This window comes from Mauremys mutica, chromosome 8, assembly GCF_020497125.1.
Source record: "Mauremys mutica isolate MM-2020 ecotype Southern chromosome 8, ASM2049712v1, whole genome shotgun sequence".
In the NCBI taxonomy this organism is placed as follows: Eukaryota; Metazoa; Chordata; order Testudines; family Geoemydidae; genus Mauremys; species Mauremys mutica.
Window position 1 is genome coordinate 105415848 of NC_059079.1, and position 60948 is coordinate 105476795.

General features: G+C 46.2%; 1 protein-coding gene and 1 long non-coding RNA gene across 2 annotated transcripts; one reads left to right on the forward strand and one right to left on the reverse strand.

The window, feature by feature from the left end:
• The first annotated feature begins 7159 nt into the window (after positions 1–7159).
• On the forward strand, positions 7160–13010 carry LOC123376192. The gene is made up of 3 exons (XR_006581709.1): positions 7160–7426; positions 9139–9249; positions 11557–13010. It is a non-coding gene; the product is annotated as an uncharacterized LOC123376192 (long non-coding RNA).
• A 1077-nt stretch (positions 13011–14087) lies between these two features.
• On the reverse strand, positions 14088–59489 carry GLRA1 (glycine receptor alpha 1). Its single transcript, XM_045028251.1, has 9 exons — positions 59314–59489; positions 57343–57473; positions 46310–46377; positions 33320–33543; positions 27152–27234; positions 25943–26080; positions 25093–25307; positions 24007–24153; positions 14088–14479 (listed from the first exon to the last, which is right to left on the reverse strand). Exons 1-9 carry the CDS (start codon positions 59487–59489, stop codon positions 14189–14191), a joined length of 1473 nt encoding a protein of 490 aa, XP_044884186.1. The 3' UTR covers positions 14088–14188.
• Between the last annotated feature and the right edge of the window lie 1459 nt (positions 59490–60948).

The window sequence follows — 60948 nt, forward strand, 5'->3', positions numbered from 1 at the left end:
CAGGAGCCAGTCCTGTCTTCCAATTGTCCCAACAACTTCAAGGGCCTGGGTTAGTGTTGGTGGCTTCTAAAAGCAAGACAGACGCGCTGGGCTGAGGGCCATGAATCTTTCAGTAGGAGGTGACCGTTTGTTTCAAACAGTCATTTTTCTAATGTAGGGTAATTTAGGAGCTTGTCAAGCTGGATGGTGTCCTTAAGCCTCACATTGTGTGCTGCTAACCACCTACATCATCCCTGTATCTGAACAGTGCAACCTCTTCGGATTCAGACCCAGACAATTAATTGGGAATCTCAGGAGCAAAAAAAAGGAAAATGTAGAACTGCATATCTACAAAGGAGGGCACCAAATCACTCCTTCTTTTTTGTGGTTTCTCCATCAAAAGCTGGGAATGGGCAAAGGGATGGATCACTTGATGATTCCCTGTTCCGTTCATTCCCGGTGGGGCACCTGGCATTGGCTAATGGCAGTAGACAGGATACTGGGCTAGATGGATCTTTGGTTGACCCAGTATAGCCATTCTTATGTTCTTAAAAGCCCCCCTTGAAGGCAACAGGCTAAACTCAGCTCTGGTTTAAACAGGTCCTGCCTGCTTAAACCAGGGCAGAGTTTGGCCCATTGGGAGTTAAGGATCTGGAGCAACGGAGAGTAAAGAGCTATTTCAGAGCTGGAAAGGCCTCTGTTACTCAGTTCCCTGTTGAGGCCATTTTCAGAGTCAGACTACATGAACAATGACTCCGGAATGAGAAATTGGGGGGATTTTAAAAATAAAGTTACCCTGATTCCTGGTGGACAAGAAGCAACATAAGGTGAAGCTACTGCCCCCTAGGGGTGCAGAATCCTAATGAAAACAAGGTAGAGGGAGGGATGGATCTGGCTGGCCGGCCGGCCAGGTGTGCTGTATATGCATCAATAAGTACCGGGAAAGGTTAGCTGCTTTACTGACTTTTCCTTTATCTACCTTTTAGGGAGGGCTGGGGGAGCAGAAGAACCTCATTCTCAGTAACTTTCCCTTACCAACCATACCTGTGTAACCCCTACAGGCCAGAGCTGGCTGATTGCCGGTCTTGCCCCGCTACGTACACTGGGCGATGTCTATCCCTGACCCTATCGCTCCAGCAATAGTGTACTGAAAGGCACCCTTTCTTTACTGTTCCTACTTTACGGCTATTGCCTCTTATTTCTGCACACATCACAAGATTTGGTTGCTGAGATATTGCCAATGCTGATCTGGGTCTTGAATAGGCTGACCAGATGTCCTGATTTTATAGGGACAGTCCTGATTTTTGGGTCTGTCTTATAGAGGCTCCTATTACCCCGCCCTCCATCCCCTGTCCTGATTTTTACATTTCCTGTGTGGTCACTCTAGTCTTGAACCCTTCCCTTCCCTACCATTCCTATTTCAAAGTCCCCACTCCCGAAGCCTCTCCGTTAAGGGAACAATGAAACCCCATCATCCACTTTCCCATGTGAGAACCACAACAGCGTTTCAGTCCTGGGCTTGGTCGGCTGCGGACACGGGAACTGAGAGACATGCCCAGGGCTCGTGCATTTTCCCCTTGCTGCCATAGCAGGGAATTGAAACAGATGGGCATCCTCCGTTCCAAACCCTTCAGAGCTACTTTGCAGGGTTGCCTACTGTCTCAGAGACCTGGAGCTGGCCCAGGAGCAATGATGAATAATAACACGCCCACTTGTTAGAGTCTGCTGTTAGCTGGTCACCAAACTTGGAGCAGCCCCCACCCCCCAGGGCTGATAATTTGGTCGTTTTCCCCCCATCACAGGTCTAGGGGAAGAGATGGGACCTTTTAAAAATGATTTAAGTGCGTCTCTTGGGGAGGTTTCAAATGTATCACTCTTGACAAACCCTTTTAATATTGCATAGCTTTATTGCAGTAACGATCTGCCTGTGTGATAATAGATGTAGCAAGAAGCATGAAGACCAAGAACTGATTCTGATCTTCCACTTGTATTACTCTGACATAAATCCCATTGAACTCAATGGAGTTAGAAGTGCAAAACTGGCAAAAATGAGATCAGAACCAGGCCCCAAGCTTAAGGGAGAAGGGAAATTATGACAGTAAGGGTCTGTCTTCACTGCAGAGTTAGCGCAGGCTCTTACTTTGGTGGTGCTCCTATTCTGGTTCCTGTCCACACAATAAAATCAGGGGTTATTGCAGAAAAATTCTGATGGTGGGGAGCAAAGTTGTCAGCGTATAGAACATTTTATATATGAATATATTATATCCTGCAAATTTGAGGCACGGGAGTACAAAAATTGGATCATAGGGACCTATGAAAAGTGGTGTGGGGGAGCAAGCCACGGTTTTGGGGATCAACTTTCCCTTTTTCCCCACAGTAAATTACGTCCTGGACTCAGCTCAATGACCCAGGTTTAGTGGTGCTTTCAGCCCCACCTACCTTGTTCATCTGAGGCTGGTGGCTAAAGCCTGAGATCTGCTTTCACTCGGCTGGTAACTCACCTACTTTGCAGTGAGGATGCAGGCTAAGCCACTCAAGTGCTGATAGTCATCCCATATCTTCCCACATTTCCCCCCCCGTGCGCATAGAAGGACAGGTAAGTTCCCCCACAATTCACGGAGCGAGAACCCTAGAAAGACCCATCTTACTGCAGCCCAAAGAATCATGGGCTGGGTCCTTAGCAGTCCTAGCACCGCAGGTGAGTGCAGCACCAGTGTGGGCCCCGTAACTGGAGTATGGCTTTGCAGTGCAGCTGCTTACAGCCAGGCTAAGATAACACAGGTGGGGTGCTCTGCAGTGTGAAGACTTACTCTTACGGCTTTCTAAATGCACAGAAGTGGCACTGATTTAGTCAAACCGGGCAACTTTGCGTGTAGACGCTCTCATACTGGTTTAATCCTGGTTTATATTAGTTTAGCCCCCTCCACCATGCATGCCAACAAAACCTTAGTAACAAGAAGATTTTTAAACTGGGGTAACCCATTAACCATCCTATCAAAGAAGAGAGTTCTTTGCCAGCTGCCGTGCAGTGTAATGGATGAGCCCCCATGCAAGGGCAGAATGTGACTAACGAACAGAATGGGGGGAGGGGGCAGCCTGCATATAAACAAGTGTATCAGAGTCTCATGACAGTTTCCCAGATACACTACAAGTCAATTGCAATGAGTCACTCGGGAGGTATCAAGAAACCATAATGTAACGGCACTGAAAGCACAAAAAGCCTCCCTCTCCCCCACCTCCTCCCCGATGTTCCAAAGGAAAGGCCAAAGTTTTGTCTTTAACTTACCCTATGGTGCCTGAGCAACACAGAGCACCATTATGTCCCCCCCAGCTCCAGAAACAACTCCAGCTTCAAATGTTCCTTAACGGAAAGGGGCTGGAGTTTAAATATCTAGACACAACAGGGTGAGTTGAGAGAGGGGATTCAGTGTGAAGTTAGATTGTCAGCCTTGACATCCCAGAGTCTATTCATGGTCAAAATCCTTCCTTTATGTATTTTCAGAGCCGCAGTTAGCACACCTCTCCTTTCAGCTCACGTTAACAGACGACCCTCAGTGCTATTTGATCCCTGTTCACAACCAACAGAATCCATGTAGATGACAGATGATATTGGTGATGTACCAACCCCCTAGCAATGAGTGTGGAGGTAAGAAACAGGCGTAGGAGAAATGCATGGGCTCTATTTCTAGTCACGGCCCACACCCTGTGAGTTTGGTGGTGGTTTTCTGAGCGTACAGAAAGGACCAAGTCAACACCACAGACCGATGTCCTGCCAAATTTCATTAAAATGTAAAAGAAAAAAAGTCCCTCTAGAAATCTGAAGATGCAAACGTACGTGTGTGTGTGTGTATAAAATACACATGGGAGCACACATGCTGATTGTGTAGCTAAAAATTAAATGGCAAATTTTCCGGCAGAAGTGGCTTTTCCAGGGTTGTGTTATCAGTCCCCTGAAGCAGATTTTACAGTGGAAATGCCAGCAGACCCTGACCTCTCAGGAAATGAACAGGCACCGTCCTATCCTCCCCACCACAGTTATTGGTAGGATTTAGAGCCCAGCTGGACAGGGTCCAGAGGGAATTGTGCTCTTTCTAGCTGGCATCTCCCTAGCAAGAGGAGAGCAGACAGCACCAGGAAGTTTTACAGACCATGCACAGTTCAGCCCTGGCACATTAATTATTCGTTAAGTGCTGAGAAGGGGGTTAGGTAATCCCTGCCCAAAGGAGCTAGCAATAGCCTCCTGTCTATCAAGTTGCACCAGCACTGAATTTGGCCCAAGGAACTTTATACGAGCACTCTACATGCTGCCTCTGTGTTTATCCACAACAGTGCAATGTCACACCTAGGACATCTCCCCACCTCATCTCCACCACCTTATGGATTAGACCCATCTAAATAACCACCTAAACACAATAAACCCCAGAATACAACTAGTACATTGCAGACAGGAGGGGTGTGGCCCAGGATCCCAATGCAATCAGCCTTTAGAACCCTGGAGGTAAAGTACGCGATGACCAGGTTTGATCTGCAGACTGGCAGAAGCCTGGACATATGAATGCTATAAAACAGAGTAGCATCTACAAGTGTTGCTCCCTGCCTGTTAATCAGCACATGGCATGTCCACCTTTTGATCTGTCAGTGGCCAGCTGAATGCTTTAAATGCCCATGAAAGACAAATAATAGAATGTGGCATGAAAAAGAATCTCTCCCGTTTATCAGTTATTAATGCATCCCCCACTTCTCATCACATACTAGGATGCTTACAGTTGTGTTACACCTCCTCATTCACCAGGGAAACAGACAACTCCCTACCTTATCAGCTGCAGTCCTCTCACTCTCTATGGCACGAGCCTCATTCACATCCATTCTCCTGCTGGATCCACATTACAATAGCCAACACTTGGCGTCAAACTGGAGTTACTTCCACATTGGTACAATGCTGTAATGAAGGTACAGGGGTGGGAGCAGGGAGTTCTTGAAAATGACCAAGTTTCCAGGTCTCCTCTTTTTAACTCACGCTTGTAGCATCAGCAAATAATAAATACTAATAATAGTTAATCCCAAATATCAGGCCTTCATTCCAAACCCAAAGACAATCCTTGCCCTGAAATCAAATTTTAATTGCAGGGCAAAGAGTGTATGGAAGAAAAAGCCCAGATTTATGCTGTGTCTTCACTGCAGCAAAAGCTGGGGTTTTACCTCGAGTTAGCTATACTGATGTAAAACCCTAGGGGTGATAAGGCACAGGTAATTTTTAACCTGGATGTAGCTAGTTGAGGTCAACATTATACTTCCCACCTGGGCTTTATCTTGATTAGATATAGCAGATAAAAACTCAAATGCTTTGTCTCTTCTTAGATTTTACTGCCAGATAGCCAACTCAATGTGAAAACACACCATGCTTTGCAGTGAAGACAAAATCCTAGTGGAAAATCACACCTCAGCCCCCTGTTCCAGAAGTCACAATCCAAACCGAGAGAGAGAGAGTGTAACAAATCTTTGTGCCCAATCAAATAAAGTGGTTCATTAAATTTAAAATGGAATTGCTGGGACATTCCTACCTAATGAAGATGCATGACTTGGTTAGATTCACCCCCCAGAATGGAGTGCCTATCAGATCCAGTAGCGAAGTTACAACACTTTTTATCAAAACATGGGTGTCTTTGGGATTGTATACATGGCATTAGTTCCTTAAGAATGTTTCTTGCTCAGATGAGCTGATGACTAGTTCAGGATAGAAAAGAATGTTCCCAGTAAGGAATTAGATTTTTTTTTGTCCTGGAGAGTGTTGAGCAGGGATCACCTGAAAGACTCAGAAGGCCATATTCTATTGCCTACTATTGGAGTTCATGAAGAGTGAGAAGGGGCGACATCAAGGGACCTCTGCCCTTTTGTGTCATCTTTTTCTTGATCTTGCAAAGTCCTGGGTGCTCTGAACTCTCCGTGAGTTGAGGGCACTCATACCTTTGTAGGAGGAGCACTTCCCTCCTGCAGGACTGGGACATTTGTTTGCTCTGTAAAACGTGATGAAAGTGGAGGCCCAGAGTAATATTTTGCATGTGTGTGAAGGGGTGCTTGGGCATAGAAGTGTCTCCTCCACTCTTAAATTGAAGCCAATGTAGCAAGGCAAATTCAGGAAGAAAAGTTTAGCCAACAAATTAGAGGGAAAGTGTTCCTCCGTCTTACACCAGGCTCCAGGAATCCTATTTATTTAGATGCCCCTTGGCAGGTATTATGTAGGTGAAATATGATGGTGATATCAATCAATGGCTCATTATCAGTCAGTGTGAAACAATAGAAGGGACAAGGCTACATTCAGCCACACTGTGAAGACAATGGGGTCACACCAGGGATAAGCTGGGCCCTACATGTCCCTACCTGAGCCAGAATTTGACACTGGGCTTTGATTTAACATGACACGGGGGTCACTTCTGAATCACCACCCACTGGCTCTCCGGCACTGGAGCACAACCCATGGGGAGTTCAGTCAGGCTAGTGGGGGACGGAGCTCTGATCGCTGTGCTCCCATCTCCCACAAGTCATTCAAGCCTAGATAGGCTTTTCGCTAGCAGCGCTTCCTTTATAGCTACACCTGATCCAGGCTAACTTTGCCCACGGCAGGGCTACCTGCTTGTAGGAGCTTTTTACCCAGCATGCCTTTCTGGGGCTGGCCTTTTAAATTGGGCAGAGCCCAGCAGCTGCAGCCCTAATGGGATCATTTTGGCTTTTGCTAGCTGTTGCTCTTCCAGTTGCTGGTAAGTCCCCATTAATTGCTGCTATGTTTTCCCTTTCGTATTCTTGGCCCTTTTCCCAGGGCCCTGGCTTTTTTGCTCCACAAAAAGAGCATGGGAAATATCAGCAGGAGAGAAGAAATTCATCTGCACATTCACTGATGCAAAGGAGTTTTCTAACTGGGAGAGGGGCCATCCGCAGAGAGCTCTGCAGGGGGAGGTGGGTGAACTGGGGTGTCTCTGCTGGAGGGTAGGGGGATGGAGAAGATTGCTGGGCATTTCCAGTTGCTTAGTAGATTTAAACACGGGCAAAGAGGAGTGATACCCTGGCAGTGGGATCTCCCTTGTGGGGTGGGTGTGGCCTTAATTGAGACAGCTGTGCAAAGATGTGATGCTAGTGTGTGTGCACGTCTTTCTTCCAGGTGTGACACTGCAGGGTTAGTGAGGGCACTTCCCGAGACAGTGGCAGCTGGCAGTTGGGACACAGTAACTCTCCTTAACTTCCACAGTGCTCCTTAATGAAAAAGGACTGCACCCCTGCTGCCCCGCCCGGATGCTGATCCTCCAGCTGGAAGAGCTGTTCCCTTAAATCAGTAGCTCTGGCTGGCTCATTCTGGGGGAGGAAGGCACATTATATTCTCTCATGTTCCTGTGCTGGGCAATGCCCCAGCTGCCCCTGTGACAGAGCCTCTGTTGTGGGGAGACTGGCTTCTGAAGTGAGCCAATGGGCCTATGCGGTGTTGGATTACTTGATATCTGGACAGTCAGTGGGTTGGCTGGTAGAGGAATCTGAGTTTGGATCCTGTACTTATGCCCTGGGCTCCTAGGAGCTGGGAGGGCCCTTATGAGGCATTCTGCAGGGTTTGGGTCCTCATGAAAGGGGTCATCTTGGAGGGCTCTGTCTGCAGCCATTCACCTCTGGCCAGGACAGTGTTTGGAGTGGGGGTCAGGTGAGAGAGAGAGAGAAAGATCTGCCTTGTTAGTGAGAGATTGGTCCTGACCCTTTGCGCATCTAGGGTCTGAGGCAGGGGTGGGGAAGGGAGAGGGGATGATTCCTAAAAGGTAACAGTGAGTTTGAGCGTAGCTCACAGCACAACCAGCGATTGAGCAAGGGAGGGGTGATCCTGTGCTGATGATCTCTCTTTTCTCCACTGAGTGTCCTGTTTAATTGCATTCTAAAATGTAAAGCTCGAACCCTGTGATTTACAGGCATGCACTAAAATGGTTCTGGGAGATGAGAGAAGGGTCAATAAAAGCCATGCCATGAAAAGGGCACATTTTTTTTTAAAAGGCCATTATTCTCTGAATATGCACTAAGCAAGCGCTTTTCATTCCCACATTAGTTATCCGAGGCTGGTTTGAAGCTGTTTAATGGGATTCTGCAGAATATAATTTCCATCAGAGGTTGTTTTTTTTCTTACAAGCAATGTAATTTTTTTTGGCTTTGCTTTGTCTTTATGCTGGCTTTGGGATCTAGTGTTCTGATGGAAAAATTGTAGCGGTGAAACAGAGGAACCAAAGTCACTTTGCAGACCCCCAGGAATAAGTAACAGCCTTCTGGTATAGATTAGTTTGAGAAAATGAGATGCATAAACCTAAGCAATGAAGGTGCTACTGATCATTAGTGAGAGGAAAGAGAGATGGGTAATGGCCCTGGTTGGTATCAGAGGAAACCTTAATGATCCTAAAATTATTGCATGCTAATTTCCTCTTTGGTGCTAATCTTAATGCCCTCAAGAATGATCAAGTACCTTAATTATCTCTTTAACTAATGAAGTGCCTCTCTAAAAAATATGGTAGAAATCTATTCAGAAAGAGGAGCGGCGTTAGAGCTTCTTTCCACCAACAAGCACAGTTTAAAAAGCTTTCTCGTGGGAACAAGAGACTACTGAATGCTTCCTGTAAGCCAAGGGATGAGAGCCTAATCCTGCTCCCATTGAGCTGCGTGGGTGTTTTGCAATGGACTGAAATGGGAGCAGGACTGGGCCCTCAAAGAAGAAAGGGTTTGCATTCATAAAGGCATGGTGGGAGACACAGCGTCCCAACAGAAAAAGGAGCAATGGTCTCAAGTTGCAGTGTGGGAGGTTTAGGTTTGATATTAGAAAAAACTATTTCACTAGAAGGATGGTGAAGCACTGGAATGGGTTACCTAGGGAGGTGGTGGAATCTCCTTCCTTAGAGGTTTTTAATGTCAGGCTTGACAAAGCCCTGGCTGGGATGATTTAGTTGGGGTTGGTCCTGCTTTGAGCAGGGGGTTGGACTAGATGACCTCCTGAGGTCCCTTCCAACCCTGTTGTTCTATGATTCTATGACTAACTAAGAGTGCTTTCGGCAGTGGGTCTGTGGCCTTTACAATTGTGTTTCCTGGGAATATGCACTACAGTATTCTGCTGATGGACAGGTTATGTCCCATAACTGCCTACTACAGGGTTTCTTGCACCTTCCTCTGAAGCATCTGGCACTGGCCACTGCCAGGGTCAGGATACTGCAGTAGATGGACCCCTGGTCTGATTCCAGTTGATCCCTACATTTTAATCAAGTAGGTTTGAGAATTACAAAAATATGATTTTATAATTTCTATGAAAAATAGTCATTTTTTTAACATAGTGAAACTTTTTCTCCTAAAAGTTCTTTTTAAAAAATAATAATTTTGAAATGCATGGAATCTTTGCCACGAACTTTAAGAACCTGCAGCATCCCTGGGACTATAAGACACAATGACCATTCTAAATTGAGCCACTCTGGCTCTGATTTGAAATTGACAAGGCTCAAGCAGCACTATGCAGAGGGGAAAAAAAGTTTGACACGTAAATCACTTATTTTCTGTTGGGAGAAGAACTTTCAAAGTTCTCAGTGGTCTCAGGCTTCGATCCCACAGGGAGCTGAACATGCTGGCCTCGATTCAGCAAAGCTTTCAAACACAAACTTAACTTGAAGCACATGAGTACTTCCATTGAGATCAATGGATCTGCTCACAGGCTTGGAGTTCAGCATGTGCCTTTGCTGGATCTGAGGTGAATGCTCAGCATCGTGCAGGATCAAGCACTTTTACTGAATTACTCAGCACCATAAGATACAGCTGCAACTCTTGCCAATTTCCATGAAGCAGGATTAAGACCTGAAACTGACTTTGACTGTGAATTATAACTTAAAAAAATTAGTAAGGAAAAATGAAAATCAATATTACTACCACTGTATATATTGCTATTATTTTTCCCGTTCAATGGTCATATTTACATGTGAGAACATTAATTCCTGATCATGTGGTGATACCGTTTCAGCCACGTCTGGAAGAAACAATGGGTAACAAGGGGTAAAAATTTTCAGAAGTGCCTTAGTGATTTGGCTAAGTCCCATTTTCAAAAGGGATTTAGGTGCCTAAGTCTCATTTGAAAAATTTACCCCCAGATCACTCTGTTTTTCTTGCCATTACATAATATTATGATTTGTCCTTAAAACCACCTTCTGAGCCCAATTTCCATAAAGGGTTAACTGCTACAGTAACGATCTGATTCAGTTATGGCAGGAACCTACAGTGCAAACAGGGAAACCTGTAGGTTGTTGCTAATCAATAGTATTGCTGGCAATAATAAAGCCGTATGCTTTGGAGAGCAGGCAGGTTCTTTTAGTATATACGGGGTAAATGCAGTATGTAGAAACATACTGTGAAACTGTCCCTAGTTGTCAGTGTTTGGGTCCTACAAGGGTGAGTACTGTAGAAAAAACGAAGGGCTCTTCTAGCCGTGGAATGTGACCAGCAGAGCTCTATTCAGGGGGATGATTATACCGCTGTATTGCTGCTGGTCAGTTTCCCATGTAGATAGACAAGCCCTTAGACTGAGATAGCACATAAATATTAACTAGCTGTGTAATGAGGAGGCAATGACAGAGACCTCATCATGTTTACACTGAATGGCAAAACTTTGACTTGAGCACCACAGTGACTGAGTCCAGAATTTAGTCGCCAATCTCTCCCAGTTTGGCTTCAACCCTACAAGGTGCTCCATCTGAGTGGATCTATATGGCCCCCTGGAGCCCTGTTGAAGTCAGTGGGGCTCCATGCAGGTGCAGCCATCTGCCTGCATTCAGGATGTTTCAGGATCAGGATGTTTGTCTCCAACATCCCAAACTAGACAGGACTGGAGATGGCAGATGAACTTGAGCTGCAAATTTGGCCCTGGGTTCAGATCTGGATCCGAACTTCCCCAGAGTTTCAGGGTTGTTTTTGCTCAGTGCCCTTCTCTAAGCTGGATCAGAATCCAGTTAATCAGAAACATGTTTTCTTGGCTCTTGCCAGACCTGGGTACCCCACCCCCCATCATGCTCTGTACATGGGATGAATTGGAAAAAAGCAAAAAAGGATGTAACAAAGTTGTAACAAAAGCTGAAACAAAGTAGGCTTGAGATTCTCTAGTATTGCATACTAATACGTTTGGTTGGTTAATCATCTGATGCCCACCGCGCATAACAGCTCAGCTCTCACAGTGGTTCAGCAGAAAGAATGTGCAGATGGGAACTCTCCCTACAGGACAACAGCTGACCCCTCCTGTAGTTCCCTTGAAGTCAGTGGAGTTGCAGCTGAGATGAACTTAGCCCAAACTAGGAGTATGAATCAGAATTTGGAAAGGGAAGGGAAAAATCATTATTTAATGGTCAGGATCCAAAATGTTAGTGCCAAGGATGGATCCAGAATCCATTTCACATGACCAAAGACAGACAAATGCAGGCAGGGGTTTTCCCTGTGCTCCTCAAGGGGATCACGTGGGGATATGGGGCGTGTTAGCTGCAGAGTCTGCCCTGGTGTCAGACAGGTAAGAAATTCCCTCAATCTGCTCATTCACTTCAGGTCGTGACAAGCTGTTGAGAGCAATTCCCCAGCACACAGCTGGCCTAACAGGCCATTCATGCCGCAGAAGGTTCAATAATTCAACAAGCAAACTCAAGCCAGCAGCAGTCTCGGTCCCCAGCCAAGACTCAAAGTCATCTTCAGATTAAACATCGGCTCTGCCCAATTGCTTTGTATTCCAGTGACTTCTCCCTTCCTGGGAACGCTCTGTTACCCGGCGACAGAAGAACAAAATCCTCAACGGACAAGATTTCTGCTGCCCGACTGGAGGGAGGAGACTGGAAGGGGGCTGGGATTTCACTCCTGGTCCCCACCCCAGCCCCTGAAGCTAAGCGGTACCTCTTGCCAAGGCGTTAGAAAATACTGCATTTTGCCCTATTCTGTGCAACAGACACACTTTTTTTTTTTGCCTTTTTTTCTTCTATTTTTAAATAAAGTGCATTTAGTGCTGGTGAAAGGGGCTGGCCCGGCAGACTGATGTCTGTCCACAGAACCGGTAGTGCCTGGGCAGCCATGGGCAAGCTTTCCCCACCCTCGTCCCTCCCCTTCCCAAGGTGCATCTGGCCTATGCTAGAGTGGCATTCAGCCTCCACCCATGGCCTCTCTGCTCGAAGGCTGGCAGTTGTGACATGAGCTTGCGGACTGGGAGCTGAACTGAGCCCACCAAACCCTTTCACCACTCTCCCATCAGATGGCTGGTTGCAAGTGGCCTGGGTCAGATCCGAGTTGGTGTCTGAGGTGAGAGGCGCTCTCTATTCCATCCCTGGTCCAGTACACCTGTATAAAATGGGCTGGAATTTTGCATTGCCTTGTATCACATGTAGAGATGCAACTCCTGAAATTGAACGCCTGCCTCCTACATGGATAGAAATGGATCAGTCCTGCCCCAGGCCAGTTGTTTCCAGCTGCTGAAAGGCAAATCCTGAGCAGGGCTGTTGGAAACCTCCCGAGGCACCTCTGATTTGGCTCCCTTAGTTCAGCATCCTGGTCTCTACATAGCAATCAAGACCCAGCCCGGGTGCTTCAGTGCCAACTGATTGTCTCTTCTTTCCCATTCGCTGCTTCTCTTTTCACCTGACACACTAAAGTGCGCAAAAAATTAATAATAAAATTTAAAAAAATACAGCCATGGCAGCTCGGCAGCCTGGCTACTGGATCGAAGATGGCCCCAAAGACAGGGATAGAACAGCAACTACTGTGCTCACCTGCACTGCTCCCGAGACTGTCTTTGAGATGCCAGCAACGGAGCTGTATTAAATGCCCCATCCCTACCCCTAACGCTGACATTACGCCTGCGTCACAAGCTTGCCTGAAGGGCAGCCTATCTGCCAGCGTTCCTGTCCCCTCTTCGGATGCCTGCCTCCTGCAAGCCCCCTGCCCACCCCATGTAAATGTTAATGGCCTTCCCTTCTCCTCATCTGCTTGGCTTCCTTGGGGCTCCCATGGGGACCAGATCCTCCCGCAACCCGCCAAACAATAGAGGTAAAAGAAGGTTCGTTCCTCTTGCCTTGGGCATCAAAGCTAAATGCAGCACTAAAAAGTTACAAAAATATAGTTGGGCCATCAACCCAGTTTCAATATTCTTACTGCTATGCAATGCCAGAAAATAACGACCGCCCTTTCTGTACAGTTACACCCCCCACCCCTCCCAGCCTGAACCAATACAACTCGATTCCACATATTTCTCTATCTTCTTCCTCACTATGAGGTGTGCAGGATTAGAACACATGGGTTTTTTTTAAAGCTCTATCGAAACACAATTGCTATTTATTTTGCCCATTCTCCTTCCACCCCCCGTCCCAACCAAATACGGCATAAAAAGGTTGAAACACAAATGTTGTTTTAAAACAATTTTGTTACTTGTGCTACGGGTAATTTCTGCCTCTTGAGATTGTCATTCTTTCGGTTTGCTGAAAAGGAACAGCACATTCTCGCCCTTTCTAATGCCCTCATGTTTTCAGATTTCTCACGGGGCCAGTCTCTAAAGGGGATGGGGACTATATTTGCTTTAACTAAGAGAGACAAAATATTTGATTTTCAAATCCTTGGCCAAAAGAATGACCCACAGCCCCTTCCTTAAAGTTCCCCCAATCCATCCCAACTTGAAAACACAGACACCAAACCTAGGGAAGCATAAATGACTCTCTTGTGTGTATGTTTTTTTGCGTGCTTGGCTGGAAACTGGTATGGCCTTTATATAGCAAAAGTCAGATTTAAGCATAATTGCAATATCTTCTGCACATGGAATCATGAATCATTCCAGTGGCTTTAGAATTTAAGCTGTTAATAGGCTAAAAAAAGGATTTTTTTTTTTGCATTATAATTAAGCATGAATATATATTTCATATATTACACTGCTTGGACTGCTGCTGTAGCAATCCGAACCTTCCTATGCTGTAAAACACCTAGCCCGCTGCAATCCCCCAATTCAAGTTTTGGAAAACTTCCTTCCCCCAGCCCCTGGTAATCCTCAGTTTGTATATTTAAAAGTCCCCCCCCCCCCCATTTATTTTAAAGTAGATATTGCCACATTCTTAAATTCATGCATTGCTGCATTGCTATTGCACATGGGTATAGAGGATTGCTTTCTCCCCTCTCATCCCGTTGGGCTCTCCTCTCCGGGCGACCTTGCTCACTGGTTGTGCACATCCTCCCTGCGGACGATCTTGTAGATAATCCAGTAGAAAATGTTGAAGATGAGGAAAGCCATGGGGAAGCCGATGCGGGAGATCTTGTCGATCTTCTTGGCTCGCTGGATGAAGAGCTTGCGCATCTCGTCGGGAGACCTGCAGGCGGCCGGGGCCGGGTTGGCTGTGTTGTTGTTGTTGGCTCCTTTGACCGAGATGCCGTCCTTGGCTTGCAGGCAGGCAGGGCCCATCCCATAGGCAGAGAAGTTGAATCTGCCTTCTCCGGCTTCATCCTCCTGAAACAGATTCATCATAGGGCTCTACTTAAAATAAGATGGAGACAATGCACCCTTGCTATAAGGCTCTCCACTGGTGGACACAGCTTCCTTGATGTATTGGGCAAACCCTTTGTCTTAGGAGATCAGCCTTATAGAGGGGTGCGATCTGTATTATGCACAGATGCAAATCAGGGGATCCAGCTGCAGCTGGAAAATGGGATTGACTTATCTTTCCTTAAGGCTAGTCATTGGCTTTTTTGGGTGTTTTTTTTCCCCCCCACATCCCCTGTTTTGCTTCTGCCCTCCTCCCCCCATACCTTCTTTTTCGGCTTGCCCAGAAGGAGCGGGCTCCATGTAACTCGTATAGTAAAAGCCGCAACGTGAGAATTCCTATGGAGTTACATGGACTTGGCAGTGTCGAGGGCCGTCCATGAAAAGATCTCTGCAGGTGTTCCGGAATTAGCAACGAGCCCACCTCCCGTTTCTTTATCTGTTCCTCTAAGTCTCATTGTGGCCCTGCTTCCCCTCTTTCTGGGGAAATATGTCAACATGGTTTCATCTCCTCCCCATTTAAGGAAATATCATCCCATCTGCAATTCAGTAGTGCACTGACATTTAGTGCCAGGCGACTTGCTCGCTCGAGAGTCTGCGCTGCACAATCCAATGCCTAAACGACAATCCTGTGTCCTTAGGTGTCAGTCCTTTTATCTGCACCGCAAAGTGCTTTACAAAGGAAGGTGTTGGCCCCATTTCCCAGATGGGGAAACTGAGCTGTGCAGTGATTTGCTGAAGGTAATACAGCGAATCAGTTGCTGAGTCAGGAATAGAAATCCAGGTCTCTTGACTCCTGGGTATGTGTACTATCCACTAGGCCATGCTACTAATGATGCTCAAAATCCAACAGTCAGCCGGCAAGTCCATGCAACCTCTGCCCTAAATCTCTGAAGAAATGCAGCTTCTCCCGGTCGTGCTTTAAAGGGACTGACTCCGTCAAAGTGCAGTGATGTGGCGCCAGCCAATTCCAATTCCTCCCTGATCTTTCTAAACATGTCCCCCACCCCGCCCCGATCAGTCCTTCTTTGCAGAGTGTCTTTTATGGATGGCCCCTACCTTGGGCGTGTAGCTGCACGGCATGGGTGAATTACACACTCACAGCTGGGTAACTACAAAGTCGAGCCAAGAGCATGTCAGCACATCTGAGCAAAAAATAAAATAAAGCCTTGCTTTTATTTTTTAGACAAGCTTAGCAAGCTGGGGAGGTGTCCGACTTACTGCCATGATGTACCTACTCCCCGTCCCTTGCTGGGTTCCTTCTGTAGGCCCTCACCAACATCCCCTTCTCTCCTTCTGGGGGTGTCTATTTATACGGCTCCCCTTGCTGTAGTATCTGAATGCCTAGTTATCACCTCCATTTTACAGATGGGGAACTGAGACACACAATAGCTTGTCCAAAGCTGGGAATTGAACCCATCTCCACCAAATCCCATGCTAGCACTAATCACTGGCCCATCCTTCCTCTTTTGTCTCAGGGCTGCGTTATCTGCAGCAACATTCCCTTCCTCGATACTCCACTTCCTGCCATACCAGTGAGCTCCTCTCCATCACTGCACTGTTTTCTGCAGTGGTCCTAGATGTCTCCTGTAGGACCCAAAGCTTCTGAATGTCCAGCACTGAGAGGAGATGAGAAACCTCCTCGGTACCATGCACGTTGTTCCCAGACGGAAATAATCAGAGATGAAGGAAACTTTCCCAGTGCCTGCCCCCTGATGTCGATTCAAAGGAGCCTGCACCCACATGGCTCTGGGTTGGGGTCAGGAAGATCAGCAGGGGGCAAGAATCGGAGAAATATCAGGCTGGAAGGGCTCGAGAGGTCATCTAGTCCACCCTCTGGCACTGAGGCAGGACCCAGTAAACCTGGAGCATCTCTGACAGGTCTTTCTCCAACCAATGATGGGGATTCCACAACCTCCCTTGGACGCCTGCTTTAACTCTTTGAGTTTTTCCTTGCATCTAACCCATATCTCCCTTGCTGCCAATTAAGCCCTGGTCAGTTGGTGCCGAAATCCATGGAAGTTAGGGTTGCCAACCCTCTAGGATTGTCCTGGAGTCTCCAGGAATGAAAGATTAATCTTTAATGAAAGATTGTCATGTGATGAATCCTCCAGGAGTACGTCCAACCAAAATTGGCACCTGTAGTGGGAGTGAACAGGCCTGCGTGATAGGGGCCTAGCAATGCACATTTTCAGGGTCAAATCCTTCTGTTTCCAGTGGGGTAAACTTCTTCCTGAAGTCAATGGGAGTAACAAGGGACTGAATAAGGATCGACCTTAATGCGAATCAACTCAGGCCAAATGCTCTGTTCTAAAGCAGCCTTTGGTTTCAGTTGGGAGGGTTTGCTTAAGTGCTGGGCCGAATTCTCCTCTCACTTACCCTGGTGTAAATCAGGAGCAGCCCCACCGAAGTGGGTGTGACACTGCAGTGGGATCTGAATTGGGCATTGAGTCAGAACATCAGGATCTGGCTCACAGTCATTTACATTAAAGCCTAGAGGCCCCAGCTGATATCAGGGCTGCATTACGCTAGGTGCTGTACGTACACCTTGCGAGATACTCTGCCCGAAGCTCAAGCATTCTCCGTGTTTGCTTTGGGAAGTTATGTTGATACTTTCGAAGACAGGGATTCTTGTCCCTGTCCCTCCATCAGGCGGGGGGAGAGACGGAGGGAGGGAGTGAAGAGCTGAGCCAACATAACACACAAACCAGGAACACACAGAATGAGTGAATCTGGGAGACAGTGAGCAGCAGCCTGAGGCTGAGCTTGTTGCAGGGATAACCCTTCATGAAACACATCCTGACTCTCTGCAGAGCCCATTAAAATCTCTGTGTGCCACCCCCTTGGGCATTTCTGAGCCTGGGTAACATTGGCCTTAATTAGAACCAAGAGAAAAGGAAGTGAATAGTTCATAGAATTATTATTTCTACCATTTTAGTACCCTCCCGCCGCAATCCAATTTGTTTACTAGGCAAATTTAGATTATGGAGACACTGGGAAACGTGGTTTATCAGCCAGCAAGTGGATTTTGCTATTTTAATCTACGTGGTAGTTGAGGCATCAGCAATTAGCATTGAGTAGAAACTGGAGTGACTGATTTCTGAAGTGTGGGGGCCACTTTTAACCTCCACATGACCCGGTGCCTCTCTCAAGTCATGGAGCGTCTCTGAGCCAGCACCGTCATGTTCTCCTTTGCAGCAGATAGGCGACTGCTTCCTACTGTTGCCAGCAGGTGGCAGGGAACCAAAGCAAGAAACCCATGGCTGCCAGTTAGCACAGCTAGGGATGTGCTCCAAGGGCAGGTGAGGCTGATATCAGGCAGGGCTTTAGGAACTGTGGGGCCCGATTCGGATACCCGGCGGCGGTCTGGGTCTTTGGCGGCACTTCGGCGGCAGGGGGTCCTTCACTCGCCCGGGTCTTCCGCGGCACTGAAGGACCCCCCTGCCGCCGGAATGCCACTGAAGACCCGGACCGCCACCGGGTGAGTAAAAAAAATTAAAAAATTAAAAAGGTGCCTAAGGCATGGGGCCCTCTTGGGCGCGGGGTCTGATTCCGGGGAATCGGGGGAATCGGCCTAAAGCCGGCCCTGATATCAGGTACCTAATGAGCCACAGGTGCAGGCCCACACCTACATCATCTCAATGAAGACTGAAGTAGAAATCTCAATGCAACTAGCATGCAGTACAAACACTGTATGCCTGATGTTCAGAGGTGCTGAGAACCCAGACCCCTCCCCTAATAATCAGGTGCATGGTGCAAGACACATCTCAGTCTTAACTTTGGAGTCCTGACTACCATCTCCACTTCAGGTGTGTCAGGCAGGGACACCTCCCCCCCCAAATAATTGTGAATAAGAGTCACTGCAAATTTAGCCCTTTTTGTTCTTTATGAATCATTCACGGGCCAGTCTTGATTTTCTGCGAATTTATTCTTTATTGGGGAGCGCCATGTCTCCAGGGCCAAATTGGCCAATCGGGCCTTTTTAACTGAATGAGGATGGCAGCAACAAGAATAAAACCCACAAAGGGATCAAGCTGGCATTGCCCTGTTCAGTCTCCAACTCCAGCAAATGATGAACGGGTCAATAGTGCTCTGAGAGACCAGAATGTTCCCGACCTTGAAGGGGCAGTAACCGCATGGTCACCACAGGTTTTAAAGCTGCACACACCGTAGTACGTAGTTGCCAAAGGGGGCTTGGACAGTCAGTCTATGGCAGTGGTCCCCAAATTTTCAAGGTTGTGACCCCTCTTACGCCGTCTGCCCCCCCCATCCCCCTAGGGCTGGGAGCAGGGACGGGGTAAGGGGCCCGAGGCTGGGGCCGCAGCTGGGGTGGGTCTGGGTCTGGGAATGGAGTCGCAGCCAGGGGCTGAGGGCGGGGCTGGACCATGTTCAGGGGCTGAGGCTTGGGGCAGGCCTGGAGCAGAGCTGGGAGCACAGTGGGGCTGGCTGGCGCTCCCTGCTGCTTTCCCCAAAACATTCCTCCATGTCCCCCTGGTGGGGCGTGCCCCCCAGTTCGGGGACCTCTGGTCTATGGGGTGTTCACAACTTGTTGCCTTTGGCCGTTTGCTGTTCATTATTTGTGGTGTGTGACTGGTCATATGATATTGCTTCTGCTCCCTGATTGGCCAGCTCTCTCTCTCTCTCTCACACACGCGTGCACGTTGAATTTCACAAAGTGTGTCCCTATGTACATTGTCAAATTGCAAATAGTAATGGAATGAAAATATCTCTCTTACATTGATTGAGCCAACTTCTCTATCTGCTGCTGGCCCTGATTTACACCTGTGGAAATGCGTAGCCAAGTTTTTCACCATTAGAAACGCGCCTCCATCCAATTTGCACATGCTCTTTGGGTAATGGGGTGCTCAGCAACCTGACTGGCATGCAGAGATGCTTTTTTGCAGGTACAAAACAATTGACTAGGCCTTTTTCATGACTGAATGCCATGACTGAAAACGTGGCTCGTTTACTCACTAACTGCATATTTTATGGGCTAGATATTTGACCCTTTGTGAGGTCAGTTGTCCCTTCTCGTTCCTATGGAAGGACTCCAACATGGAAGGTATTGGGGGGGTATAAGTCTGCAAGCAGCTTTACGGGCTAGTTGAGTCTCTCACACTTGTCTGTGCTGGGGGGAGAGGGAGAGGGTGTTATGAATTTAGGAGTACACCGGGGTGAAAGTAACTTAAAGGACTTACTGGTATGCAGAGCGGTCGAGCTCCTGGGCAAGGGGGGGACTCTGGGCCCCCAGAAGGGGCGGGGCCTTGGGAGGAAGGGGCAGGGCTGGGGCCAGACTTTCTTACCAGTACACTGTACTGGCCCGTACCGGCTTACTTTCATCTCTGGGGTACAAATGAAATCCAGAAAGAAATGTTGTGTGGGCAAGTGCCATTGCAGACAGGGAAGTCTAGCCAGATTGCATCCGCCACTAAGTAAAATGAAAATCAAAATGACTAGAATGTAGCCGGTGTGTCTAGATTCACCTATGATGATACATCACTGAAGCACCTTCGAGCATGTTGGTCACAAGATATGAAGGGGAGGCAAGGGGGCTAGCCAGGGCCGTCCCTACCCATACTCAAAGTCCACAGCTGCGTAGGGCACCAGGGAATTTGGGGCACCACATTTCCTGGTGCCCTGTGCGGCTGTGTGCTGCTCCAGCCCCTGCACCGCCTCTTCCCTATGGCCCCGCCCCTGCTCTGTCCAAGCCCCGCCCCACTCCAACCCTTCCCTGCCCCAGCCCTGCCCTAGCCCCACTCCCACTCCCCTGAGGACTGCAGCAGGGCCGGGCCTGCAGTCACCGGCGGGAAGTGCAGTGACTCGGCACCAGCTGTGCTGCTGGTGAGTGCTGGGGGGCGGTTCCCCTCTGCCCCCCAAGCCATCCCCCTGTCCCCCCCAAGCAGAAGCCTGGGGCCAGCCCCCCCCTGCATGGAGGCCTGCCCCCCCTCCTCCCCCACAATAGCTAGGGACGGCTCTAGGGCTAGCAAGTTTTGACCTGTACAGCCATAGTGGGCTGCAGTCCCCGTCAGCCAATCTGATCGCTCCTTCAGTGCTGCCCGTTTTAATACATTATTTCATTCAGTGTGACATGTCAGTGCTTAGAGATGAAAGAGATCAGAACCTGTCAGGGCACCGGGATAGAGCCGTCAGGTTCTCCAGCAGCTGTACAATGTGCTTTGAATATATGCAATCAACCGCAAGTTTTGATGAGCGTGCAACTCTCGCTTACTGGGGATGTTTTTATTTATGCTTTGTTCCAATTAAAGTTGCTGTAAGATTATGCAGGGATTCTAATAGCAGCCTTGTGTTTGGTTGAATACCTCTGGCAAACAGATCTTTTGAAATGACCTAACTAGAATTTTTATTATTATTTTGTCAACAGTACGGCAGAGCGAGCTGCATGCAGCAGCGTGGCTCAGTAGAAAGGGATGCTTGAATCTGGACTGGGAGATAAAAGCACAATGAGGCACCCGTGCTGGATGGCTGCAGCTCAGACTGTTTTAAGCAGGCAGTTCTCACTCCCTCAGAACCAGAATGTGCTAGTTTTGTCTAAATGACATGGCCTGATTGTGCACAACTGAAGTTAATGGGAGCTTTGCTGTTGGTTCCCATGGCCCATCGAGCACTTGTCTTTGTGCATTTATGCGCCATTCTTCATCCAGAGCTCTGAAAGTGCTTCACAAACGTGAGCAAGCATCATCACCCATTTCGCAGATGGGGAAGCCGAAGCACAGGGCGGGAAGTTGGTTGTCTAGACGTTACAGAGCTGTGAACAAAACCCAGGTCTCCTGGCATCTTATCCACTAGCTCATGCTGCCTCCTGAAATTGTGACAATTTCTCCGGCGTGTGCGGAACCATTGTGCAGCTAGAAGTCCAGTTTGTCCGTGGTTTGATCTATTTTTCTAGAGTTCTGGGGTGATTCTTCATAACAAATTAACTCTTGCTATAGGCCAGTGATTTAGGTAAGGTGCTGAAAATCCACTGCTGCTTAGTCGACGGTCCTGGTTAATTAAGTTTGCAGGTGAAGCCATGTTGGTCCCAGGATATGAGAGACAAAGTGTGAGGTCATATCTTTTACTGGACCAACTTCTGTTGGTGAGAGAGACAAGCTTTGCAGAGCCAGACCCGAGGAAGAGCTCCGTGTAGCTCAAAAGCTCGCCCCTCTCACCAACAGAAGTTGATCCACTAAAAGCGATTACCCCACCCACCTTGTCTCTCTAGTTAATTGAGGGCACTTTTACAAGGGCATCTTAGCCATCTGCCAAGCTCTGGGCTGAAGTTGTGGCATTCCATTACATTCATGCCACTGCTCTTTGGAGCCCCCTACAGGACAGTGCCTGGCTCAGTGTAACGGGATGGGTCTTAAATTCTTGTCTATATCCTGTAAATGTTTACAGTTCTTGGGAGAGTCCCATGGCACTTCGTCCAACAGGCTGCCTTCCTCTGCTGTAAGGGACGGGCCAGCTGGAGAGGGGGGTGTAAGACAACCTCCTGGAGAGAACAGACTGGGAGACGTGTGGTTCAGCCAAGTGCTAAATCTTCCGGTCTCTGCATAGCAAGTCCCCTGGGCTGAAGCCAGGGGTCCCTGAGCGAGGCTGGCACTCCCAGTCTGAAGCAGTGGTCAGCGCCACTAGCAAGTCAGGCTGATAAAGCAGCAAACAAATAAATCCCATTCTTTAGAGGGTCAGATCCCTGGGCTCTGCTCCCTTCCACTTTGCACAGTGGGAAAGCCCTAACGGGCAGCTGGGAATTCCCCTTATAGAGGGGAATCTCTGGGTGATGTCAGCCCGGCAGAGCCAGCTGCATGCTATGCTGTCCTACTCCCTGCCTCAAGCTGTACAGTGAGTGCTGAGCGGGTGGGTGCAGAGAATGCTGCACTCTGCAGATCCTGGGCTGGCTGAGTGGCCCCTAGGGAACTTGTTCCAGGCAAAACAAATTAAAGCAGCCCTGAGCCAAGTCATCCCCCAGCACTGGGGAGATGGAAGGCGGTAGAAAGGCAGCTTTGCCTTACCCTTTCCTAGCAGGTACGTAGCTGTTCAAAATCCCAGCTGGTTATAGGCTAGGGATCAGTGCACGTGCAATGTAATGGCTGTAATGCAGTTACAAACCCTTAGTAAGCCACTGTACGCCGACCCTCAGAGCAGTCCTGGGGCACTGGAACAGCTGCCCTTCCCAGAATGTTCATAGTGAAAATGGAAGGTGAACACTGTCGTGCTAACTGCTGGGGATGATGCGTGGAACTGGGATGAAAGTAAAGTTCCCTGATTTATTTCCTGAATGAGATGGTGCACCAATGGCAGAACGGCCTCTGTTCTTTTCTCGTACACTTATGAAGTACATTGCCATGAAATCATATAGTTACATGAATACGCTGATCAGGACAGGTATTGGTGCTAACACAAATTGTGGAAGCTGGCTCCGATGGGCACTGCTTGCTTATTAATGACCATAGCGAGTCAAGCAACCATTAATTAGAGTCCAGGCTGTTCCATTCTCTTTCAGTGGAGACTTCTGTACTAGACACTGACATATACTTGGTTGAGTCACATATGTGAGATCTGGTTTGATTTTGACTCTTCTGTTTGCACACCTGTAATCAAGGTGGGATCTCCTCCAGAAATAATTACTCACTTCCTATCTAGGACCTTAACACCTACCGTTGAGTTGTTCTCTCTCAAGAGAGGCCAGACACCTGCCATGGAGGAGACAACTTTCATCTGCTTATTAAGCTCAGCTTCTTTAGTATCTATTCATCTCTGCATTTAGAGTCAGCCTGAGATAACTATTTATATTCCTCTGCCTCTAATTGTATCTACTGTTACATTTCTCTCTCTAGTTCATTCTGTGGCATAGGATCTCTGCTGTGGGCACATTCTGAAAGGTTCCAAAGCTTCCAGTGCAGGCTGTAGATTTCTACCCAACACAGGCATGTTCTGATTGATTTCAGTCATGGGGAACGTGCATGGAGCTTGGCTAAGGACATTTTAAGGTTTTTTTTTTTTTTAAAAAAGAGTATTTTAGAGAGGAACATCACAGTAAATCCGAGCAGCAGATGCTTCTGAATGTAGTGCTATTCGGCAAGGTGGCAGATACAATGAATGTGTCACTTACCTTGATGCCATGGTAAGCTGCCTCACTAGGTTATGCCACTCCATGATAGACCCCCTCCCACTGCCCCCAAACATCAAAACAAGCAGCAGTTCCAGATCAGTCCCTCTTGGGAGAACTGTCTTTTTAGATATAAATCCCTGAACGGGCATCGTAAACAAAACAAAGGAGTTTGGTACAAGCTGAATATTGGAGGAGAACCTAGAAGCAGTGGAGCTGGCCATGTGCTCTGAGGCTTGCCCCTCCTCACTATCTCACTGTATGTAAAGGACTTCACTGAGCGCCACTTGCTAGATCCAGCTGGCCACGTGAGTGACCCTCTGAGGTTCTAGAGGGTGTGGGGACTCCTTGGGTCCAGCTGTGCACTGCATGACTTGTGTATTACCTTGTGGTGCCTCCTCTTCCTTCTGAATCTGAGCAGCTCTTTGTGCTGCCGGGACACAAAGTTGACAGCGGCATACTCCAGAAGAGCTGAGAACACGAACAGCAAGCACACAGCCATCCAGATGTCTATGGCCTTAACGTAGGACACCTGTGGGTTAGAGAGGGAGACTGAGAGACCTTGTTCCAGCATCTGCCTTTCTTCTCGCTATTCCCCCAAGCTCTTTGGAAAGTGATAATGAAACAATTGAGGCAGCTCATAGGCATTAAAACCTGTCTTACCGAGCAAGGGAATGTTGTCCAGGACCCGATGTTAATCCTTGTTTCCCCTTAAAAACAACCCCACATCTGAAATTATCTAGTGTATAGATGCAATGGGTTATGCAAGGGAAAAATAATAGCACATACAGAATAGGAAGAAACCCGAGTTTCAGTTATTCTTCATGTCCACTGAAGGCAGGACAAGAAGTAATGGGCTTAATCTTCAGCAAGGGAGATTTAGGTTAGATATTAGGGAAAACTTTCTAACTATACGGGTAGTTAGGCTCTGGAATGGGTTTCCAAGGGAGGTTGTGGAATCCCCGTCACTGGAGGTTTTTTAAGAACAGGTTGGACAAACACCTGTCAGGGATGGTCTAGGTTTACTTGGTCCTGCCTCAGCACTGGGGGCCGGACTTGATGACCTCTTAGGTTACTTCCAGCCTGACGTTTCTGTGATTGTATCTTAGTGGGCCAGATTCAGTATTAATATTGAATGTAGGAGATACACTGAGTATATGAACTAATATAATATGCATGTTAAGAGTTTGTAGGCACTTGCGGCATGGCCTGAGAGCGCAGTTCTCTGGCTTAGAATGCTGCCCCCTAGGGGGCAGTTACTGCTGGTGTAACTTAGCGCAGCTCAGCTTTAACTTGCATTGAGGCTGGCGTCGCCACTGGTGGCCCACAAATTTGGGAGCATACAAGGGTAGTGGAAAGCCCATGCGCAAGTTTGTTGACTGGAATTCTGGATGTATTTGAAGATCTGGCCCTAACTGTTCAATACATTGGTTTGAAGGAATTTCTTCCAAGTGTCAGGGGTGCTCCGTACCTTGGGCAATGATGCTCGGGAACCAGAGCTCTGGGTGGTCATAGTGAGCACAGTGGTGATGCCCAGGCCAACACGGGCAGGCGCAGCATCCATGTTGATCCAGAAGGAGATCCAAGACAGGATGACTATCAGAAGGCTGGGGATATACATCTGGATCAGGTAGTAGCCCATCTGTCGCTCCAGGTGGAAACGTGCTTCTATGCAGGTGAACTTGCCTGAGAATGACAGGAGTTAAATTGGAGGGTTACTGGTAGGAGGCATGATAATCTCATGGCATCCAACCTCAGCAAACAATGGGTGCCTGCAATTTTCACTCCCTGGCTAAGAAACAGTTCTTGCTGGGCAAAGGGGGCATGTGGTAGGGGATGGCTGAACATCACTAGTGCTAGCACATGCATTAATAACATCAGCACGACAACACCATGAGTCTCCCTCTAACATCTTTTTTTAACTAAACGAAAGTGAATTTGTGCTAGTGAAAGGTGCCAGATTAACAGGCCTGTGGACTGAAGTTCCCCATTGAGTTCTAGAACAGACACAGCATGAAGGTGAGCTTGGGAAGAGGGTTTAAATGAAATACCCTGGCAGATGCAGAGACCTCTGATGGGCACAAGAAGGGTACACAGGAGACATACGTTTTGGGTCTGGCAAGACATTTGTGTGAAGATTATATATTCAGCAAGTCTTTAGACAGGTTGTTCTCCAAGATATAATTGTTAGATAAATGCCACGAGCATGCAACAGATGATGTCTGGCAAATATACAGGGCCAAATTCTTACTGTAAGGAGTTTAGCGAGTAAAAGTAAATGGCCTTGGGGATGGGAGACTGGCGTTTGTCCTGTTACTGACCTGTGTTGTAATGCTTGGTGCAGTATCGCAAATCTTTTTCTTCCTTCAGGATAAACTGAGGCAAGGTTAATCCATCAGCAACCTGCACAGCTCCTTTCTCTTGCCATTCAAATATCAGATCGTTCATTGTGTAGCCAACTGATGAGAGTAGGGAACAAATAGGACACATGAGCAAGAAACCAAATGGTGTCGAAGACAGGTGCCAACAGGGATGGTATTGTGGAGAAGGAAGTCCTGCACGGGTGCAGGGAGTTAGACTGGATTGCCCATGATAGGATGGGTTTCGGGACTCTCCACTGGGTCGCACAACAGGGTTGCTGAGGCATACCTGGTGATGAAATCTTATCTAAAAATGGTATAGGTGGGAAGTGGTGGTTATAGTGGTGCACGTCATGCGTCACAGTGGATTCCTGTCCAATAAATCAGATTTTCTGCAGGCTTGGGCTATTCTTTTATCTTAGTTTAGCCTTTCAGCCCCAGCCTCTTCCTCTGCGTTAAGTTAATCATTGGCTTCCTTTCCTTTTAGTTAAGGAGGCACGTAGGGGTTCCTGTAGGTGCAAGCATGTAACGTAAGGAGTGGGGGGAGGAAGCCCCACTTGCAGCTTGGAGAACCTTCACCTTTCTCCTTCAAAGCAGGAGGCCAATGCAGATAAACAACAGCTCCCCCTTTAGGTGTTCAGCAACTGCTTGAATCTGGATCAAGCTAAGAGATGTCAGGTAGTTTCCTGGAAAACCGAGAGCTGCTCCCTGAGTGAATGCTAGTGGCAGGAATGAAACAATCCTGGCAAAACTACTAAACAAGATTGTAGAGACTACAGTGACAGACAGGCTCATGTCAGCATGTCTGGGCTCTTGGGGGAAGGATGCAAGGAGGGGAGGGATGTGGACCCCTGCTTTGGCCTCTGATCCCTGATTTAAGAGCCCTCCCCTCCCCATCTCCGAATGCCCTTTGCCTTTGACAGGGGCTTTATTCCTCCATCACAGGCACAAGAAATAGTTGTTGGTAAAAACTAGTGCTAGGCGGTGCTGTGTGGGTGCTGGCAGGGAAAGGAGTGAGAGCAGAGGATCATGCCAACATGCACATGCCAGGCACTATGTCCTGGCTTTTACCCCACTTTGTCTTTCATAATCGGAGAACCAGCTGAGAGTTGAAGAGGGACAGAGGAAACATGGTGGTTATTTTTAGAGGGGAAACCCCTCAGGACTCACAGCTCTCTAACTGCATGATGCACGTCTGCACATCCATGGGGAAGTTCTTCAGATCCATGGGACAAGCCAGCGTTAGTGTAATCCTGGGATGAGAAGACAGACAGGGGAATCCCAGACTCAGTTTGAACACTGACAGGTAGTTACATTACATCTGAACTATTTAGATGCCCACTCTTGTATAGATAGGCTAGTCTGCTACCTGTGCAGGGCCACACCTACCTGTTTGGGGGCATTGCCTGGATTATCTGCATCTTCTTTTAATGTAATGTAATAATTGGAGATATACCAATCTCCTAGAACTGGAAGGGACCTTGAAAGGTCATCAAGTCCAGCCCCCTGCCTTCACTAGCAGGACCAAGTACTGATTTTTTGCCCCAGATCCTTAAGTGGCCCCCTCAAGGATTGAACTCACAACCCTGAGTTTAGCAGGCCAATGCTCAAACCACTGAGCTATAAGTGTGACATTGCAGCGTGTCAGAAATACCGAGCAGTTGGGCCTGTGATTTAATCCCAGCTGCCTTTTGCCAGTGGCGTGTTGTGACCACACCACTTCTTGGATTGTGTGGAACAGAAGAGTCCCACACCAAACTGTCTTGCTGCTTCTATCTTTATTTCATGCCTCAGGCTCATAACAATCTGGACCAGTCTGATATCATGGATTCACCAAATAGGATATTTCTAAAGGCTAGCGCTCATTGCAAAATTTCAAACAAAACATTTTCCTGTTGGAAAATGGGGCTTTGTCCAAATTGAAATTTGCGTGGGGGTGGGGGTAAATGATAGATTTCAACGCAATTTTCTGTTGGGAAAATTGAAACAAAATATTTTGGGTTAGGTCAGTGTCAAACTCTATATCTGCCTGAGCCGCTGCAGTGCCTCGTGGGAGTTGTAGTTCCAGGTCCCTTGTGCCCCATTGTCTCCTCTAGCCGATGCCTCCTGGTCAGACTCCATGTCCCATGATGCACCACCGTGTCTCTCTGCATTATGCTCCATGCTCATAAGAACGGCCATACTGGGTCAGACCAGAGGTCCATCTAGCCCTGTATCCTCCCTTCTGACAGTGGCCAGTGCCAGGTGCCCCAGAGGAAATGAACAGAACAGGTCATCGTCAAGTGATCCATCCCCTGTTGCCCATTTCCAGCTTCTTGTAAACAGAGGCTAAGGACACTTCAGAGCATGGTTTTGCATCCCTGCCCATCCTGGCTAATAGCCATTGATGGACCTGTCCTCCATGAATTTATCTAATTCTTTTTCTGAACCCTGTTATAGACTTCACAACATCCTCTGGCAAGGAGTGCCACAGATTGACTGTGCGTTGTGTGAAGAAATACTTCCTTTTGTTTGTTTTAAACCTGCTGCCTATTAAAACATCCTTCTGTCTCAGGAGACCTGGATGGACCAGTTGCAGACCTCTCCACTGTTCCTTAATCAGCCAGCAGGCCTGCTGCTGCGCACTGTGATAGGGTGTCAGAGCAATGCCGGGTTGCCGGTCAATACAGGGCTGACTCTGGTTCAGATGGCCCTTGCTGTAGGGGAGCGAGAAGATACATTTGAGAAAGTTGGACTCCACACCCAGGAGTTGTCAGACTGAGCTGATTGGGGATTAGCTGATTTACATTCTCGTTGTGTTCACATATTTTTCCTTCTTTTGGTAAAGAGAAACCAGGGGTGACAACCTTGCTTGGATATTGCTGGTTTTTCTTCTGCCGAGACATCCCACCATTTTACAGAGTAACTCCAGCACTGCAGTGACTCAGCAGTTCACCTTTGGACTCCTCCCAGTCCCAGCCAAAGAGGGACCATAACGAGGTGTGTCTTGCCCATCAGCACAGAACACTAACTACTAGGTCACCTGGTGCTGATGGCTGGTTTATTATGTGCACATTGTTGGTGGAGAAGAATTTCAAACCGCAGTGTGATTTAAAAAAATGGGGGGAGGCATCAGGTCTCCAAACTCTGCCTACACGATTGGCAGTTTTGATTACTGCTTTGGCTTGCTGTCTGGTAGCTGCTATCTGCACTGAAACCACCCCCCATTTCTCATGGTGGCGATCTGCATTACAGCACTGCCTGTTCATTTCTATTCCGCAGCACCACGCTGCCACCGGACACATGAGATAGCATAATGGGATGCAACTGCCACCTGCCTTTGCGGGTTGTAATGGAAGGTTTGAGTGACCTGGAGTTCCCAATGTAACACAAATCCACATTACAAAGAAGGCAAAATGTCTTTGGGATGTCTTTTTGGCTCCTTCCCCCCCTAGCATTTTTAATAAAACTGCTTGTTCTTAAATTTATGGCTTTAAAAAACAGGGAGAGTGGGGAAATGGATGTTTTCCAAAGGTGAATTAGTGAAAGTAATACAGTTCCACAGAAGTGTTCTGGATCCCTCTGGCAAATGAGTGACTCTGCGGAGTAATGCTGGGAAAAGGCTGTGTGATTCTGGGTTATGAAAATACCCCCTTACTCGCCCTCCCAGCTCTCCTGAGTGAAAACCGCACAAGAGAATGGAATAAAGAATCATAGAATATCAGTGTTGGAAGGGACCTCAGGAGGTATCTAGTCCAACCCCCTGCTCGAAGCAGGACCAATTCTCAACTAAATCATCCCAGCCAGGGCTTTGTCAAGCCTGACCTTAAAAACCTCTAAGGAAGGAGATTCCACCATCTCCCTAGGGAACCCATTCCAGTGCTTCACCACCCTCCTAGTGAAAAAGTTTTTCCTAACATCCAACCTAAACCTCCCCCACTGCAACTTGAGACCATTACTCCTTGTTCTGTCATCTGGCACCACTGAGAACAGTCTAGATCCATCCTCTTTGGAACCCCCTTTTAGGTAGTTGAAAGCAGCTATCAAATCCCCCCTCATTCTTCTCTTCTGCAGACTAAACAATCCCAGTTCCCTCAGCATCTCCTCATAAGTCATGTGCTCCAGCCCCCTAACCATTTTTGTTGCCCTCCGCTGGACTCTTTCCAATTTTTCCACATCCTTCTTGTAGTGTGGGGCCCAAAACTGGACACAGTATCCAGATGAAGCCTTACCAATGTCGAATAGAGGGGAATGATCACGTCCCTTGATCTGCTGGCAGTGTCCCTACTTATACAGCCCAAAATGCTGTTAGCCTTCTTGGCAACAAGGGCACACTGTTGACTCATATCCAGTTTCTCGTCCACTGTAACCCCTAGGTCCTTTTCTGCAGAACTGCTTCCTAGCCATTCGGTCCCTAGTCTGTAGCAGTGCATGGGATTCTTCCGTCCTAAGTGCAGGACTCTGCATTTGTCCTTGTTGAACATCATCAGGTTTCTTTTGGCCCAATCCTCTAATTTGTCTAGGTCCCTCTGTATCCTGTCCCTACCCTCCAGCGTATCTACCACTCCTCCCAGTTTAGTGTCATCTGCAAACTTGCTGAGGGTGCTGTCCACGCCATCCTCCAGATCATTAATGAAGATATTGAACAAAACCGGCCCCAGAACCGAACCTTGGGGCACTCCGCTTGAAACCGGCTGCCAACTAGACATGGAGCCATTGATCACTACCCGTTGAGGTTAGGAAACCAGGTGATCCCCAAAGCAATGTGAGTTTGGGGGTGTTTCAGTATAAACTCTTAACTCGCACTGGGTTTCTTGCTGTGGTGCCCAACGTTCGGTCGATTACCTGGACCAGGTTTGGAGCAAAATCTGGGTAGATTGATGGTTCTGGGCATGCAAACTGTGCAAATTTGCAACTCCACTTAGTTTCAATGCAATGGCAGAGGAAAATGGGCCCATTTAGCCAAGCGTTTATCTAGACCAGGAGTTTGCCTTAATTCAGCAATCAGTGGTCAGCCGCAAAGGTAGTAAACCCCTAGTTGAGACAAGGAATATTCTCCCATTGACCTCCGGGGGAATAGCATATATCTGAAGGCTGCAGGATCTGGTTCTTATTTAATTTAAATCTAGGATGAGTGAAGTGCTTGAATTGGGAAGAAAGGGATTATCTAGGAACCCCCTTTACCTGCCTTTCCCATCCCATCCCATCCCCATCCCTATTAGTGCAGCCCTAATAATATGTCGGGATCACATAGCAGAAGCCCCTCCAATCCTCTGCTCGCTTCAGTTTGTGTATTGAGCAAGTGAGTGGGTTTCAGCCACCTCCCTTGTGTTGATGTGATTTCCTTCTCCACCCCAAATCCAATGTTCTTTCAGAAAGCGCTAATCCCAGCTACAGCACCTTCAGTGTAGAGCCAGGGGACTGAGCCATCTGTGATTATGGAGGGACCATGCCATAACGAACAGAAGTGCTTTCTTTGCCTGCCACTGAGACTGTCCTGCACATGCTGTACATTCCCCGTCCATTTCAAACACAGCGCCCGTGTCAGAGCTTCCAAACTGTCTGTGTGTCATATCTCGGTAGGAACTGGGTATATTTAAAACAGAATCACTTAGCATTATTATTAGTGCTTCCTGCCTGAATGTCTTTCTCTTTATTGCTGCAAGGAGTATTATTATGTGGTAATTTTAATTGTCAGGGTGCCTAGAGCTTTTGGGTAGGTATCTAACTACATAAATCTAAAGAAAAAAGAATTTTATTCATATGCTTTTTTTTTAAAGGGACCGTATTAATATGGCTACGCCTTGAAGCTAATGTGTTCTGATAGTTTGCCCTATTTGGTTACATTTACCTTCAGAATTGCATTCATCTGTTAGTTTTAAGATGAATACTGCTTCAGCAAGCATATGTGTGCAGTTCTCCTGTGCCAGAGCGGGCAGTTCATGTACTGGCTTGTTCATGGGTCACTGGAACATTCTTTTTTAAGTATGCAAGGCCTGCTCTTCAGATATGGACACCTAAATGACATATGCTCATGCAAAGTGTCAGATGTGCAAACTGGAAAGTTGTGCACCTACAAGTCTATGTGCACATGTAAATGCAGGATTTGTGTGCTCAGGTTAGGTAGGTGTTTTTTGAAAACTGGGCTGATTGCAGTTGGAGCTGTAGAAAGGATGGAACTATTAAAAACAACCCAGCTATGGATAGTGCAGTCCTTAAGATAGAATCCATGTAATGAGACAAATGTCATGTTAGCTTAATGTCGTGATTGAACAATCTTGGCAATACCCCTTTAAATTTGTTTCATGTCACACAGTACAGGCATATAAGCATTTAGATTAGGGTGACCAGACAGCAAGTGTGAAAAATCGGGATGGGGGTGGGGGATAATAGGAGCCTATATAAGAAGAAGACCCAAAAATCAGGACTGTTCCTATAAAATCGGGACATCTGGTCACCATAATTTAGATGTGTGTATGTAACATATACTAGTGTGTGTATATCTAGGAGTGTAGATAAAATTGGACCAGTTTTGAATATATTAGGTTACCTCCTTTCGCATGTAGACAGAATTCATTTGCACACATACATATGAAATGGCTGTGTCTTCTGGAAGGTTAGTGAACAGAGTTTCATTGAAAAAGCGCAGAACTCTGACCACCAAGGGAGATGTTAGTGTATGTAGGAGCAGGGAATGCAGAAGAGAACAGTTTTATTCTCTGTATCTGTACAAATCTTTGGCAATTACTTCAGTGTGACCTCTTAATTTCCTCTTTCCAATCCTTCAGACCTGGATAACTGGGGTTTCTGAGGTTTCTTTGATATTCAAAACCATTTTGGTTTGTAGTAAAATATTGTAACAAATCGGTGGCCGTTTAGGAATGTCACTACTGCAGACCATGGCCACTTGGCTTGCAGCAGCACTGAGGATTGAACCATCCACCTACTCCAAAAAGCACATCTCTTGGCCTAATGGAGAATCTCCTTTTTCTGTTAGGGATGGAAGGCCTATGACACACAGTTGAGAAGTTCTTATGTTCTCCGGTAGAAGGCCCATCCTAGCCATTTTGTTAGTGTCATGTGATTTTAAATTGAAACTTGTTTACAAGGCCTGAGCTAAAGAGTGAAACACCAGTGGTTGCTGCTGCCTCCTTGCCAGTGCAGGGCTGCCATCTTGGATTTTACCTCAGAATTGTGAGGCTGGAATCAAGTCAGTTTGCTGGGATTTGAACCCAGGGAGTTCAGTGGTTTGAAGGCCAACCCCTAATGCTCTATTTATTTAACAGCTTCTCAACTCAGCCTCAAGCATGCTTAGTCCCACCGTCCTCCCAGCCCAACCATTCTCTTTATCCATCTCACCTGATACTGTAGAGGACGTTGCCGTTTCTGGAAATGCGCAAAAGTTTGTTGTCTGTGGTGATCTCGTGGAAATGGGCCCCCTTCTCGTTGGCAAAGAACAAGTCAGGCTTCCAGATGGAATCCAACATGGAGGGGTCCAAATCCAGAGAGTCATCGGGGTACTCGTTGTATGCCAGCCGCGGGTCGTTCCACTGCTGCCGCAAGAAGATGTTCACCCTGTAGTCCTGCAGTGAGGGCACAAGAGTTAGCGGCGGGCACAAAGTTAACGGTGCCCAAAAAATACTAACAGTGGCCAGAAACTGCTAAGTGCAGAAGAAAGGGACACCAAAGGCAGCTGGGTTGAAACAAGCAAACAAACAATATCTTCGGCATGACTAGGATCTCACGCTTACTCTGTGACGTTCCCTACTGGCATTATTTCTCAAGGAATAACTGCCTTGTATTTTTAGCTCTGTAGCCAAAAGACACAATGATGGGCAAACGGTTGCTGTCCACGACACCTGTTCTGTTGCAGTGATCCCCACATCCATAGCACGTGAGGCTACAGCCTCACCAGTGCTATAGGTCAGTGGTTTTCAATCTTTTTTTCATTTGTGGACCCCTACCAAATTTCAAATTGAGGTGCGGATCCCTTTGGAAATCTTAGACATAGTCCGTGGACCCCCCAGGGGCCTGTGGACCCCGGATTGAAAACCACTGCTATTGTGCATTTAGCTTGAAGAGAAAAATTCCATTCCAGGGTCTGCTACTGAACCTACACTCTCACCAAGTCTCCAGGGCTACTAAAATATTGTTCATTTACTGAGTGTGTCGAGGGCTGGAATTATATTTGCAAGATGCATCTTGTGGAGGATTAAGGGGAGGGCACAGAAATCAATTGTATTCAGTATTGCACCCGCTTGCTATTTGTAGGCATGCTACCTTCTTGCTGAGAGGACCCCTCGTTTCTCCCCTTTTTACTTCATCATCCTCAAAGCTCCTGCTCCATGACAACCCGTCCTTTGTCCAGAGTTTATTACCATCCTTAGCACTGATTGTGAGTAGAGGAAAGGATCACTTAAGAACACAAGGTGTCCACCCCTGCAGTGTCTGTTGGGATGGGACTCTATCTATAGTCTCACTTTTACATAGGTTCTTTGTAGATATTATCCATTTTATTATGAATCGACGCGGCTCTATCAAGTTACTTGTGCTGAGGCCGCACTAATCATGACCGGAACCCCACTGTACAGACACGTGGTAAGAGACAGCTCTTCAGGGCAGAGATGTTCAGTCAAAATAGGCAAGATGGACAAAGGGAATAGCATTGAGGAAGAGTGAGTTGAGTGACTTGCCCAAGATCCCACAGGAAATCTAGGAATTGAACGCTCATCTTCTGAAGCCCAGTCTAATTCCTTAGCCATAAGACCATCCTTCCTCTCACTGCTAAAGCTCTTTAATTGTGGAGGGCAGATAGGTCTCAACACCCAGGGCTCCGGGATTTGGGCCACGCAGGGCGAAAACCTGCCACTCTTTCAGACTAGGATGATGGTGGTGGTGACACAGGGCTGTCTGCAGCTGTGGCGGCAATTGGCAATTGGATGACAGAGGCCGCAAATTCCATCTCCAGAAGGACATTTAAACGAGAAAAAAGCCCAGCCACGATGTTAGCGAGAGCGAGCACTAAAGGGGATGATCCATATTATATGTTCATAAACATTAAAACTCTGGCACCAGAAAGTCTCAACCGATCTCCCTCCAAGCCTTTTGCTCTGAGACTTTCTCCTGTGGGGTGGGTGGAGGGGCAGCATGGGGGTGATGTCATTCGAAACCCCTCTCTAGCTCCTAAGCTAGTACATTTGGTTCTCCTCTTCAACCATCACTCATAACGAATGGTATCGATTTTATAGGCTTGGTCTGTGATTTCGTTGCACTGTGTCCCTTTAGCAATATCATTTGTCCCATAACCTCATGTCTTACAGCTCTCCTGGGTTCTCCAGACCAAACTGGTTGTTGATCTCTAGCTCACATTCATGACCCGTTCTCCTGGACAATAATGGGGCAACATTTTTTCTCTGTGTCTGACCCAATGGCTTCCCAAGGCCATCTGTCCCGTTCCCTGCCTTTTGCATGAGAAAGGAAGCAGACAGATTGAAATGAGAGAGAGAAAATGGACTCTCAGGTGGGCGATAAAAGCTCCAAATACCTTGGCAGACAGTGCCTGAGGAGTGGCATGTCAAAAACCAATTTCACTGCCCTTGGCCAAACTAATTGTTAGTATCAGGGCCATGGTTTTATTTAGTGCCTTTCTTACTTGAGGTAGCCTGAAGCATTTTGCAAAGCTGGGAGTCAGATACTGGCAATGAATTAACTGTGTGCACACCAACCATTACGGGCTCATCAGTGTCTAATGCTCAACGTGAACATTTGTACCAATTTGTTTGTATTTTTTCCTGTGAGGCAGTGTTTGCCAGGACTGAGCCTGCCATCTGTTCTTTAAAGCCCACCTGTAGAACGCAAGGATCCTCCCTTAAAGATTGCATCTCTGACAATGCAACAGCCCAACTTGCAGTGCTGTGCCTAAGACGGCGTTCTGATCAGAAATCTGAACCGATATAGTCTCTTGTCCCAGAGATGATAATGCTACCAGATGAGGCGGCTCAGCATGAGGGATCAGCTGCTATTATTGTGTAAACATGACTTGCTGTCTGATTACCCTGGGGCAAGATTAGAAGATGACACAGTGGGTGTGTCCTATAATTTTGATTAGGGCAGTCAATTACCAAAGCTCTTCTAGAAATCAGTGTTAAGACTCTGCCCCATACACACCCTTTGTGCATGGAAACGACTAATGATCTTGTAATTTTGCCAGCAGCACATAGGCCAATGTCTTGATTAAGTTAAAGGGAATAGATTTCTGAACATGAATAAAATTCGATTCTTTCCCCTTCTGGGGAGAACCAGGATGTCACCTTTACAAGTTCTAGTGGGTCTTTCTCGCTTCATTATCCATCTCCTTCTCCCCAAGATAATGTGTCTCTAGAAAAATGGCAAATAGCTGTGGCCAGCTAATAATGAGCGGCCTTGTGCAGAACTAACAATCATATAAATCTGAAAGAAGGAAAGAGAGGAAAAGGAGAAGCGGATAGAAAATAGCCCTGAATTCATGGCACACAGTAGCAATCTGAACTAGTTGCATACATTGATTCCCCCCCCCCCCCCCCACAGCCTTTCTGTTTGGAAAGCTCAGTGGTGGTTGCAGTCAGGGAAAATCAATGTAATTGGTCTAATAGGCAGAAAGCAAAAGGCTGTTTTGCTTATTCAGCTGCAAAGCAGCGGAACGCTAGCAGGTCAGCTCCATCGTGGCGTCTATTTCATGTACGACATGAGTCAAATCCATGTTTGGAAGGAACTTCAGCAGCAGCAGCTGCCCAGAGTGTGCTCAGCCTTGTGGAAAATGAACCAAACCCCCCAACAAGGGCTTGTGTTACTCAGAGTTTGTGCTCCTGGGCTAAATTCATAGCTGCAGCTCCAAAAGTGGCCAGGAAGAAAGGAAATCGAGCCAAGAATGGCTTCAGACTAACTGTCCAACGGATGCTACAGGGTGGGAGGAGGCTGGAAGTAGAAGGATGGCAGGTGGGATGGTTTTGGAGGCAAACTTGACCACGAGCCAAATGAAAATGAATGTCCTTTTCTGGAATGTAGTCTGGGTCTGACAGGACTTGGCAGTGTGATGGAGAAGCCTCACCCGAGAACAAAAAAATTCCATGATGCCCTAGTTCTATTCTATATAGGTGCTTATACCACACTTATCACTGTCCTTCTCGTAGGGAATTAAGTGACACGACTGACATCTGTTTCCCATCACTTCTCATTGGCTGCACCCATCCAGGAAAGACTCAGACCATTTCAGCTCCCCGCTGTGGGTCCGGGCCACCTCTGTCATATGAGAGAGCAGTATCTCTGCAGTGCTGAATGCTGCAGAGAGGTTCAGGAGGATGAGAATCGATGTCTGCCCCTCTGTCTATTGACAGCAGGAGATCATCTATCAGTGCCACTAAAGCTGTTGCCTTTCCATGTCCTGGCCTGAATCCAGATTATGTTGAGTCTAGTTACTGGGTTAAATTAGATAAACGTGTAGTGGGCCTTTGGCTAGCTTTTCTCTGAGCTTGCTCAGGAATGGGAGGTTTGACACTGGCTGGAACAGATGTTTCTAGGGTGGGAATTAACCAACAGCAACCAGTCAGCTTCTTGCAAGGGAGTTGGCTAAAGCTTCCAAGCAATGACTGTGGGGTCTGCAGCTTCAAATAGCCTTATTTAAATACCATGGTCTGGATTCTGCCCTCAGTGAAACCTGTGCAGTTTGACTGGCTCCATTGTCATTTCTAGGTTCTTGCTGGAGTTTGGAACCAGACAGGAAAGGGTTCCATGACTGAGGAGAATTCTTATATCCCCAAAAGGGAATGGGCTCCTGGCACCACTAGGCAGGAGTTACAGCACTCCCCCAGGGTAGTGCGTTACCCACTTCTCTCTTACTAGGTAGTGTGACTGGGGAGGGTTTATTTTTAATTCTGCACATTCATTATAGGCTGCAAAATTCCATCCAAGAAAGTGATGAAGGCCGGTGGCTAAGGAATGCTCAACAGGGCTTATAAAATTATGGATACTAGAAAGGAATAGTAACCAGATAAAGATGCTGAGCACAAGAGTGCACCTGGTTATAGCGTCTCACACCCACCTCCTTACTGCTAAATGGAAGGACTGTTTTCCAGAGCTTAGATTACGAGCATGGGGGTTCAGGGCTTTCTATCCCAAGGCTGGATGTGTGAGAGAGAGAGACAGACAGAGCCATATCTCAGAATAGCTAATAGCCCAGGGATTTGGGCCTTCACCTGTAATGTAGGTGACCTAGGGTCAGGTTCCTGCTCTGCAAGGTGAGTGCCCTAAGCACCAGGCTGTAGAGTCAGTCTCACTCTGGTCCAATGGATATTTATACATAGTAGAACAACTCTTACTGGGGGGAGAGAGAGTGACTTATTGCCCAGTTGTGAGTACGCTCACCAAGGATTCCTGGGTTCAAGTCCCAGCTCTGAATCCATCCCAGCTGTCTCCTACGTCCTAGGTGAGCACTCTGTTGTGTCTCTAACTCAGAAAGCTTTTAGATGAAATTTCATATGGAAGCTGGTCCATCGCCAGCCACAAACCACTTTGGTTTTGACGAAACAGCATTTTTCAGTGGAAACATTGTGTTGATTTTTTTTTTCCCCACCAGTTCTGCTCTCTAGCCAGATCTGTCACTAGTTTGCTGTGTGAGTGTGGACAAATCTCTATATGTACTTCCCCATTTGTAACATGGCTAAATAGTACCTTCCTTCCAGGGCTAATTTGAGGTTTAATATTTGCAAATAGCGTGGGGATCTTCAGATGAACAACCCCATCTGCTATATGCACCATCAGCTGGATGCATCCCTCCAAGCATCAGCAAGTAACCCCATCCCAAACAATGTGTATGTAACACAGTAGTAACTATATACCTTGGGTCTCTTTCTTTAAATATCTGTGCTGTGTCAGTATTATTTACTGCCACTAGTTACATCAAGTAGAATCATAGAAGTGTAGGATTGGAAGGGACCTCAGTAGGTTCTCCAAGACTAAATAATAACTAGACCATTCCCGACAGGGGTTTGTCTAACCTGTTCCTAAAAACCTCCAATGATGGACATTCTACAGGGAGCAACAGCAGTTCATTCAGCCCCCGTCCCCCGCAAAAGGTGCAAAGACAAGTGAGAATCCTGCATTGCATCAACAGAAGTGGAAGGAAAAATGAAACACCAGGCTGGCTGGTATTATTTGGATTTCATAAAAGGGAGTCCAGTGGTGACACATTTATCTGACTTCAAGTACAATGGGACCTATTAGAGTGAAGTAATCTAAAGAAACCCACAAATCTGCTTCACTCTACGAGACAAGGCTGCCTATACTTGGAATGCAGCGTTGTTATAGCTTTGTCGGTCCCAACCTATTAGAGAGACAGGCTTTTGAGCTTACACAGTGCTCCTCCCACACCTGAAGTAGAGCTTTTTCGAAAGCGTGTCTCTCTCACCAACAGAAGCTGGTCCAGTAAAAGACATCACCTCACCCACCTTGTCTCTCGATAATTGGAATGGCATTTTGCACTGAAGCAGCTCAGGACTTTCATTATAATTTGGCTGCAAAGAGAGTGTTACTGTATCTAAATTCGCCAGGTTCTAGACCATTGAGCCTGGATCCCTTTCCTGTGAATTTCTAAAAAAAAAAAAGTGATTTCCCCCCCCCCAATTAAAAATATTCCCCAAACCCACCATCACTGCATTGCTCTCTATCAGTGGGGGGCAGGGATAGCTCAGTGGTTTGAGCATTTGCCTGCTAAACCCAGGGCTGTGAATTCAATCCTTGAGGGTGCCATTTAGGCACCCGGGGCCAAAAATCTGTCAGGGATAGTACTTGGTCCTGCTGTGAAGGCAGGGGACTGGACTCCATGACCTTTCTAGTTCTATGAGATAGGTATTATCTCCATATAATAAACAAGTAACCACCCCAGCATTCCTACTGTAAGCTCTTGTGGTTTCATCTATGGCTGTAGAATACAGCAGTGCTCTCTCTTTCGATATACATAAGAGAAAGGCAGCCTGACACGGCCTCATGGACACTCACAGAGTGGCAAGCCCGATCCCTACGCCCTGTGGGCATGGTCAAATCTGTGCCTGCAGTGGAACAGGTATGAGAGGCAAAAGGATGGAGAGGAGGGGAAGAATGTCTGGAGCACAGAAAAGGCATGAGAGCTGCATGTTACAAAGTGTAGCTCCGACCAGTTTCATTCAGTGGCAATGCAGGGGTTGGGGGAGTGTTGGACCTTGTGGCTTCACATCTAGGTAGACGCACAGACTATTCCCAATGCAAAGTGTGTGTGTGTGTGTGTGTGAGGAGCCCCAGGAGTGGCCTGGAAGGATTCCTCCCCTGGTTACTCAGGCTGTGAGCTAGGGGCAGGATGTATATACCATAAAGCATCTAACTCAAAAGAGGCTCTTCCTAACCTCAGCTTTTACATTAGAAAATAATTTTTTGTAGTAAAATCAGAGGTGCAAATCAGTAGGATATCTTACTATAAAGAAACTGTAAATACAGAGCTGAAGAGAGATTACCGATCTGAAAAATTAACCCAAACTTCTGGTGTAAAATGCAGAGGCATATCTGAAAGATCTCTCTGCACTGGTAATTCACTGAGCTGGTAACTCCAAACAATTACACTCGCTGTGCAAAATATTCACAGCAAAACTGGGGAGCCCTCTGCACTGGTGGTTTTTGCATTTGTTTGTGATTTTCATACAAATAAACTGATTTACTGAAAAATACCTTCTGAGAGTTCACCATTCCCCTCCCTGGTTAGTTAGAAATGATCCCCTCAGCATTTTTGATATTTTGAATTTCAAAATTAGAAATCTTGGTTTCAGAGGGACTAATATTTTGGAATTTTTGAATATCTGCACATTTTGAGTAAAAAGTTCCAGTTCTGGACATGTTTTGAAAAATAAAAATGTTGCATGTATGAAATTGAAATTGAAAAAAAAGAGAAATGTCACAAAACGCTCTTCACTGTTTTTTTCGCTGCCCTGCTTGTTACTTGCGCAACTGAGCCCAGTTCTGTCTGCAGATACTCCTAACTCCTGTTGACCTCAGAGGCTATGGATCTGAGGTTAGAACGTGGCCACTGGGTCAATAGTTTCTCCCAGTGTTTCATCAACAGTGTATGCTGGATTGAGGCTGGTGAAGTTGTGGTTGCTTGTTTAAACCCATTTACAGAAATGATTCATTATCCGATTGGAGTCATCTGTGCGAGAAATAGCCAAACTACTATATTACAGCTGGATGGTTGCACCCTCCAGGTTCTTGTGCCCTTATTAGATACTTGCTTAGTGGATATAGTTTTGCTGCAGTTGGCTATAAGGTTACGTTTAGTTTGCCCTTTTCAAATGGGATGAATCCGTGTGCAATTCTGTTAAACAGCTGAAAAATATATATATGCAAAGGGCGCTGTGGAGAATCAGAATCCCAAATGTCAGAGCATGATCTTTCCCTTAAACTCTCATTTATAACTCGTTACTAAACTCAGCCCACTCAGCTGGGACACTCAATTCATGAAGAGTTTGGTTTCTATTTCTGTTCTGAATGAGATATTTGCTGTTCTGTTTAGATTCCTCAGTCTGCAAATACTGCAACATTCAGCATCTCCTAGCTTGTTACATGCGTAATTCTATTGCAATGTTTCTGGACAGAAGGAGGCCATCTAGACCCATCCGTCTGTACCCTTTAATGTTTTTCTCCTCAAAGTGATTGTTTAATTCTATGTTGAATATTTTCCCAATTGCGGCTTCTCTTATCCTTGGGCTGGATTAAGAGCAGGGCTGATGGAGCTGTGTTACAAACCTCAAGCTGCAAGAGGACCCAACCTCTCACACTATAACCATGTCCCATCAATCACAGGGCATTGTGCATACTTATGGTTCCTGTGTCTCTGTCTATATTTCACTGGGCTCCCGTTCTGCAAGATGCTGAGAACCCTCATCTATTACTGACCTTGAAGGATCATGCCCTGAATCTGGCTCTGCCTTTGGGAGTCCATTCCACACATTAATTTCCCTCCATGTGTTCTCCTAACCTCCCTGAACATTTCACCTCTGCACTTCTTGCCCTTTGAGCTCCCATTAGAGAGTTCATGGAAGGCTGATTGTTCTTCAAATGCGCTGCACCTTTATTACCTTCCTTCTTGCCACTCACTTTTCTAATTAATGGAAACTGGAGTTTCACAACTTCTCCATGTAGCTAAACCCTGCCCCTGCATCTTCTCTTCCTTGTTGCCCTTTTCCACACTTCTCTGTTTCTTCTCACTCTGCTATCGTGCCCTCAGCTGTGAACTGGTGATCTCATTAGCGGTATGCATGTTGACAATAATGATCCCCACTGATTTGTGGGCTATGGAGCTTGTCTCTGGAGTTTTTAAATGTCAACAGTAATGGCTTATGTGTGAACGAAAAGTCCCAAAACATATTTTAAAGATCTCTCTAATTAAATGAATTGATAGATCTCTGTGGTTAAGCTTCCCTGGGTACCAGCGATGTGGTTACTTCTTACAGCGTGCTAGAGTGATCCAGCCATCCAGGAGACTTTAGCTGTAGGATCTCTTGAACATTGAGCTTTCTTGTTTTGTTTGGCCAGTGATTCTACAATGCTACCATAACCAGCCCTATTTGGGTCAAGAGTGGGATTTGAACCTGTGACCATCAGGGCTAAAAGCTTGAGTCTGCACTACTCCAGCAAAAGAATTAAGTCCCTTAGCTGGATGCTGGAGTCAAGGCTGGTTGACTTGTTTTCTTTGAAAAATGGGGTTAAGTCAAAAATTGATTTTTTTTTCATGAAAAAAGTTTACCAATTTTTTGGTTTTGGAAAAAACATTTAAAAATTAAAAAAATGTTGAATTTAAAAAAAATATTTTGTTTCAACTCAGTGGATGGAGGGAATTATTTTCTCATTTAATTTTTCCCATTGGAAAAGTGTGTTTTTTAAAGCTAATAGTTGATACTTTCTCTCACTTTTGAAATCCTCTCCCCCCCCCCAACACCTTTGCCCAACTCCACACTTTTCTAATGTGAAAAAAAGGAGTAAAAATAAATGACAAAAAAGGGGGGAACAATTTTTGTTTCTTTCCAAAATTTTTGTTTTTAATTTTCCGTTTCTGTTGGGAAAAAAATGAAAATTTTTGAATGCAATTAAAGTGATTTTCTTTTGCAATTTTTTCATGGAAATTTTTTCCCTCACCAGCACTAGCGATAGCAGCCCCCAGCCTCCATGTGGACCAGCCTCTGGACTGGTGACAAAAAGCCATGCTCTCCTCATCTCAGTTACACTGTTATTTGAGAAGGGTGCTGGGACTTGTGCAGGTGTGGCACAACCCCTCCCCCATTCACGTGGCAGCCACCTTAGACTTAGAGCTTGTCTACATCAGTGGTTCTCAAACCAGGGCCGCTGCTTGTTCAGGGAAAGCCCTTGGCAGGCAGGTTCAGCCGATCGCAGCTCCCAGTGGCCGCGGTTCACTGCTTCAGGCCAATGGAAGCTGCAGGAAGTGGCTTGGGCCAAGGGACATACTGGCCGCCACTTCCCGCCTCCCCCATTGGCCTGGAGTGGCGAACCACAGCCACTTGGAGCTGCGATCGGCCGAACTTGCGGATGCAGCAGGTAAACAAACCAGCCCGGCCCACCAGGGGCTTTCCGTGAACAAATAGCGGCCCCAGTTTGAGAACCACTGGTCTTCGTTACCCGCTGGATTGACGGGCAGCAATTGATCCAGCAGGGGTCGATTTATCGCATCTAATCTAGATGCGATAAATCGACTGCTGAGCGCTTTCCCGTCGACTCCGGTACTCCACTGGAGCAAGAGGCATAGGCGGAGTCCACGCGGGCGTGTCAGCTGTCGACTCACCACAGTGAGTAAGTAGATCTAAGCACGTTGACTTCAGCTACGTTATTCATGTAGCTGAAGTTTCATAACTTAGATCGATCCCTCCCCCTAGTGTAGACCAGGGCTTACTCAGTCACAAGCAGGTCTCTATAGTTGTTTTGAGTAAAGCTGGTTGGAGAAATTTTGACAGAATATGCTGTTGGAATACACAGTTCTATCAACACTGAAATGCTTCACGTAATCGGGTTGATTTTGCCAGAATATAGTTTCAGGAGAAAATTAGGGACGGCGGGAGGGGGGAATGTTCAGATAGCATCAAAATGTCCAGTTTCAACATTTTCAGACCAAAACATTTTGATTTTTGTTTTGGAGCTACTTTCCATTTCAAAGGGTTATTTTGTTGTAATGGATTATATTGCACAAAGTACAAATGCTGAAATCAAGACATTTTGGTCGGTTTGAAATGAAACATTCTGGCTGACGAGAAGCAAGTTTTTGATTGGCATTTTCCTGTGCGGAGAACTGTGACATTTTCTGGTTTTGTACTGATTCAGAATAAGCCACATTTTGAAATCTCAAAATCCTCTGTGAAATGGAACTTTCATCCTCCCAGCCCGAGTTTGGAGACAATGCCATTCATGCAATCTAGCTAATCTGCTACATTTAAAAAAACAGCTGGAGGGGTGGGGGCCAGCTTATTAGCAGGGTGATGGGGAGGTCTAACAGCTGCTCTACGGCGCTACACTTCTGCTTTTTGATGCCTGCTTGAGAAGAATCAGCATCTGTTGCCTTGAGTTCTCAGGGGCACTCAAACCTACGCTTTCCAAGTGGTAGTGGGGATTTTTTCTTCAGAGGAATGGATTCCAAAATGGTGGACCCTGCAGAACAGAGCAGATCCCCACAGTGTGTGCAAGAGGTCTGCATTGTGTTTCTCTTTGTTGGGCTAGGCTTAAGACACACTCCTTTTATGGCATATCCAGTTCACCAGGGTGCCTCGGGATTGTTTCAGTGGATTGTGAAATGCCTTGAGGAGCAATATATAACAGGTACGTTATGAGAGCAGGCTGTACTGCATGATGTCTTTCTGTATATTGCACAGGGAGGGCTATTGGGGGCTTGCCCCATCTCCCCTGCCATTCAATGGGATGGCTCCACTGAATTTTATGGAGACAGGGTCCACATCATGATTTGCTTATCCACATCATGCCCAAAGAAGTTATCCAATAAAATAACACATTAGTAATAGTTCCATTCTCCAATTCATGGACAAATAGAAATGTCTAGGGATTTGTAATTTATTCTGCAACTGAATCTGCAAACAAATGTGGTGAGTTTAGGCACACTACAATATAATGTGTGCTTTTAGGATTTGAGATGTTATTGACAAGTGCTGCCCTCCATCTAAGGATTTTATTTCCTTAAGAATTTAGACCAAATATAATCAGTGCCAACTCGTGTCTAGTAATAGGACTATATGTACATTGCATTAGAAAGAATACTGAGCTACAAATTCTGCTGTACTGTAACTAAACATAGATAGCACCCGATTCTCCTCTGATTTCTGGTGTAAATCTAGAGTAACTCCACTGAAGGCAATGAAAGTGACCCCAGTGTAAAATGCTGTCTGTAAGACCTATAAAATCCTGTTCTAAATGCACAGGACAATTTTACATACTTCAATCAACATCCTTCTATAGAGAGAGACTTACAAAAAGAGTAATTGAACATCATATTTCTGAATTATCTTTAATTAATACAGAGGGATGGCATTGTACCTCCAGAGCCTTGGTTTGATGTTCACTGATTATGTCGCAACTGATCTTTAATTGCTCCATCTGAAGACTATTATCTCCTTTCCTCATGATTGTCTCCTTCTAGCTCCTTACAAATTGGATACAGCTATTAGCAATGTTGGTTAATTTCCCCCAAAGATGGTCTGAGCTTGCAAAACCTTGCAAATGTTGATTCTGATTAAATGCATTTTAAGTTTTTTGTGTGCAGACAATGGCTCCAAAGAAAAGCCATATGTGAAAACCCTCTCCAATTCTGGGGAATTTGAGGTTTAGTTCAGATTGGATCTGGATTGAGCTGCTGCCCTTTAACTCTACAATGGGCTAATTCAAAATCCCAGATCTAAATGCTCTTGAATTTTTAGAAATCTTGGGTGCATCTCTGAACTATGTGGCTTGGTCAAGCCTTTTGCAAGTGGTACTAAGAACAATATTTTTCTCGTTTCCTTACTTCTGTATACTCTTCTGAGAACGTCAGCCTCTGATTGTTGCCTATTCAAATGCCTATGTTTATGTGCAGATGCATACAGATCGTACAAGATCTTAGTCTTTGAACAATGAAAATCTTGTACACTAAAGCCTTTAATTTAATCACCCTTCAAATACAATCCAGGAACAGAGGAGCAACCGTCTCCTTTAGCAGAATAAGAGCAGTTTGGAAACTTGCCACATGCACTGGAAGTAGAACATGACCGAACAAGTTGAACAGCTATACTTAATTTTACTTACCATAGTCGTTTCTGCAATAGAACCAAAGCTGTTGATGAAAATGTTGCAGCTGACGTTTACTGCAGGGCCTGTGCAACAAATTAAGAGCAGATCAGGAATCCACCATATGATCACTGGCAAACATACTTCCACACTGCAGTGCTAAATCCTATTGGCATGGAAATTTAGCTTTCTATATGGCACCATAACCTCTACACTGCCTTGCGGCTGTTTGAAAATCTAAGTCGGTCATACGTATATCCCCTGGGTCATATTCCACACTCTTCCATGTTCTGTAGGACCAAATCCTGTGGTCCTTCTTTGTATTTTATTCAGTCAATACTCAGGAAAACTCTGCTTGTGCTGGCCAGAATTTGCCTGAGTAAAGATCCAATATGCTGGTTTTAAACAATAAAGCTCCAAATGGCATGAGGGACTGTCTCATGGAACCTAGTCATACTGCCATACAGAGAGATGCATGAGTGGAAGCAGTTGGCAGGGGTGGCCTGTGAGGGGTCCTGAATTCTGGAATGCTTTTCTGTTTGGTCCACCAGAGCATGCATCTGTTAACCTTCCGTGCAGGCTGTGAAGTGTATTTTAACTTGCAAGCAGGAGGGAGTTGGGGAAAAGTCGGTGGAGGGGACTGGAGATGAAGGATGAACTGATAGGATCTCATGATATGGATGGATAGAAGGTCTTTGAGGATTTTTATGTAATATGAGCTACAAACGACATCTGGGGCATCTGGAAATGTGAATCAAATATTGCACTGATCAACTTGAGATCATGTGATGATGTGTTTGGAATTTGGGAGTTACCAAAACCTGCAGGTTGGACCCAGGTAAATAGAAAATAAAATTAAATATAAACCGTGAGTAAGGACAGAGTTTGAACCATACACGTAAGCCTTGAATTTTTTTGCACCTTCTGCTTTCACCACCACATGAAAATTCCTGACCTTAGAGTGTGCTCAGGGGGATAAACTGGATTTTGGTTCCTTTAGCTCGGATGTGTTGCTGGCTAGATGGTGAGTAGGGCTGGATGGGAAATGTTTTTCAAAGCTCTAAAAGCTTTGTGCGACAGGAAACCTTTTTCCGTTCTGCCTTGGGACAGAACTTGGGAGGCTACTGAAGCCAAACCGGGGAGATTTTAGCCCGCTTAAAGTCCGGCAGCACAGGGGGGCTAAGGCAGGCTCCCTGCCTGCCCTGGCCTTGCGCTGCTTGCGGAAGCAGCCGGCATGTCCTTGCGGGGGTAGGAGACGGAGTCTCCGCGCACTGCCTCTGCCTGCAAGCACCACCCCTGCAGTTCCCATTGGCCGGGAACTACAGCCAGTGGGAACTGGGCGGGGCAGTGCTTGCAGGCAGGGGCAGTGTGCAGAGCTCCCTGTTCCCCCTACCCCCTGCAGGGACGTGCCGGCTGCTTCCATGAGCGGCACAGGGCCAGGGCACGCAGGGAGCCTGCCTCAGCGCTGCTGCACCGCTGACCAGGAGCTGCTCGAGGTAAGCACCGCCCACACCCTCACCCCCTCCTGCACCCAAACTCCCTCCCAGAGCCCACACCTCCTGTCCCAGCCCTGAGCCCACTCCCGGAGCCAGCACCCCAAACCCCCTCCCACACCCCAAGCCCCTGTCCCAGCCCTGAGCCCCGTCCCACACCCAAACTCCCTCCCAGAGCCTGCACCCCTCACCCCCTCCCACATCAGAATCCCCTGCCCCGGCCCTGAGCCCCGTCCCACACCCAAACTCCCTCCCAGAGCCTGCACCCCTCACCCCCTCCCACATCAGAATCCCCTGCCCCGGCCCTGAGCCCTCTCAGCCTGGAGCCCCTTCCCACACTCCAAACCCCTCGGCCCCATCCCAGAGCCTGCACCCCCTCCTGCAACCCAACCCCCTGCCCCAGCCTGGTTAAAGTGAGTGAGGGGTGGGGGAAAGCAAACAAGGGAGGGGGGGATGGAGTGAGCAGGGCAGGGCCTCAGAGAAGGGGCGGGGAAAGGGTGTTTGGGTTTGTATGATTAGACAGCGGCAACCCTAAGTGGTGGGCATATCCAGGTCTTGTTGGCACACATCATCCAACTCTGTACCCCCCCATAATACATTGAGGGGGGAAAAATCCCTTCCTGACCCTCCTACTGGTTGGCCAGAGAAAACTCTGAAGCATGAACTTTTGGTAAGATAAGACAAACTGGAAGTGACCCCCACCATCGCAAACAACCCTGTCAGTGAAGCAGGAGTTGCAGGTACTTCTCTGTGCCCTGACAGCGCTCCCTACAGAAGTCATTCACAGACATCTAACGGATGCATTTCTGGTTTCTTTAAACTGGGCTTGTTTTCACTCTCGGCTGTAACTGCTTCATGTGGGGCCGTCTTCAGGGGGAAAAAAAGGAAAATGGCATATGGTGGTTATAGGTTTTTTAAATCTCTATTGGCTACCAGGATGATGTATGAGCATTGCTGATGGTGTCAGATGGCTTATACTTGATGATAAGGGGAGGAGAAGTGAAGCATCAGAGGCCACATCTGCTACCCAACAGCTGCTAAAAGATGAAATGCTCCTTTTTGGCCCAGTGATTTTAACAAGAGGCTTGTGGTCTGTAATCAATGTAAACTCCCTCCTGTGTAGAAATGAATGGAATTTCCTGATCACATTTCTGGATTTCTGTCTTGTCCCCCTCTAAAGCTTTGTACCTCTTACTGAGCAAGGGCAGCTTTGCAGAGACACAGCCACCTCGCTTTGCATAAGTGCTATGCAGCATCATTAGGAGTTTCTTTGTAAAGATTCCCAGAAATCCAAATGGTTGTCTTCTTGCCAGCTTCCGGACAGCTCTCTGCCAACTCAACCGCAGCTCTCAATCTGCACAGCTCCCTCTCCAGACTAGTTAACACAGGTACAGGCTAGAACAGCACATGCAAAAATGTATCCTTTCCTTGTTAGCAGCCCCTCTTAACCAAGAGAACCACAGCTGGCATCCCAGTGTTTGAAGGAGCCCATGTGAAATGGACCTGGAGATAATCAACCGTTTAGTGGTTGGGTGAACTCACTATTCAAAGCACATGTCTAGTATATTCCTCTCTCCGTTTGGTGGTGCTCAGTTTGCTCCTTCTGTAATGCTCTGATTGGGTTGGGAAGTGAGTGACTGGTTTCCCAGAATCAAACTCAAGAGCATCTGTAAAAGAACAAAGCGTGTGTGTGTGTGTGTGTGTTTGTGTAACTGCTGCTAAAACACCAGGCTCAAAAGTGTAGGTGATGACACTAGCAAATAATCCATAATCTCTTGCGTGTGTGTGGAGCCTTTCATCCCAAAGGGGACTGCGCGCGAAATGCTAAACTAACATGATAAACGACTGCATGGACAACATTCTCCTCTGATGCACTTGAAGGATTTCTGCTCTGCTCTTTGACTCTCGCCAATCCACGTGGAACTCCTCACTGACACGTATGTTAGTGTAGCTGAATGTGAAGCAACATCTACCCTCTGGATCTGAGAGAAAAAATTTGCTTTCTATGGGTTTGATTTTCAGAGGTGCTTAGCACCTGCTGCTCCAATTGAAGCAGATGAGAACTATGAGTATTCAGCACCTCTGACAACCAAACCCTATATGGATAGCTGGGAATCTCTTCACTGAAATGCAGCCACCTCTGGGGTGGAACACTGCTGTGCAGGTGTCCGGGCCTGGAACAGCAGGGAAAGGTACTGCAGTTCATGACAGAGGCAAGGCTGTGGGGGGAAGGGTGCAATGGATCTAACTAGCACTATCAGACTCTAACTTTCCTGAGTACTAACTTTATTCCCCCAAATTCAAACAAAACGCAGATGCTGCTTCCTATTCTCAAGATGGAAGTGTGACTTCAAGGAGACGTCCAAACTGTATGTGGCTCCTCCATAATCTTCCCCTTTTTTTAATCTTAACCTCCCCAACAATCGATCTGGCACAGTCTTGGTATTATTTTCAATCGAAACCATTAAAGTGCCTTTATGAGTTACTGCCAGTTAATTTAAATGACGTGCTCAGAGAGCTACAACCCCAAACTCTGCAAAGCTGCGGCTGTGACTTCCATATAAATTGGATACTGATTTATGTGTGGGAGACTAAGCTAGTAAACTGCCCCCATGGGGAAGGTGTAGTCCATTGAAATAAATCTGAAATTAAATTATCCCGAATAAAATTACAATACAGCAGCCTTCAGCAGAAGGATAATGTATATATTTCATTAAATATTAAAGTTTAATTTCTTTTGTGTGTGCAACATGGTGGTAAGAAGTTCCAGTGAAGCATTTTTTAACCCTGTGTTGCTTCACCGGTATTACGGAAGGTGTTGCCTCTTGCTGGTCACCCCGGGGATGTTCTTAATGTGAGCACCTGAATGTGAAAACCTGGGACAGAGCCTAGTGCTTGCAGCTGGACTGCAGGAGTTGTTGCAATGATTAATTGCTTGTAGGAGTTTTGCATTATCACAGACCAATTATTCCTGGAGAGAAAAAAAGACCTGATGGTAAAGGACAAAAATAAGCAACAGAAATTAGATTCTAACAGACAGTGGCTTTGCGATTGCAGATCCTGGTTTGTCTGAGGGAACAGTCAAGGACAAAGAGCCTGGAAAGGAGAGTTTAGAAATGAACAATAGCCACTGTAAGAGCCACTCAGGAATATTTATTGTGATGAGTGAATAACTGATGTTTTCCGTTTGGGGGCCAAACCAAAAAACCCAGGGAAAATCTTTGGCTCCGTGGAAACAGAAACTGATTTTTGGGTTTTTTCTCCCCAACTAAATTGAAAAAAATCAAACATTTTATTTTGAGTTGAAGGAAATATTTTGCTCAGCCCAAAACAAAGAGTTTTATTTTTATTTTTTTTATGTGAAATGACTTTTTTTCTTCAATTACTTTTTGTGGTTTTCTTTTTCCACTTTTTATGTGAATTTTTTTGGTGATTTAAAAAATCCCCCACATTTTGAAACATAATGTCTTTTAAAATGAAAAGCTAACTATTTGCTGGAATGTTTCCCCATCTCTAAGAATGCCTTACTCTGAATTAGTTTACAAATGGACTAAGCTAGTTCATAATTAACTCTTATTTCGGAATGAGAGCATCCACACAGGGCATTAAGTAGGAATAACTATTCTGCTTTAAATTCAAACACCCTCCCTTAATCCGAATGAACTTTCATGTGTAGTCAAGCCCTTAGAAGAGATGTTTAGAAAAAAAAAATCTAACAGATCCAATAATTTATGGACCAATTCACCGTTTCCCAGGACCTTGGGGAATACTTGCACCAGTGCAAAGTCGGTGTAAAATGCTACAATTTGGAATTGGTGGCATTTTGCTCTGGTATAAATGACTATACAATGCCCAGGGCAGTGGTGAAATGGGCCCCTTAGAGTACGTCCAGACTACCCGCTGGATCGATGGGTAGCGATCGATTTATCGGGGATCGATATATCGTGTCTCGTCTAGATGTGATATATCAATCCCCGAACACGCTCCCGTCGACTCCGGAACTCCACCGGAGCGAGCGGCAGTAGCGGACTCGACGGGGGAGCCACGGCCGTTGATCCCACGCCGTGAGGACGGGAGGTAAGTCGAAATAAGATGCATCAACTTCAGCTACGTTTTCCCGTAGCTGAAGTTGCATATCTTACCTCAACCCCCCCGCACAAGTGTAGACCAGGCCTTAGTATCTAACACTGTTTCTCCTTAAGTCTATGAGCAAAGCTCCCATTGGCTTCAATGGGGGCAGGAAAGTGATCCTTCTTGAGCTTATGAAAATGTAGCCAGTAGATTGGAACCAGGGAGTCAGCTGAGTGGCTCTGCTTTTATCATACAGGAGGCTGGGGTCCCAGGCTGTCACCCACTGGGCTGGTGGCATCCATCTGTCTAGTCATTTATCCCACATTCCTCACTTTGTATCTGAGCATTATTCATGAGAGTTCACTGGCCCCTTGTAATGAAGATTTGCGGAACCTGCTGCTGGGAGACCATTCTGGTCCTAAATCCTATTTTCATACTTTATTACCCTGGTGTCATTCTTACTAGGCTCATTCAGGGGAAGAGGGTGATTATTTATTGTTTGCTGATCATCAGTAGTGTGCATGGTGCTGCATGCAACGAAGAGGAGACAAAATCCTACTCTCGAGGAACATAACTGAATAGCAATGGCAGTGCCCATTTCCCGCACTTCTCAGATTGAGGCAGGGTCTTAGGGATTCAGGCTCTGCAGTCGATGAGGGCTCCAACACAGCAGGAAGCAGAAGATGCTACAGTACAGGACAGTTTGCTTTTGAATAACTACTTGTGTTGCCACAGGACGCACAGAAGAGATCATTCCCCTAGGTCATGATGTCCCCTCACAACCCCTCAAGTCATGTCACAAATTGGCTTTACGGAAGCAGCAGCTGCAAATTCATAGGGACCCTTGCGATCATCTAGTCTGATCTCCTTTATAACACCAGCTATAGATCTTCCCCAAAATAATCCCTAGAGCAGAGCGTTTAGAAAAACATCTAATCTTGATTTAAAAATTGTCAGTGGTGGAGAATCCACCAGGACCCTTGGTAAATTGTTTCAGTCGTTAATTACTCTCATCGTTAAAAATTGACATCTTATTTCTAGTCTGAATTTGCTTAGCTTCAACTTTCAGCCATTGGATCATGCCATACCTTTGTCTGCTAGATTGAAGAGCCCGTTATTACATATTTGTTCCCCATGTAGATAATTATAGATTGTAATCAAGTCACTCCTTAGCCTTCTCTTTATTAAGTTAAATTGATTGAGCTCCTCAAGTCTATCCCTAGCAGACATGTTTTCTGATCTTTTAATCATTCTTGTGGCTCTTCTCTGAACCCTCTCCAATTTATCAACATCCTTCTTGAATTGTGGACACCGGAACTGGACACAGGATTCCAGCATTTGCACCAGTGCCCAATACAGAGGTAAAATAACCTCTCTATTCCTACTTGAGATTCCCCCGTTAAGGCATCCAAGGATTGCATTAACTCTTTTGGCCACTGCATCACACTGGGAGCTCATGTTCAGCTGATTGTCCACCAAGACCCCAAAATCTTTTTCAGAGTCACTGCTTCCCAGGATAGAGTCCCTAATATTGTAATGATGGCCACCATTCTTTGTTCCTAGATGTTAGGGTGACCAGATGTCCTGATTTTATAGGGACAGTCCTGATTTTTGGGTCTTTTTCTTATGTAGGCTCCTATTACCCCCCACTCTCGTCCAGATTTTTCACACTTGCTGTCTGGTCACCCTACTAGATGTAGACATTTACATTTAGCTCTATTAAAATGCATATTGTTTGCTTGTGCCCTGTTCACCAAGCGATCCAGATCACTCTGAATCAGTGACCTGCCCTCTTCATCATTTACCACTCCCCCAATTTTTCTGTCATCTTCAGACTTCATCAGTGATGATTTGATGTTTTCTTTCAGGTCATTGATACAAATGTTAAATAGCACAGGGCCAAGAACTGATCCCTGCGGGACCCCACTGGAAATACAGCCACTCAATGATAATTCTCTGTTTACAGTTACATTTTGAGACCTGTCAGATAGCCAGTTTTTAATCCATTTAACGTGTGCCAGGTTAATTTTATGTTGTTCTAATTTTTTCATCAAAATGTCTTGTGGTACCAAGTCAAATGCCTTACAGGAGTCTAAACAGGGTTTAAAAGAGAACTGGATAAATTCATGGAGGTTAAGTCCAGTGTCCCTAGCCTCTGTTTGTAAGAGGGTGGAGATGGATGGCAGGAGAGAGATCACTTGACCATTACCTGTTAGGTTCACTCCCTCTGGGGCACCTGGCATTGGCCACTGTCGGTAGACGGGATACTGGGCTGGATGGACCTTTGGTCTGACCCAGTATGGCCGTTCTTATGTTCTTATGTTCTAAATGTATTATGTCAACACTATCACCTTTATCAACCAAACTTGTAATCTCATCAAAAAAAATATCCCATTAGTTTGACAGGATCTATTTTCCATAAACCCATGTGATTTGCATTAATTGCATTACCCTCCTTTAATTATTTATTTATTGAGTCCCATATGAGCTGCTCCACTACCTTGCCCAGGATTGATATTAGGTTGACAGGCCTATAATTACTCCTGTTTACTCAATATTAACTTTTTTTCCTGTCTTCTGGAACTTCCCCAGTGCACCTGATATATTTTTAAAAAACTCCTCATTGTCCTTAACTCTGCTGGCCATAGACTTCTCCATGTGTCCATTGGCTTCCCCTATCAATTTTCTACAATTCCCATTTCTGATTTATATTCATGACTACCAACTTCCCCTTTCTTCCATTGTTATCTGTTATTTTTTTATTTTTTATAGCTGCCTTCACTTCCCTTCTAAGCCAAGTTGTTTTTTTAATCAGTCCGGCCTTCTTCCTCGAATGTGGCTTTTGGGGCATCTAATAAGGTGTTCTTAAATGATTCCCAATTATCATTCTTTTTTTTTTCTTATTAAATTCTTCCTCCCAGCTCATTTGACTCATAATTGGCTTTGTGAAATTGGCCCTATTAAAGCACCAAGTGCATATATATTACTGGTCTCGACTTTATTCTGCTTGCACATTATAAATGTGATCAAGTCACGTTCACTTGTACCTAAGTTATAATTAATTTTTAGTTCTATGATCAGTCCCTCTTTATCTGTTAGGACAAGTCCTAATAAAGACTTCCCTTGTGTTGGCTGCAACACTTTTTGAAAGCCCAACTCAGCTGGCATCTGGGGAACCATAGTTTGCGTGGGTGGATGCTCAAAGGTTTGATGGAACAGGGTTCACTATAACACTGACCCACTCTATAAGGTTTTGAGGTTGTCTGGAAACCAGATCTTTCCTGTTTAACAGTTAGGGCCTGATTCTTAGTTACATTAAGATCTTTTTACACTCTTTGCGCAGTGTAAATTGCATTTACACTTGCACTGCCAGCGTAAATGGGCCCTTGTTTAAATGAGAATCAGGACCTTAATCTATTCCAGCTTCTGCTTCTCCACTTGAAATCACAGCAATCTGCCAGTGCCATGACAGTGCATTTCCACAGCTATAATGCTACAGCCAGAGCAGTGTGATTGCAGGTGAGTGTAAGAGACTGGAACCGATGAAATCTTAAGCTGCAAAGAACCTGTTTGTGTCTGAATATCCCAAATAACAAAGAAAGACGGGAATAAATGAAATAAACCAACCACACAGGCGGATGTGACATTAAATCAAACGCAGCAACACGCCTGTGTGATTACTCCAGCCTCTCGGAGGGAATCTCCTGTCCTGCATTTACCTCAGTGCTTATCACAAGCAGTAGGTGGCGCTCCTCCCTGTGGTTCAGTACTGAACTAATAGCTGAGTATAGACGGGTGGCTGATGAGGATGAGATGGCTACATTGCGGGTGCCATCTTTTAGATAAGCTGAGTGACCAAGGTCCTGACCATTCTGAGCCTTGGGAAGTCCATGACACCGTTCACAGAAGTGTGTGTCTACTTCACAATGCCTCTAATACCACCCCCCTTCCGGCCAGCCCCACACTGCACATAGGGCACTATGGCCATGCGATAAAGAGGGGAGTCCTGTGATCAATCTCTTTCCACTGCCTCACTTCTCCGCCCACTAACCCATCTGCCCTGGGATTTAGTCTAATTTGCCAAGCCCCTCTGCATCTTCAAGTAGCTCCCTTTCAAAAAAATCATCCTGCCCCAGGAAAGCTTTTCTCATTTCCCCCGATGTGGAATTACCCGTTCCTCACCATAACAATAAAAAACCTTGCCCCTGGACAGGAGGGATGAGGTCTTGCCTCACGGATGGCTTTTCTTTTCATAAAAACATCATGACTTTGATGGCTGCAATCTTGTATCCTACAGAGCTAGAAACAGGACTTTATCCCCTTGGAAAGGGAGATTCCCAGCTTCCCAATGGGCCCAGCTGTCATTCCTAGTCCCGGAAAACCCCCAGGCTATTGGGCTTACAAACTGCAACATTGAAGTTGTTTTTAGAGGTATTTAAAGCTCCCTCTGAGCCTTGTTCAGACAGACTGTCTGGGTATGTTTACACTGCAAAAAACACCTGTAGCAGCCTCGGTCTGGCAGAGCTTGCGCTATGGGGCTGAAACTCGTAGCGTACACATGCCTGTTCAGGCTAGAGCCCTGACTCTGAGACCTGCCCTCCTTGCTGGGTTTCGGAGCCCAGGTTCCATGCCAAGCCTGAACGTCAGCACTGCTGCGCTTAGCCCTGTAGCGTGAGCCCCGCGAGCCTGAGCCAGTTGACCCAAGCTCTGAGATTTGTGGCCTTGGGGTGTTTTCGTAGCATAGTCGTTCCCTCTGTAACCAAGGCACCGGGCTTTCCAAGAGGTGTAGGATGTGAAAAATAATCCCAATGAATTTTTTAAACTCTAAAATAATAATTCTGTAACATGTGGCAGATATGACATGAATGATACTTGACATGCATGACGGGGAAGTGTGGGCTAAAGGCTTCCATCAGCACTCATTTAGGACAACTCTGGTAACTCTCTTATGGCTTCACCGCTTTTGAAATAACATGGTCATTTCATACCCATTCACCATATATATTCCCACACCATGGTTCATAGCCCTTTCTATAACGAGACCCTGTTTCCATTCCTGGGCCCTCTGCTCCAGTCTAGCTGGCATCTAGACAGCCCCTCTTTCTTGTTTAGTAATATGGGGATGGGTAGCTTGACCCCATGATCTAGGTAGTTATATTCTGCCCACCTAGATCTCCTCTGCAATTTCAATTGGGTGTAATTTTCATCTTTGTGCTCTACCTTTACCTGGTCTTCAGCGTTGCTGAGTGTACCGCTGAAAAGCCATTACATTCCACTCCAGAGGTAGCTGCACTTCAGTTGGAAATGAACTGATTCCTTTATATACGGTGCTAAAAGAAGTTAGTAAATGGCTTTTGGGGGTCCCAAAGGACGGAGGATGTACACAGGAAGTATTTGTACTTCATTTTCAACTGGGAAGACATTCATGGGGTTGCATGTAAACTTTGTTCTGAAACAAACAAAATAAAAGAGCTGGGTTGTGCCTACCTTTAAAATTTGGCCTGATTCTGGCATCGTATCCTGAGGTTCTGCCCATCAACTTATCCAGGAAATCCGAGGGGGACATGGGTTTGGAAGCAGACCGTGCTGCTGCTTCGGCTTCTTTGGAAGCTGCCAGGCTGAGTGATTGAAAAGAAAGGAAAGGTTTAGTTTGTAGCATTTATAGAGACTGTGTCCCATGTTGTGCAGGGCCGGGGATCTGTAGGCAGAGCAGTCAGTGCCTCCTTTCCACGGCAAGATAGGCCAGATATCTCTGTGGATTATTAATGAGGCTGGTCTCTGCTAATTTGTTTGCCAAGCCCAAACATCTCTGAATATAGAATCCCAAGTACCGGAGAGATGACGAATGAACAAAATCCTTTTGCTAATATAGGTATGGACCCTTGGCATCTGACTAAATCAGAAGTGTGACCTCCAGCACCAAACCCCAGTGGGAAAACACACTCGGAGATTAGCCTAGTTTTATTACAGGCCACCATATTACCATGTAATTACATAGCAAATAGCATAGGAGCACGTACAGTGCTCTGACATTCTCAGGGGAGATTTGAGCTGCACGACTCTCATTAGTTTGAATAGGTGCTGCATAGCTTCATTGTTCATGAAGAACCCTGGGATGGTAGGGGAAGGGACTTTGTTTTCTTCCACACTTTCTGGCCAATGCAGATGAAGTTCTCTGCAATGCAGGGATCTGAGACAGCCCCATGGTCTTTCACTGCCAGGCTAGCAGGCGCCTGGAGCATGGCAGAGTCTAACACTGGAATGATACTCCTCATAAGATAGGACTTTGAGGGTGGGGAAGGCAAGGACCACAGTCTTATTGGGATTTAAGTGGTGTGCGGTCTTGAAGGCTGAAGTGGCGTTAACAGGTGCATAGGCCTTGGGTGAGGCCACTTATGGACAACTTGCTGACTTCCTAGGATGGAATAAGTGAAGTCCTCAGTTGTCCCATAAGGGGTGAAATTCACCCCCGAGAAGAGGCCTAGCCCAAGGCCTATGCACCAGTTAACTCCATTTAAACCTTCAAGAGCTGGATACCACTGAAATCCTACAGAAGTCCTCAGGGTACGGCTTAAGTGGGGCCTAGCCCTTGTTACTGCTATCCACGCAGGGATGAATTTCACCTAGAGAGAATAAACCTTAGAATCTACACTTTCAAGTTTGCAATAATATTTAATTTCCAAGATAGAAATGAGCTAATATATCATCCTAGATGCTGTCGTAATGTGCCCTGTATTCCCGTGCACAGTATATCCTTGAGGTCTGTATTTTGACATTAGGGGGTGTCTGTTTTCATGGCAGTGGGGAGGGAATGTGGTGCACCTGGCTGGTCCTGATGCGGGAAGAGCTGTGGGTTCATCAGAGAATCCTGCTTTCCAAATGAGGACACAGGTTGGGACTCAGAGTAATGAATGAAATTTACCCCCATGCAGATGGCCGCTACCAGACCAGCATGCCCCGAAATGCCCCAAGTAGAGCTCAGTGAGTGTCTGGGTTTTGTGCTGACCCTCTGTGCAGGGCTGAATTTGACCCCGTAGTAAGATAAATGTGGCGGCAAGGCACCTCCTACTGGATTATTAGTGAGAGGGGCGCACTGATGGGAGGCAGTTGGCACTTGTCTGGTGAAGGGCAAGGACTGCGGTAGTGGTTGTGTCCTGTGCAAATCTGACTGTTTTCCAGGATCAGGATGTAGACAGAGGTTGGGAGTTACTGTTATTTTATAATATATTTATAGAGGGGGTATGATTTTCTCTACACTCAGGGGGACTCCTCAACATTTACTCAAACTGAGTGAGGGTAATTCACCAATGGACCAACGGTCATGGTGGGTTCTCCATCACAGGCAATTTTGAAATCAGGTTGGGATGTTTTTCTGAAAGGGCTGCTCTAGTTCAAAGAGAATTAATTTGAGGGTGTCTTAGGGCCTGTGTCCAGCAGGAGGTCACACTCGATGATCACCATGGTCCCTCCTGCTGGCCCTCGACTCTGTGAAGTACTAGCTTGGGCTCTTCATCTGATGTTTGAATGCGCCTTGGAATGGTGCTTGGAAGTCTCTGTGAACATCGTCTCCCATTTCCTCCTGCTCGGTAACTGATGTTACCAGATTCTAATATTGATGGCACGTTGGCTGCCATCTTGGTTGTTACACTGGGGATTAGACCTGGGACCTCCAGAGCTAAAAGTCTGAGTCTCTGCAGCCTGAGCTAATGAGCCAGTTCTGTCTCTGTGGGCTGTCACAGATGCAAATCCTCTGAGGCCGGGGCCTGGTGGAGCGGCACCAAGCCCACACTGACCAGGGGTTAAATGGTTACAGCACAAGCCATCTTTAGACTGCTCTCTCCAGAACTGAAACTCCTAGATTGACATGGCGTGAGGTTAATTTACTATCATTACCCAGAAAAAAAATAGAGGTTTACTAACATCTAAAACAACATGCTATATATCCTGATGGGTCAGGGGTCACTGGTGATTTAAGGTGCATATAATATGCCTGTGTATAAGGGAAGATAGCATTGCATTGACTCTTGTCTCTAATGGCTGGCAAAGAATTAAGAGTAGGGTTTCAGTTTCTAGGCCTTTAACCTTCATGAACACAACATTTGAGCTCCAGAAGATTATTAATGGAATAATTTTCTGCAAATTGCGATGGCTGGGGTTTTTTTTGCCTTAAATTTGTTTTTGTTCTATTTCAGCAGTAAAGATGTTGGTCTGCCGACGGGGGAGAAAATTTATGACCAGAAGTGATCTGGAATATGAAATTAGGAGGTTGTTTATCTACTCTGCTCCTTTACAGCCTCTATGCTTTAATCCTCTCTCAATCTAAATCTAACCTGAGCTAATCTGCGCACACACATTTTACAATAGAGTATATCTAGTTTTCATATATTTCAGACTAAATTGTCTGACCCTGATTCCCATGTCTGATCTAGCAAATAGCCCCACCCCAAACCAAGGTTTCAGATGAGATTGGACAACGGGATGGGTTGCTTTAAAAAAAATTGTATCCTTGATTGCAAACTCAGTAGAAAAAGTGTGTATGGAGGGGGGGAGTGATCAATCCTGGACTATACATCTGCATTCAAAAAGAGCCTCTGCATGGAAATTAGTCTGGAGAAAAAATTTCAATTAAGCAGCAAATGGCTCGATAACCAAAGAATCCTGCCATTTCAGCACAGAGGTGCCAGCTAGTGCAATAAACTGATTTCTTCTCATTAACCGTGGGCTTTGGGGAGAATACAGGGAGAAAAATGCAATACAAGTCTAATAGGGTTTTTTTTTAAGTATAAAAAGATTATTAAAAATACCCTTCTAGTTCCATTGGAATTTACCGTACTTTAATAATGAGATGATGGAACAGAGAGATTGAACATACAGGAAAACTGATAGCTAATAAAGCACCCTTGGTTGTGTATATGTACAGAAGGAGGCTTTAATCTATTGCAAATGAATGACTACACTAGCTTTTAATGGATGCAGTTATTCAGATCCTTTTCAGCTTTAAGCCACAAATGAAACAAGTTGCCTGGCCTCAGCTCACATGCAAAAATATCTTTTCTAATAGGCTTGCTGCAATCATTCACGTGCAAAATCTAA

Coding starts and splice junctions, on each gene's coding strand:
- GLRA1 (XM_045028251.1), bottom strand. CDS start 59,489: ATGGCAGCCAACGTGCCATCAATATTAGAATCTGGTAACATCAGTTAC. Junction 46,378..57,342: donor AATCAGGCCAAATTTTAAAG/GTAGGCACAACC, acceptor TTTGTTGCACAG/GCCCTGCAGTAAACGTCAGC. Junction 25,308..25,942: donor CACCAAGCATTACAACACAG/GTCAGTAACAGG, acceptor TGTCATTCTCAG/GCAAGTTCACCTGCATAGAA.